Genomic DNA, 60,948 nt, shown 5'->3' with positions numbered 1-60,948 from the left:
ATTGCATACCAGAGAGAATATTATAGACATCAAGAAAGCAAGTCAGTTGATTATTGACAAGTTTTTCCAACAATTTTGATAAACAGGGCAAAATAGATATAGGCCTATAACAGATAGGATCAGCTTGATCTCCCCCTTTAAATAAAGGATGAACTATGGCTGCCTTCCAAGCAATGGGAACCTCCCCAGAGAGAAGAGACAGGCTTGGCGATTATAGGGGCAGCAACCTTAAGCCTTGTGTTGTCTAAAAGGTATGTTTAACAGCAGACAAAACCCCCCAAATTGTATATTTTTTAACTTGAAATTTGATGACTTTTCCTTTTTACCACCAGGGTACAAAGAATGTCTTAGGGCGATTTTTGACCCGGGAGTTATAAAATAATTTTATGCAATCACACACAATGAGAAATTGAGATTTTGTGCTACTGATTGAACTCAGACAAAACTAAAACTTTATTGTGTATGTGCAGCTACGTTTGGAAGATGCAAGTCTATACAGGGAAGCCGACCAGTGGAGTCCCGGAGAAGAACCAAGGGATGCGGGTTGTGATTGATGTGACAGATGGACTGAGGGGTCACAATGTCACGTGTGACAATTTCTTCACCTCTTATGAACTCAGCCAGCAGCTCCTGAAGAGGAAGATCATCATGGTTGGCACAGTTATAAAGAACAAGCCTGAGCTCCCCCCTGCACTCCTCGCAACAAGGGGGAGAGGCCTTCTCATCAAAGTTTGCCTTCACCCTCACTCTAGTTTCTTACCTCCCAAAGAGGAACAATAATCTGGTCCTCCTGAGAGCACTGCACAAAACGGCTGATGCTGAGTGATCATGACCATGAGGACAGGAAGCCAGCCATCATCCTGGATGATGACCACAACAAAGGAGGCGTGGATAACCTGGACAAGGTGATTGGAACTTACAGCTGCAGGAGGATGACTGCCCGCTGGCCCCTGGTCATCTTCCCTAACATCATTGAAGTGTTCACTTACAATGCCTTCGTGATATGGAACAAGATCAACCCTACCTGGATGCCTGATAGGCAGAACAAGAGGAGGGTGTTCCCGAAGCAGCTGGGAATGCAGCATGGTGCATTGTTCAGAAACATACAGTACTAGTTGTCATTGGGAAGGCAGAAAGCAATCACTTTTGCATGTGAAAACACAGATTCCTACGTCACTTTTGTTTTGGGACGCCTTCGCTGTCAGCCAGAACGGGTACCTGGCTCACGCCAGGATACAATCAACGCTAACTCGGTTCGCCCGGGGCATTAATAGAATCCCCTCACTGCCTATGCATTTGACGATTATAGGGGCAGCAACGTTTGACTTGTTTGTCCACCAGACCTTTCGCGCATTTGGGCAGAATTGTCTGGGAACGAGATTAATGCATGGGTGGAATTTAAGGTAATCTTCTTGTCAAAAATTGTGCAGAATAAATCAAATCAAATCAAATTTTATTTGTCACATACACATGGTTAGCAGATGTTAGTGCGAGTGTAGCGAAATGCTTGTGCTTCTAGTTCCGACAATGCAGTAATAACAAGTAATCTAACTAACAATTCCAAAACTACTGTCTTGTACACAGTGTAAGGGGATAAAGAATATGTACATAAGGATATATGAATGAGTGATGGTACAGAGCAGCATAGGCAAGATACAGTAGATGGTATCGAGTACAGTATGTACAAATGAGATGAGTATGTAAACAAAGTGGCATAGTATAGTATAAAGTGGCTAGTGATACATGTATTACATAAGGATACCGTCGATGATATAGAGTACAGTATATACGTATGCATATGAGATGAATAATGTAGGGTAAGTAACATTTATATAAGGTAGCATTGTTTAAAGTGGCTAGTGATATATTTACGCCATTTCCCATCAATTCCCATTATTAAAGTGGCTGGAGTTGAGTCAATGTCAGTGTGTTGGCAGCAGCCACTCAGTGTTAGTGGTGGCTGTTTAACAGTCTGATGGCCTTGAGATAGAAGCTGTTTTTCAGTCTCTCGGTCCCAGCTTTGATGCACCTGTACTGACCTCGCCTTCTGGATGATAGCGGGGTGAACAGGCAGTGGCTCGGGTGGTTGATGTCCTTGATGATCTTTATGGCCTTCCTGTGACATCGGGTGGTGTAGGTGTCCTGGAGGGCAGGTAGTTTGCCCCCGGTGATGCGTTGTGCAGACCTCACTACCCTCTGGAGAGCCTTACGGTTGAGGGCGGTGCAGTTGCCATACCAGGCGGTAATACAGCCCGCCAGGATGCTCTCGATTGTGCATCTGTAGAAGTTTGTGAGTGCTTTTGGTGACAAGCCGAATTTCTTCAGCCTCCTGAGGTTGAAGAGGCGCTGCTGCGCCTTCTTCACGATGCTGTCTGTGTGAGTGGACCAATTCAGTTTGTCTGTGATGTGTATGCCGAGGAACTTAAAACTTGCTACCCTCTCCACTACTGTTCCATCGATGTGGATAGGGGGGTGTTCCCTCTGCTGTTTCCTGAAGTCCACAATCATCTCCTTAGTTTTGTTGACGTTGAGTGTGAGGTTATTTTCCTGACACCACACTCCGAGGGCCCTCACCTCCTCCCTGTAGGCCGTCTCATCGTTGTTGGTAATCAAGCCTACCACTGTTGTGTCGTCCGCAAACTTGATGATTGAGTTGGAGGCGTGCGTGGCCACGCAGTCGTGGGTGAACAGGGAGTACAGGAGAGGGCTCAGAACGCACCCTTGTGGGGCCCCAGTGTTGAGGATCAGCGGGGAGGAGATGTTGTTGCCTACCCTCACCACCTGGGGGCGGCCCGTCAGGAAGTCCAGTACCCAGTTGCACAGGGCGGGGTCGAGACCCAGGGTCTCGAGCTTGATGACGAGCTTGGAGGGTACTATGGTGTTGAATGCCGAGCTGTAGTCGATGAACAGCATTCTCACATAGGTATTCCTCTTGTCCAGATGGGTTAGGGCAGTGTGCAGTGTGGTTGAGATTGCATCGTCTGTGGACCTATTTGGGCGGTAAGCAAATTGGAGTGGGTCTAGGGTGTCAGGTAGGGTGGAGGTGATATGGTCCTTGACTAGTCTCTCAAAGCACTTCATGATGACGGATGTGAGTGCTACGGGGCGGTAGTCGTTTAGCTCAGTTACCTTAGCTTTCTTGGGAACAGGAACAATGGTGGCCCTCTTGAAGCATGTGGGAACAGCAGACTGGTATAGGGATTGATTGAATATGTCCATAAACACACCGGCCAGCTGGTCTGCGCATGCTCTGAGGGCGCGGCTGGGGATGCCGTCTGGGCCTGCAGCCTTGCGAGGGTTAACACGTTTAAATGTCTTACTCACCTCGGCTGCAGTGAAGGAGAGACCGCATGTTTTCGTTGCAGGCCGTGTCAGTGGCACTGTATTGTCCTCAAAGCGGGCAAAAAAGTTATTTAGTCTGCCTGGGAGCAAGACATCCTGGTCCGTGACTGGGCTGGATTTCTTCCTGTAGTCCGTGATTGACTGTAGACCCTGCCACATGCCTCTTGTGTCTGAGCCGTTGAATTGAGATTCTACTTTGTCTCTGTACTGGCGCTTTGCTTGTTTGATAGCCTTGCGGAGGGAATAGCTGCACTGTTTGTATTCGGTCATGTTACCAGACACCTTGCCCTGATTAAAAGCAGTGGTTCGCGCTTTCAGTTTCACACGAATGCTGCCATCAATCCACGGTTTCTGGTTAGGGAATGTTTTAATCGTTGCTATGGGAACGACATCTTCAACGCAAGTTCTAATGAACTCGCACACCGAATCAGCGTATTCGTCAATGTTGTTATCTGACGCAATACGAAACATCTCCCAGTCCACGTGATGGAAGCAGTCTTGGAGTGTGGAGTCAGCTTGGTCGGACCAGCGTTGGACAGACCTCAGCGTGGGAGCCTCTTGTTTTAGTTTCTGTCTGTAGGCAGGGATCAACAAAATGGAGTCGTGGTCAGCTTTTCCGAAAGGGGGGCGGGGCAGGGCCTTATATGCGTCGCGGAAGTTAGAGTAACAATGATCCAAGGTCTTTCCTCCCCTGGTTGCGCAATCGATATGCTGATAAAATTTGGGGAGTCTTGTTTTCAGATTAGCCTTGTTAAAATCCCCAGCTACAATGAATGCAGCCTCCGGATAAATTGTTTCCAGTTTGCAGAGAGTTAAATAAAGTTCGTTCAGAGCCATCGATGTGTCTGCTTGGGGGGGGATATATACGGCTGTGATTATAATCGAAGAGAATTCTCTTGGTAGATAAAGCGGTCTACATTTGATTGTGAGGAATTCTAAATCAGGTGAACAGAAGGATTTGAGTTCCTGTATGTTTCTTTCATCACACCATGTCACGTTGGCCATGAGGCATACGCCCCCGCCCCTCTTCTTCCCAGAAAGATGTTTGTTTCTGTCAGCGCGATGTGTGGAGAAACCCGTTGACTGCACCGCTTCGGATAGCGTCTCACCAGTGAGCCATGTTTCAGTGAAGCAAAGGACGTTACAGTCTCTGATGTCCCTCTGGAATGCTACCCTTGCTCGGATTTCATCAACCTTGTTGTCAAGAGACTGGACATTGGCAAGAAGAATGCTAGGGAGTGGTGCGCGCTGTGCCCGTCTCCGGAGTCTGACCAGAAGACCGCCTCGTTTCCCTCTCTTTCGGAGTCGTTTTTTTGGGTCGCTGCATAGGATCCACTCCGTTGTCCTGTTTGTAAGGCAGAACACAGGATCCGCGTCGCGAAAAACATATTCTTGGTCGTACTGATGGTGAGTTGATGCTGATCTTATATTCAGTAGTTCTTTTCGACTGTATGTAATGAAACCTAAGATGACCTGGGGTACTAATGTAAGAAATAACACGTAAAAAAACTAAAAACTGCATAGTTTCCTAGGAACGCGAAGCGAGGCGGCCATCTCTGTCGGCGCCGGAAGTTAACTAGGTCATGACTTCCAATTTTCCAGACCTATATTTTCTGTGCGGTTATACAAACAAACAAACAAAAAATCTGTCAGTCGCAAGTAAAACAAATCTTCGCTCGACAGTGACTCAGTAATACCAGGAACCCCAACCACACCAGAAGAAAATTAGACAAAGCCATCAATAGTGTTACTTTTATTCAAATTCAACTGTTTATTAAATCCTTTAGAACATATTTGATCATGTGCTGCATTTTGGAGTAATGAAACTAGGTGTAACACAGCACTGATTAAGAATTACAGTGGGGCAAAAAAGTATTTAGTCAGCCACCAATTGTGCAAGTTCTCCCACTTAAAAAGATGAGAGAGGCCTGTAATGTTCATCATAGGTACACTTCAACTATGACAGACAAAATGAGAAAAAAGAATCCAGAAAATCACATTGTATGATTTTTTATGAATTTATTTGCAAATTATGGTGGAAAATAAGTATTTGGTCAATAACAAAAGTTTATCTCAATAGGTTTTCACACACTGTTGCTGGTATTTTGGCCCATTCCTCCATGCAGATCTCCTCTAGAGCAGTGATGTTTTGGGGCTGTTGCTGGGCAACACAGACTTTCAACTCCCTACAAAGATTTTCTATGGGGTTGAGATCTGGAGACTGGCTAGGCCACTCCAGGACCTTGAAATGCTTCTTACGAAGCCACTCCTTTGTTGCCCGGGCGGTGTGTTTGGGATCATTGTCATGCTGAAAGACCCAGCCACGTTTCATCTTCAATGCCCTTGCTGATGGAAGGAGGTTTTCACTCAAAATCTCACGATATATGGCCCCATTCATTCTTTCCTTTACACAGATCAGTCGCCCTGGTCCCTTTGCAGAAAAACAGCCCCAAAGGATGATGTTTCCACCCCCATGCTTCACAGTAGGTATGGTGTTCTTTGGATGCAACTCAGCATTCTTTGTCCTCCAAACACCACGAGTTGAGTTTTTACCAAAAAGTTATATTTTGGTTTCATCTGACCATATGACATTCTCCCAATCTTCTTCTGGATCATCCAAATGCTCTCTAGCAAACTTCAGACGGGCCTGGACATGTACTGGCTTAAGCAGGGGGACACGTCTGGCACTGCAGGATTTGAGTCCCTGGCGGCGTAGTGTGTTACTGATGGTAGGCTTTGTTACTTTGGTCCCAGCTCTCTGAAAGTCATTCACTGTGGTTCTGGGATTTTTGCTCACCGTTCTTGTGATCATTTTGACCCCATGGGGTGAGATCTTGCGTGGAGCCCCAGATCGAGGGAGATTATCAGTGGTCTTGTATGTCTTCCATTTCCTAATAATTGCTCCCACAGTTGATTTCTTTAAACCAAGCTGCTTACCTATTGCAGATTCAGTCTTCCCAGCCTGGTGCAGGTCTACAATTTTGTTTCTGGTGTCATTTGACAGCTCTTTGGTCTTGGCCATAGTGGAGTTTGGAGTGTGACTGTTTGAGGTTGTGGACAGGTGTCTTTTATACTGATAACAAGTTCAAACAGGTGCCATTAATACAGGTAACGAGTGGAGGACAGAGGAGCCTCTTAAAGAAGTTACAGGTCTGTGAGAGCCAGAAATCTTGCTTGTTTTTAGGTGACCAAATACTTATTTTCCACCATAATTTGAAAATAAATTAATAAAAAATCCTGTGTGATTTTCTGGATTTTTTCTCCCTCATTTTGTCTGTCATAGTTGAAGTGTACCTATGATGAAAATTACAGGCCTTTCTCATCTTTTTAAATGGGAGAACTTGCACAATTGGTGGCTGACTAAATAGTTTTTTGCCCCACTGTATGTAGGAATGCACAACACAATGAAGCATATTTACTGCTGGAATGCTTGATCAACTCTATGGCAGAAACCAAGTTGACTTATAGCACCAGAGTTGTTTAGGTGAACGGACACCTGGGGCGGTTGCCCTTCGTGCCCACTCCCATACCCTATAATTCTGTATTACTCTGTGACTAATTTGTATACAGGTAGGCCAGAAAAGACACATACCTGATTGGCAGATGAGTGGCAACCCTGATCAGAAGTACCTGCTGCTCATCGGTTGTTCTCTAAAAATGCGGTTTCAAATTAAAATAAAATTGTACCTACACACTGAAGGATGTAAAGCCGAAATGTCTTTGTATGCTATCCCTGATGCAGTGAAAATAATTTAGAAAAATTGAATAGTAAGCTTTATGCGACATATCTTTGAGTGCGAACCCATTACACCTTTTTGTTTGTCAGTGGTAACCACTGTTCACATCAGAAGTGGTAAACGGGTGTTGAGGTATTCAACTGTTCCATGGTCTTGCATTGTTTTCTGTACGTACTGTAAGAGGTATGTGGTTCTATTGCTAAATCCCACTTTAGTGCTACTTGTAACGGAAATGCAACTCTCCAGACTCCAGTCCCTGTGTGAAAGCTGTGCTCTCTTCTTGCTGTGAGTCTTACAGGGTGTGCTTGTCAAACAGGTATTCTCCCATGGAGCCATGGGTCTCGGAGGAAGTGAGGCGGGTCAGGCTGCCTAGATGGTCACCCAGCTTCTTGATGGTGTCATGGCTGTCGGACAGGAAGTGCTGCTCTAGGAAGTCACACAGCTAAAGAGGAAGTAAAGTTGTATTGTTATGCCCGGTTGCAACAGACAGCACGGCACTGACGTCATAGAGATAGATGCATACCGCAGCGGAGGCCACATGCTTTCTGCAGCTATTCTTTCAACATTCTCTGTTCCTCCTTTTCATTTTTTTATCTGCTCAAATCACTAACAGACCAACATGGATGTTATGAGCTTCAGTTATACATAGCTATCAAATACATCTGATCTAATAACACCGAACATCCATTAAAATATGCATAACAGTTAATCACAATGGGATAATTATCATGGATTTACATGGGGGTCAGTGTGAGTGTTGGCACCACGGTGCACCTCGAGGAGGGACGTGTTGAGGGTTTTCTGAAACTCCAGGGAGAAGGTGATGGCATCCAGGCCACCTAGCCAGTCCTCCCTGCTGGGTTTCTGAAAAAGAGACAGACCGCGCATTTGAAGGAATCAGTTTGAGCAAGGCGAGGCCCAAAACCGCTAATCTAGATCACATAGAGTAGTTATTTGGGATACATCACGAAAGGTTATTTGTAGGTTAGTGATAGTTCATAGTTCGCCTACAATGTAGTCAAACAGGCACAGTGACTTGGCTATCACAACTGCATGTAGGAGCCTGACAAATCCGCGGAATACAGTCAATGCATTCTAGCACCTCCCACATTCCATATCGGGGGTTTCATTTCCGCTTGACTTCTGGCTGGTCACTATGCTTCGCTAACTCAGGGAGGGAGATGTTGCTAAATATGGATCAAATTAGTTAAAATTACATTCACATAATTTGTAAGTTGGAGCAGGATGTTGATGAGACAATTGGATGAAGAATTTTAAACAAGTGTTTGCACATAGTATTACCGCTACAAAGCTAGCAAATTTTTCATTGAAATAACATGGCTGGTTAGCTATCATTTCCACACGCCCTCGGGCCTTCTTTCTTAAAGTGGAACTGACAGCGTTTTAACTACATATGAAAAACAGAATCATAAATCAGTGAAAAATATCCAATTCCCAGTTTATGCTACCAAGAGGTTTTAAAAATAAGTATTTTTTTTATTACCCCCTTTATCTCCCCAATTACATAGTATCCAATTATTAGTAGTTACTATCTTGTCTCATCGCTACAAGGACGAAAGTCATGCATCCTCCGAAACACAACCCAACCAAGCCGCACTGCTTCTTAACACAGCGCGCATGCAACCCGGAAGCCAGCCGCACCAATGTGTCGGAGGAAACACTGTGCACCTGGCGACCTTGGTGCTGGCCACTGCGCCCAGCCCGCCACAGGAGTCGCTGGTGCGAGACAAGGATATCCCTACCGGCCAAACCCTCCCTAACCCGGACGACGCTAGGCCCACGTCGCCCCACAGACCCCCTGCGACAGAGCCTGGGCGCGAACCCAGAGTCTCTGGTGGCACCACTAGCGCTGCGGTGCAGTGCGCCACCTGGGAGGCCAAAAATAAGTTGTATTTGACTCAACATTCTATGACATACATTAAGGCATTGTTGCAGCTCAATGCATGATTAATATAATTCACCAATACATTTCTTGGTAGTCCAAAAGATATTGCTACAAGGTTGTAAATCCCAGCTGGCCTAGTACATTATTTGCTGCCTCCATTCGGGATGCAGTTTAATTTTTGATGACTCAATATTTTGGACAAAAACGGACAAATGTAACTAAGGCTGGGAATGTTAATACAATCAAACTAGCAAGGGCAATAATCACAAAACAGCCATAACGTGGCTAATAGGCTAACGTATCTATTTATGTAGCAAGCTAAAAACACAGCCTAACGTTTGCTAGCTAGCTGCTAGGAAGATGTCATGAGAGGAGTGACTGACTTTTTCACCTCATTGTTTTTCGGGGCTATACACAGCTAGAGATGCAGGTGCCATTTGGTTCGCAAATTCACACTGGCTATCTACTCCGATTTCAAAGCACTCGTCTGAATGTGCTAGTGTAGAATAACTGAGGAGGAATCGGCTGAATATGTGTGTCAGTAAACGTAGGCAAAAAAACTAAAAGTTAGTCACGAACCCTCTAGATAACATGCAAACAGCCTAGCTAACCAGCCTTGCTAGGGTGAGTCAAATGGTCCATGTGAGGTGTTCTCTCATTTGTATCTGGATGTTGCTAGCTAGCCAACTTTATCTTGCAGAAGGATGAGTAATCTACAATTCCCCATTGTTTATCAGTGCAATTTTGACACCCAACTAGCTGAAACAGTTTGAGAGGGTTTATCTAATGTTACTTTGTTAGATTTAGCCAACTAGTCGGTGACAACTGTGTGGAGTTTGACAGCAACTAAGTGAGCTTATTACAGTATTAGACACTATGTCCTTGGATTTCATATGATCTTCTAACGACTCGCGTAGCTTGTGGGTGCACCAGAAACTAGCAAAACATGTTACATGTGCGTGTTTGAGAGTCTCAGCTCTCCATAGACCGATACAAACTACTAAAAGCTCAAACCATTTGGACTTGAGTCCTTGTCTCATTAATACCACTCTAGCTCAGCCCCCGTTATTTACACACACTAATGGTTGGTACCAATGGATGCAGAATATGTTTAAAAGGGGTTATTAGTAAGAATCACACCAGCATTAAGGTGGGACTCATAGGGAATGAAATGCATGCGATTAATTTTTTTCTGCAACTTTCTGAAATGGCACAGGAATGCCGTCTGTGTGTGTTGTGTGCGCATATGCCTAGTCTATGCTTTGCCTAGCCATTAGCAATAATGATAACTGTCCGCTGGCGGATGCAAAGGCTTTCCTAAAAATCGTACCAATTAAATGTTAACTAAGGATATCATGATTGTTTGCATCAATCCGGTGGGCATTTGTTCTGCAAACCCTGCAATCACATGAGTGCTACAGAAACACAGGTAACCAAACAATGGTCTCTGGCTGGTGGGCGTTGCATTTAAAGGGTAACCACACCTACATTTCTTCAATTTTTATTTATTTATTCCTGATGTGATTTAATCTTTCCTGTAGACTTTAAAAAAGTGATTTTGAGAGCAAACCCCCTACCCCCCCCCAAAAAAAACGAAACCTGGGAAAACAAAACAAAAATTGAGAATTTGGATAATGAGGGAGAGGGCAATTCTAGGACAGGAAAATCGGCTGCCAATCTCACGTACAAAGGCCTTATAAGCAAAATAAGAGTGAGCATGTTTTGTAGAGAAATAGTAACTTACAGCGATGGGCTGAAGGAGAACGCGACCGCCTCTCATATTCTGGTATTCCAGCAATTTTTCTGCCTGCTCTCTCTCCTTCACAGAGCGCTCCAGGAAAAAACTAGAGAAGCTGCGCAAAGCCACATCGTCCCTGTCGAAATACATGCCCTGGGCGAGAACAGAGAAATACATATTAGATAAAAACAGGTCAGTATCAACAGATCACATTTTTATAACATGGTGGACCACAGAGTAGAAAATAGCCAGTGCCAGTCAAAGAACTAAACACATGAAAATAACATGGAGAGGGAAGAATAAGAAAGAACATTTAGGAGAGAGGGCCCTATCGGAGTAAGCTAGCGCTGAGCTATACACTGAGTACAGCCTCCTGAGTGGCGCAGAGGTCTATGGCACTACAGTGCTAGCTGTGCCACTAGAGATTCTGGGTTCGAGTCCAGGCTCTGTCGCTCCCAGCCGCAACAGAGCGGGTTGTGTTTCGGAGGAAAGACGGCTCTCGACCTTCGCCTCTCCCGAGTCCGTACGGGAGTTGCAGCGATGAGACAATTGGATACCACGAACATGGGGAGAAAAAGGGATAATAAATGAAAATAAAGATATACACTGATTATACCAAACATTAGGAACATCTTCCTAATATTGAATTGTGCACCCCCCTTGCCATCAGAACAGCCTCAATTAGTTGGGGCATGGTCGAAAGCGTTCCACAGGGATGCTGGCTCATGTTGACACCAACACCCACAGTTGTGTCAAGTTGGCTGGATGTCCTTTGGGTGATGGACCATTCTTGATACACACAGGAAACTGTTGTGTGAAAAACCCAGCAGCAATGCAGTTCTTGACACAAACCGGAGTGCCTGGCACCTACCATCATACCTAGTTCAGAGGGGCTTACATTTTTTGTCTTGCCCATTCACCCACTGAATGGCACACACAATCCATGTCTCAAGGCTTAGAAATCCTTCTTTAACCTGTCTCCTCCCCTTCATCTAAACTGATTGAAGTGTATTTAACAAGTCACATCAATAAGGGATCATCACTTTGACTTGGTCAGTCTGTCATGGAAAGAGCAGATATCCTTAATGTTTTGAATACTTTGTGCATTCAGAAAGTATTCAGACGCCTTCACTTTTTCCACATTTTGTTGTTAGCCTTATTCTAAAATGAATTATATTGAGAGTGTCCCCCTCAGTCTACACACAATAGTAATAATGTTACTTCCGGCGCCGACAGAGATACCCGCCTCGCTTCGCGTTCCTAGGAAACTGTGTAGTATTTTTTTTAAATTTAATCTTAGGTTTTATGACATACAGTCGGGAGGAACTATTGGATATGAGAGCAACATCAACTCACCAACATTACGACCAGGAATACAACTGTCCCGAAGCGGATCCTCTGTTTGGCCCACCACCCAGGACAATGGATCGGATCCCAGCAGGCGACCCAAAACAACGGCGCCGTAGAAGGGGCAGATGGCGCGGTCTTCTGGTCAGGCTCCGTAGACGGGTACATCGCACACCACTCCCGAGCATACTACTCGCCAATGTCCAGTCTCTTGACAACAAGGCAGACGAAATCCGAGCAAGGGTTACCTTCCAGAGAGACATCAGAGACTGTAACGTTCTTTGTTTCACGGAAACATGGCTCACTCGAGACACGCTATCGGAGTCGGTACAGCTGCCTGGTTTCTTCATGCATCGCGCCGACAGAAACAAGCATCTCTCTGGTAAGAAGAAGGGCGGGGGTGTATGCCTTATGATTAACGAGACATGCTGTGATCATAACAACATACAGGAACCCAAGTCCTTTTGTTCACCTGACTTAGAATTCCTCACAATCAAATGCCGACCGCATTATCTACCAAGAGAATTCTCTTCGATCATAATCACAGTCGTGTATATTCCCCCCAAAGCAGACACAGACGGCCCTGAAAGAACTTCATTCGACTCTATGTAAACTGGAAACCACATATCCTGAGGCTGAATTTATTGTAGCTGGGGATTTTAACAAGGCTAATCTGAAAACAAGGCTCCCTAAATACTATCAGCATATCGATTGCGCAACCCAGGCTGGCAAAACCCTGGATCATTGTTATTCTAACTTCCGCGATGCATATAAGGCCCTCCCCCACCCTCCTTTCGGAAAAGCTGACCACGACTCAGTTTTGTTGCTCCCAGCCTATAGACAGAAACTAAAACGGGAAGCACCTGCGCTCAGGTCTGTTCAACACTGGTCCGACCAGTTGGATTCCACACTTCACGATTGCTTCGATCACATGGACTGGGATATGTTCCGCATAGCATCGAACAACAACATTGATGAATACGCAAATTCCGTGAGCAGGTTTATTAGCAAGTGCATCAGTGATGTTGTGCCCACAGTGTCTATTAAAACATTCCCCAACCAGAAACCGTGGATTGATGGCAGCATTCGCGCAAAACTGAAAGCGCAAACCACTGCTTTTAAAGCAGAGCAAGGTGACCGGAAACATGACCGAATACAGACAGTGGAGCTATTCCCTCCACAAGGCAATCAAACAAGCTAAGCGTCAGTATAGAGACAAAGTAGAGTCGCAATGCAGCCAACGTGAGTAAAACATTTAAACATGTTAACCCTCGCAAGGCTGCAGGCCCAGACGGCATCCTCAGCCGCGTCCAAAGAGCATACGCAGGCCAGTGGCTGGTGTGTTTACGGACATATTCAATCAATCCTTATCCCAGTCTGCTGTTCCCACATGCTTCAAGAGGGACACATTTTTCCTGTTCCCAAGAAAGCTAAGGTAACTGAGCTAAATGACTACCGCCCCGTAGCACTCACTTCCGTCATCATGAAGTGCTTTGAGAGAGTAGTCAAGAACCATATCACTCTACCTGACACCCTAGACCCACTTCAATTTGCTTACCGCCCCAATAGGTCCACAGACGACGCAATCACAATCACACTGCCCTAACCCATCTGGACAAGAGGAATACCTATGTAAGACTGCTGTTCATCGACTACAGCTCAGCATTTAACACCATAGTACCGATCCTGGTTCTCGACCCCGCCCTGTGCAACTGGGTCCTGGACTTCCTGACGGGACGCCCCCAGGTGGTGAGGGTAGGTAGCAACATCTCCATCCCGCTGACCCTCAACACTGGGGCCCTGCAAGGGTGCGTTCTGAGCCCTCTCCTGTACTCCCTGTTCACCCACGACTACGTGGCCATGCACGCCTCCAACTCAATCATCAAGTTTGCAGACGACAGTGGTAGGCTTGATTACCAACAATGACAAGACGGCCTACAGGGAGGAGGTGAGGGCCCTCGGAGTGTGGTTTCAGGAAAATAACCTCACACTCAATGTCAACAAAACAAAGGAGATGATCGTGGACTTCAAGAAACAGCAGAGGGAGCAGCCCCCTATCCACATCGACGGGACAGTAGTGGAGAGGGTGGAAGTTCCTCGGCGTACACATCACGGAAAAACTGAAATGGTCCACCCACACAGACAGCGCGGTGAAGGCGGCGCAGCAGCCCCTCTTCAACCTCAGGAGGCTGAAGAAATTCGGCTTGTCACCAAAAACACTCAAACTTTTACAGATGCACAATCGAGAGCATCCTGTCAGGCTGTATCACCGCCTGGTACGGCAACTGCTAGGCCCATAACTGTAAGGCTCTCCAGAGGGTAGTGAGGTCTGCACAACGCATCACCGGGGGCAACTACCTGCCCTCAGGACACCTACACCACCCAATGTCACAGGAAGGCCAAAAATATCATCAAGGACAACAACCACCCGAACCACTGCCTGTTCACCCCGCTATCATCCAGAAGGCGAGGTCAGTACAGGTGTATCAAAGCGGGGACCGAGAGACTGAAAAACGTATATTTCAAGGCCATCGGACTGTTCAACAGCCATCAATAACATTGAGTGGCTGCTGCCAACATACTGACTCAACTCTTAACTTTAATAATGGAAAAATTGATGTAATAAATGTATCACTAGCCACTTTATATAATGTTTACATACCCTACATTACTCATCTCATATCTATATACTGTACTCTATACCATCTACTGCATCTTGCCTATGCCGTTCGGCCATCACTCATTCATATATTTTTATGTACATATTCTTATTCATTCCTTTACACTTGTGTGTATAAGGTAGTTGTTGTGAAATTGTTAGGTTAGATTACTTGTTAGATAATACTGCATGGTCGGAACTAGAAGCACAAGCATTTCGCTACACTCGCATTAACATCTGCAAACCATGTGTATGTGACAAATACATTTTTATTTGAATACCCATAATGACAAAGCAAAAACAAGTTTAGAAATTGAGCAAATGTATAAAAATAAAAAACATCACATTTATTTAAGTATTCTGACCCTTTACTCAGTACTTTGTTGAAGCACCTTTGGCAGCGATTTACAGCCTCGAGTCTTCTTGGGTATGACGCTACAAGCTTGGCACACCGGTATTTGGGGAGATGCTCCCATTCTTCTTTGCACATCCTCTCAAGCTCTGTCAGGTTGGATGGGGAGTGTCGCTGCACAGCTATTTTCATGTCTCTCCAGAGATGTTCGTTTGGGTTCAAGTCCGGACTCTGGCTGGACCACTCAAGGACATTCAGAGACTTGTTCCGAAGCCACTCCTGCGTAGTCTTGGCTGTGTGCTTAGGGTCGTTGTCCTGTTGGAAGGTGAACCTTCGCGCCAGTCTGAGGTCCTGAGCACTCTGTAGCAGGTTTTCATCAAGGATCTGTACCTTGCTCCGTTCATCTTTCCCTTGATCCTGACTAGTCTCCCAGTCCCTGAAAAACATCCCCACAGCATGATGATGCCACCACGCTTCACAAGGAGGGTTGGTATTGGCCAGGTGATGAACGGTGCCTGGTTTCCTCCAGACGTGACGCTTGGCATTCAGGCCAAAGAGTTCAATGTTGGTTTCATCAGACCAGATAATCTTGTTTCTCATGGTCTGAGTCATTTAGGTGCCTTTTGGCAAACTTTCATGTGTCTTTACTGAAGAGTATCTTCCGTTTAGCTACTCTGCCATAAACGCTTGATTGGTGGAGTGCTGCAGAGATGGCTGTCCTTCTGGAAGGTTCCCCCATCTCCACAGAGTAACTCTGGAGCTCTGTCAGTGTGACCATTGGGTTCTTGATCATGACCCTAACCAAGGCCCTTCTTCCCCGATTGCTCAGTTTTCTTTTTGGCACCCTTTCCCCAGATCTGTGCCTCGAAAATAATCCAGTCTCATAGCTCTACGGACAATTCCTTTGACCTCATGGCTTGGTCTTTGCTCTGACAACTGTGGGATCTTATAGACAGGTGTGTGCCTTTCCAAATCATGTCCAATTAATTGAATTTACCACAGGTGGACCCCAATCAATTTGTAGAAACATCTCAAGGATGATCAATGGAAACAGAAATGCACCTGAGCTCAATTTCAAGTCCCATAGCAAAGGGACTGAATACTTAAGAAAAAAAAAAAACAACCTTTTACATAAGATATTTGCAAACATTTCTAAAAAACCTGTTTTCGTTTTGTTATAATGGGGTATTTATTGTATCTGTAGACTGACAAGGAAAATGTTCATTTAATCAGTTTTAGAGTAAGGCTGTAACGTAACAAATGTGGAAAAAGTCCATGGTTCTGAATACTTTCAGAATGCACTGTACATATTATATAGACCATACCAGGGAGAGGTAGGTGTAGGATGCAGTCAGCTTGATGTTCACCAGCTTGTTGATGTTCACCTCACTCTCTGGGTGGAAGTTGTGATTTACCTGCGACTGCATCTCTGAAATGGCAAAAAAAGATATGAAATTAACTAAAAGAAAGCAATAGGCCACTGGTATGGAATATACACTGCTCAAAAAAAATTAAGGGAACACTTAAACAACACAATGTAACTCCAAGTCAATCACACTTCTGTGAAATCAAACTGTCCACTTAGGGAGCAACACTGATTGACAATAAATGTCACATGCTGTTGTGCAAATGGAATAGACAACAGGTGGAAATTATAGGCAATTAGCAAGACACCCCCAATAATGGAGTGGTTCTGCAGGTGGTGACCACAGACCACTTCTCAGTTCCTATGCTTCCTGGCTGATGTTTTGGTCACTTTTGAATGCTGGCGGTGCTTTCACTCTAGTGTTAGCATGAGACGGAGTCTACAACCCACACAAGTGACTCAGGTACTGCAGCTCATCCAGGATGGCACATCAATGCGAGCTGTGGCAAGAAGGTTTGCTGTGTCTGTCAGCGTAGTGTCCAGAGCATGGAGGCGCTACTAGGAGACAGGCCAGTACATCAGGAGACGTGGAGGAGGCCGTAGGAGGGAAACAACCCAGCAGCAGGACCGCTACCTCCGACTTTGTGCAAGGAGGAGCAGGAGGAGCACTGCCAGAGCCCTGCAAAATGACCTCCAGCAGGCCACAATTGTGCATGTGTCTGCTCAAACGGTCAGAAACAGACTCCATGAGGGTGGTATGAGGGTCCGACGTCCACAGGTGGGGGTTGTGCTTACAGCCCAACACTGTGCAGGACGTTTGGCATTTGCCAGAGAACACCAAGATTGGCAAATTCGCCACTGGCGCCATGTGCTCTTCACAGATGAAAGCAGGTTCACACTGAGCACGTGACAGAGTCTGGAGATGCGTTCTGCTGCCTGCAACATCCTCCAGCATGACCGGGTTGGCGGTGGGTCAGTCATGGTGTGGGGTGACATTTCTTTGGGGGGGCCGCACAGCCCTCCATGTGCTCGCCAGAGGTAACCTGACTGCCATTAGGTACCGAGATGAGATCCTCAGACCACTTGTGAGACCATATGCTGGTGCGGTTGGCCCTGGGTTCCTCCTAATGCAAGACAATGCTAGACCTCATGTTGCTGGAGTGTGTCAGCAGTTCCTGCAAGAGGAAGGCATTGATGCTATGGACTGGCCCGCCCGTTCCCCAGACCTGAATCCAATTGAGCACATCTGGGACATCATGTCTCGCTCCATCCACAAACGCCACGTTGCACCACAGACTGTTCAGGAGTTGGCGGATGCTTTAGTCCAGGTCTGGGAGGAGATCCCTCAGGAGACCATCCGCCACCTCACCAGGAGCATGCCCAGGCATTGTAGGGAGGTCATACAGGGAGGCCACACACACTACTGAGCCTTAGACTGTTGAATTCTAAGTAAATAATTTGTAAAAAGCTTAGTCTTTGAAGTTATAAAATCATAGCTATTATAACTCATGTCTACATAAAGCTGTGTCCGTGCTTGACAGCCCTAGCATTTATATACCACAATCAGGGTTTCTTTCCATTAGGAAAATGTGGCGCCATTTCACCGGCAGCATTTTAATTTAATGGACATTTGAGAAGTTTACTGGACCCATATGCATTTGGTGCATAACCTGATTAGGGTTGCACCAAGGGTACTCAAAATGACAAATCACATTAGATTATGGTTATTCATCTTAACAGAACATGCAATTCAAGGACGCAACGGGGTGCATCCTTCTTACTGAATTCCAATGCTCACTTTGACAATGTTAGAAGAACTGCCACATTTACTTTTCCTCAGCCAACAAGACTAGAAATGAACAGCAAAATCACTAGCCTATGTAAATCTAATATCCCGTATAGTAGAAAAGTTGACATTCTATTCGTCAGCTTGTCGTTCTGTGCGAGAAAGAGATAGCCTATTCCAAAGACTCTGGGACAATTATGGGACGATAAAAGCACTGAGGATTATGCAACAGATCAGCACATTTAACTATTATTTCTTCACATTATAAGCGCAGCAATGCGCACAGGCAGTAGGCTACGTGCAAATATTTGTTCCATAATGCAACTGGCGGGAAAACACTTGTCAAAAGCGCACCGCTTTGCGAGCGGTTTTATTTATTTTTTTATTTAACCTTTCATGTGAAAGAGATGAAAAGATCCGTTAGAAATGTAGAAAGAGGGGTGATCTAAAGATGCAACAACTAGCTTGGATTGCTAATATGACTAGTATATGCACTTGAATAGCAAATTTAGTAGGCCTAGCCCTTTTTAATCGAGGCCATCATAACTGTTTAACACACAATAGCATTTCAAATTGTTACGCAAAGATTGGACTTATAAAAGCACGTTTCACTCCAGCAGCAGCTCTCGCACTGTCTGACAGATTGTCCACTCATAATGCGTGATAAACATATTGATTAACACAATACACACCTACCAATTGAATTCCGCTAAATTATGCAAATGACCCTATAGACCAATAAGCATGCCCAGCCAAATGTATTTCCATCAACTGTTATTTAAAATCAATGAATAGGCTAAAAAGCATTATTTTGCCCGTTTTATTTTTCAGCTATTACCGGCTAACGGAAATCCTGCATATCATGTGTAGTGGAATAAAGGGAGATCAAATTCAAGGTTTTATTCAGCTAAGGTGGCAGACACAGCTGACACTGTCTAACGGAAGCCATACTAAATAGGTGGCAGAGTATGTGAGCAGAGTTACACGGTTGGAAATAGAGGTCGCAGATTAATTAGGGCCGATTTCAAGTTTTCATAACAATCGGTAATCAGCCTTTTTGGTTGCCGATTAAGGCCGATTACATTGCAATCCACGAGGAAACTGCGTGGCAGGCTGACCACCTGTTACGCGAGTGCAGCGTCAAAGGACATTGTGGCTGCAAGGAACCAAGGTAAGTTGCTAGCTAACATTAAACTTCTTATAATTTTTTTTACATTTTTTTTTTTTTAATTACAAAATCAACCTTCACATAATCACTAGTTAACCTAGTAATATCATCAACCATGTGTAGTTAAGATGACATAACATTGAAGGTTGTGCAATGTAACAACAATATTTAGACTTAGGGTTGCCAGCTGTTCGATAAAATACGGAACGGTTCTGTATTTCACTGAAATAATAAATGTATGGTTTTCGAAATTCTAGTTTCCGAATTTGACCATATTAATGACCAAAGGCTCGTATTTCTGTGTTTATTATATTATAATTAAGTCTATGATTTGACATTTGATAGAGCAGTCTGACTGAGCGGTGGTAGACAGCAGCAGGCTCGTAAGTATTCATTCAAACCGTCCTTTACTGCGTTTGCCAGCAGCTCTTAGCAATGCTTGAAGCACAGTGCTGTTTATGAATTCCAGCCTAACTGCCGAGATTAGGCTGGCAATACTAAAGTGCCTATAAGAACATCCAATAGTCAAAAGGTATATGAAATACAAATGGTATAGAGAGAAATAGTCGACGCGTCATAATTCCTATAATAACTACAACCTAAAACTTCTTAACTGGGAATATTGAACCACCAGCTTTCATATGTTCTCATGTACTGAGCAAGGAACTTAAACGTTAGCTTTATTTACATGGCACATTTACTTCTCCAACACTGTGTTTTTGCAATATTTAAACCAAATTGAACATGTTTCATTATTTATTGAGACTAAATTGATTTTATTTATATAAACTCAGCAAAAAAAGAAATGTCCTCTCACTGTCAGCTGCATTTATTTTCAGCAAACTTAACATGTGTAAATATTCATATGAACATAAGATTCAACAACTGAGACAAACTGAACAAGTTCCACATACATGTGACTAACACATGGAATAATGTGTCCCTGAACAAAGGGGGTCCAAAATAAAAAGTAAGTCAGTATCTGGTGTGGCCACCAGCTGCATTAACTAAGTTGTTACACGTGGTCTGCCACTGCAAGGACGATCAGCTGTCCGTCCTGTCTCCATGTAGTGCTGTCTAAGGCGTCTCACAGAACGGACATTGCAATTTATTGCCCTGGCCACATCTGCAGTCCTCATGCCTCCTTGCAGCATGCCTAAGGCATGTTCACGCAGATGAGCAGGGACCCTGGGCATCTTTCTTTTGGTGTTTTTTAGAGTCTAGAAAGTTTTCATAACTGTGACCTTAGTTGCCTACCGTCTGTAAGCTGTTAACGACCGTTCCACAGGTGCATGTTCATTAATTGTTTATGGTTCATTGAACAAGCATGGGAAACAGTGTTATAACCCTTTACAATGAAGACCTGTAAAGTTATTTGGATTTTTACAAATTATCTTTGAAAGACAGGGTCCTGAAAAAGGGACTATCTTTTTTTGTGAGTTTATTAAGTTAAAAGTGTTCATTGTTCATTCAGTATTGTTGTAATTATTATTACAAATATATACATACAACTTGGGTGCTCCATGTCCTTTCCAACCGATCAGCTTAAAGCTGCTCTGCACTCAAAGAAAAAAACTCCCACTCCAAATTTGCTCCATTCATTAAAATCACAATTTAACCAACACCCAACTATTTTTGTGACTAGCTGGACCTACCAATTCGCTTTGAAGTATTGAAACCAAACCATATGATTTGAATGAAAAGTATGTTAATAAACATGAAAAGGTGGATGTAAGAAGCGCTCATCATTTCAAATAGGCTACATGTCATATTAAACAGCATACAAACACTAAATAGGTCAGGAGCCAGAGAGGGAGCCTAGGAAGGAACAAAAATGAGTTTAGGCTATATTATTCCAAGGCTATAACCCTAACCCTAACCCTAACCCTTGTGAAGCATTTACATTGTGAAGCATTTGCGAGTGCAACACAACAGGTCGGTAGGGACAAAGCGCGCAGTATTTAAACATGTCATTGTATTTAATCATTATAGTCTATAAATTGTGCAAATAGGCTGTGACTGATACAAATTAAACAAATTACTTGGTGCCTTTTTACTAATACATTTTTTAAAACTGAAGCCGTCTGTGGCTTCAGGTTCATGCGATAGTGCCCGGAGAGCAGGCCAGCAGCGAAGAATATCCTCTAGTTGTATATCCTTTAGTTGTGAACACATCACTGCACTCCCTCCCATGGTCTTCATCTTTGTAAGTCACCTTGATTTGCACCTGTGTTATAACAGTTTATTTTATGAAAATATTTAGCAAACTAATGTAGCTAAAGCAAGGGGCTATTGCAGCACACAAGTAGACTACAAATGCATGCTGGGCCAGGCATGCCTTGAGCTCATGAAGTGGGTGCTACTGGAGCGGGCGAGAAGGCAGACGCTCCAGCCTTTGGGAATCTCGCTCTGCTTACATACTCTGATAGGTGGACTGCAGTTCGTATTCAGACCCAGAACAGGGACAATACGGACCGTGGGTCCAGACAACAACAACAACAAAAAAAACCTTTGGTGGGCAGTTTTAATTTTTTTTGTCATTCACTAACAGCTGATTATAACCGGTCAGAAATGTCCAATTGATCCACTAAGCCATGTTATCTAGGTAGGTAATTTAGGCTAAGCTGCTATCCAAATCTTGTAGTTCTCATGGCCAAGTTACATACCCAGGAGCTCCAATTGATTATTTTTCATTTTTTTACTCAAGTATCTCGATACACAAAAAATGTCAGGAAATGTTAGAATTGCAGAAATGTTGCTTTAAAATGGCTAAATGTTCTCTCTGCCCCATGGCAAGATGTGTAGAACTGCAGGAAATGAGCTTTGAAACCGCAACAACAAAAATCAGCCAACAAGATGTGTGAACAGTTTGGGGTCGCATTGTTGAGAGGTGGGGGTTTGTTACTACACTGACAAATTACACTATCCATTTGGACCTTTGTCACCTAGTTAGGCCAAAGACCGGCAGATGGCCACATTGAGGCCTTCCATCTTACCACCCGAAGGGAATGCATGCCGCCGGCTAGTACATGTATCCCCGTGGACCGGTTCGTACCTAAAGCATTCTCCAGTCAGGCTGCAAATCTGATGACTTTCTCCTAGAACTCAATTTGACGGCGGGAAGTCATTACACATTATTCACCACACTGGATAATGGGTAATGCCTAGGAATGCTAGTCCTGGATGTTGCTATTGCGTTCAGCCAATCAGGTTGTAGAACATGTTGACCCCAGGCTCGACATGGGGCGCAATATCAGGAAGTAGCATTAGCCACTTTAGCATGGAAAATGGTGTTTCACAAAGAAAATATGAATTTAATTTAACCTGGCAAGTCAGTTAAGAACAAATTCTTACTTACAATGACGGCCTAAGAACCTTGTTCAGGGGTAGAATGACAGATTTTGACCTTGTTGCTAGACCAAATCCCCGAGCTGACCTTTCGGTTACTGGCCCAACGATCTAACCACTAGGCTACCTGCTGCCCATATTTCCCACGTTTTTTTCTGCCTTATTGCCATTAAATCGAGTTGGAGGTGGTAAATCAACGCATTTGCAGCCTCTATAGACAACGAACCGGTACACAGGCATTTGAGTGTATAGCCGGCGGCATACATTCCCCACAGAACGCTGTGGATGGGAGTCTGTTAGATGAATGTGATTTGGTTGTTGAGTGGCTTCACTGCAAGTGTATTGTATGTTTTTTCCCCAGATTTTTTAAGAGACATTTCACTGGATGTATAAAGATGAAGCATCCGCTTGGCGTTTCCACGAGGAAGCCCACTGACGGGCAGTGGGGAGAAGATGGAAAGAGATTGTACTACATTTTGCAAATGAAACATATCAATAGTTCAGTTCCCAAAACTATAATCTGTTATGAACAGAGTGGACTAAGTTTTGTAGACTTTAGCCTTTGCCGAAGTTTTAAAATGTCTTGTTTAGGAGTGCAAAGTTGAATTGAGTTATTGCACATGCATTTCACAGAGCAGGGCTTCCCTAACGGAAAACACAGTTGTATGCTAGAACGGGCCAATAGGATATCGCTAGCTCGTGCTTGGCTCTGCCCACCTTCTTGCTTGTTCTTCCCACTATGACTCATCTGTTCCCATTGGAAAATACAGGCTGTGGTCCATCTTGGTTTGGTTATTAAAATCTTTGCATTCCCTTTGGAAGGTAAGATTAAAGGACTATAGTATCACCACCATCTGCCAGCCTTTGAGCTACCAGTAGCTAGGATGTGTGTGACCGTACCTTCTAAAATAGTATTTAAGTACCCCTGGTCTAACATATCTAGAATCCTGGACATAAAAAGGCATGTCCAAATGGCTGAAAGGAACTGGCATAAATAGAAACATTTACCAGTTTCATTTTATTAACAACAAATCAATACAGGAAGTACATGTGGGAACACAAGTATATATAAATAATATACAAAGGACAATTGGGCTAGGGGGTACAATATCACATTACACAAGGACCTTAAGGGACATACTTATTATTCTAACAGCTTTTTTGTATTTAATTATTAATTGTCTTAAAATAGTTCCATTTCTTTTTGTAAGGTATGAAAATGTGTTTTGCTTGTAAATTTAAATTTGTGAATATGAAATTTGGCCAAAAGAATATTGAAATTAATGACAAAAATGTTTCAGCTTATTTCTATCATAGGTAAAGAATCCAAGCAGTACATCTCTCTACAATAGTGCAAGATCCTCATGAATGTGTTCAATTATAAATCTGATGTCTTGCCACAGTTCTCTTACATGAATACAATGCCAAAAAAGATGCAACACTGTTTCTGGGTGGTCATTACAAAAGGAGCAATTTGAGTTGATGTTTTCCTTAAACTTCATGTAGTGGTTGGCAGGAAAATATTTATTAATATTTTTAAAAACAAAACTTCCTTAAAATGTGTATGGCAACAGCCAAACTTTTTTTGCAACAGATATTATCAATAAATCCATTCCAATAAGGCATGACATAAGGTATAGATACAACATCCTGCTGAAACAAGGTTCGTATTTCTATTGTTGAATGGACACAAAAGAGAAACAAATCTTTCCTCCTGATGAGTCAACAGGTTCAACAGAAGGTAGGCTCTGAGGGTCAGGTCTTGTTCCACGTTCCTGAATAATAAAGCAACACCTGAGGGAATGGCATCTAAGACAATTGCAAAATGTTTAGGTGTTACAGGGACCTTGTAAAGTGATAAGAATTCCTTATAACTGAGTAAAATACCCTCTGCGTTTACCAGTTGGCTCACCAATAGGATATTATTTCAGAACTTATATTCTAAAAACAAAGAATAATTTGTATACAATATATCCAGATTGTTCCATATATAATGTGTGGAGAAAAATTCTGCTTATAAATGAAATCGTTCTACAGTGGTCCCTGAAGCGTACGATCACACCCCGTGTGATTAGAACACTCATTTAGAACGGCCAGTTTCGAATGACGCAACAATAAGCATTTGAGCTGGTCACACTTTTTTCAGAAACTATTTACACAAACACAGTCCTTACAAAGTTGTGCTTTATCATCTTGGCCAGGTCGCAATTGTACATGAGAACTTGTTCTCAACTTGCCTAACTGGTTAAATAAAAGGTGAAATAAATAAAATGTCCAGAATGTAAGCAGCTTATTTTTGGATGCAATGTTCAGATGCTTCTGTGAACATCTATAGCATAAGACAATCATCCTAACCAGAAAAATGTAGGCTACATTTGTCCTAGCGCTGAGGAAAGATTGACCCAACACAAACAGTCATATTTTCTAACTCTCGGCTGACATAAACTACAATATGAATTAGCTAATAGCAATTACTATATACAATTAATCACATCACGGGTGAGCTCACCATTGATCGAAATAATTAGGTAAAACTTTCTAGAAATCGAAAATAATCCGACGATTAGTTTCAGCGCGCAGCCATGCATTTTTTCCTCGCAGAAACCTGAAGATGACAAGATGAGTTTGGTCTGTTTATAGTATGCATGTTGAAGCTACCGTCGTTCACATCCCACCATTCATTTCCGGAAGTCCTCAAAAAAAAAATGAGTGAACACTTACTTCATTTTGTTATAACATCTTTGGTCAAACAGACGATTACGTGAAACCCATAATGTATTGCATGTCAACAAACATGGCTACACAGCTGGAATTGGCTTAGCTCATAATCAGTACAACCTTCAAAAAAGTATTTTACACATAATATGTGCCCATTACAATCTATGCAAGAATCGGAATGCATGATTTGTCACCTAGAATTTAAAACGTGTGAATAAGACAGTAAATACACAAATAATTGCCACACGAAAAAAAATTTGATAGTGATTTATTGATACAAGTGGCGCGTGCCGGCAGTTAACCACGTACCATCTCACTCTGTGCCATTCACTGTTGTTGTTTATGTATGTAGCTAGTGAGCTAAGCTGTAGCATTAGAAATGTCTTTGAAAAGGAGACAACTCACAAATATGGAAATTCTGGAGATTTTTTAAAATTATGACAATGAGTCTGAAAGTCAGGAATCAGATTCTGACAGTGACAGTAAGGAGCTGCCCCCCAACCTTGTAGCCATTGAGAACCCTGAATCTGAATTTCCCTTGTCCACTGACGAAGTACCAGGTCCCTTTGAAGATCCTGGTGGCAATGGAGGCACACCGATAGTGGATGAAGTACAGGAGTTCTGTGATAGCTGGAAGGCCGCCAGTCATTTCACCCCTCCTGGCCCTGCTGTTTGCAGTCTGGAGTGCAACGCCCCTTGCCATTTCCAACTGAGGCAGAGTGCGTCAAGTGGTTTCTGACAGATGAGTTGGTGGGAAACAGTAGAGGGGACCAATCGCTATGCCTTGGAGCTACAGAAGAGAGAGCCAGTAGTGAGGGGGAAACTCACTAAATGGGTGACAACCACAATTAGTGAAATGTATACCTTCCTGGTGCCAGTCCTTCTCATGGGAATAGTAAAGAAGAACTCCCTAAGAGAATACTGGAGCACAGACCCTATGTTCGCAACTCCCTTCTTTGCAAACCTCTTTTCCCAAGACCGCTTCCTAGTTCTGCTGCGATGCCTGCATTTTGTCAACAATGCTACTGCCATCCTAAGTGACCCGTTATACAAAATAGGAAATGTTCTTATCAGCCTGACATCAGCATTTGGTTGTGTCTTTGTGCCATACAAGGACCTATGCATTGATGAGTCCCTGACGTTATGGAAAGGTAGGCTGGCGTTCTGTCAATATATTCCCGCCAAAAGGCACGGGTTTGGAGTGAAGTTCTTTGTCATGTGCGACGTGAAGACAGGATTTGTCTAGGATATTATAGTTTACACAGGGTCCACCACTGACATCCAACATTATGAGGGGCTTGGGGTGTCCGGGTCCGTGGTGATGACTATGCTGGCTCCTCATCTCGGCAAGGGACTTACGTGGACAATTGGTACAGCAGTCCCACACTCTTCCACAGCATCTGCTCTCCAACAGCACAGGGGCCTGTGGCACAGTCAGGTCGAACAGGAAGGGGATTCCGGCATACGGATGCAGGAAGATGCAGAGAGGGGAGGTGGAGTTCCAGGAGAACGGTCAACAGCTGGCAGTAAAGTGGCATGACAAACGAGACGTCCTTGTCCTCTCCACTGTCCATACAGCAACCATGTCGGCCACAGGGAAGGTGGACCACCTGACGGGAGAGAGAAAGATCAAACCAGATTGTGTGCTTGACTATAACCTCAAAATGGGGGCCGTGGATAAGGCGGACATGATAAACAGCTTTGTGGAATGCACTCTGAATATGACCAAGTGGTATAAGAAGATATTTTTTCCACCTGGTCGACACTGCTGTCCTCAACGGCAGCATAGTTCACCGCCAACTAACGGGTGAGATGATTACTGAACAAGGTATTTTTGTAACTGGATGTACTGTTCACATAAATCCATTACGCAATTATAGTGACAATATCTCACCCACCTACCCACTGCCTCATCATCCTCATCCTCTCCACTCCCTCATAGGTAAAGTAATTACCTACCAAAAGTACAGAGAGAAGTTAATGAGAGAGCTGCTGGAGGAGCACCACACCCCTTGGCGCCCATCCACTGGGGGTCGCACTGCTGTAGACAATCCCCTACGCCTCACTGCACGGCATTTTCCCTGCAAAGTCCCTCAAACTGCTGCTCAAGGTAGTCGCACACGGAGGCACTGCAAAGTCTGCCTGTCTGGCGCCAGGAGAAGTAAACAGAGGAAGATGACAAAATACATGTGTTTATCTTGTGATACACCTCTATGTATTTCACCATGCTTTGAGGAGTATCACATGCTCAAGCATTATTGAGCACATCTGCAGCAATAAGTGACTGACTGACCTGACAGGTGACCTGCCATGATACTATGCCTTTAGAGATGAGGGTGGAAATGCAGTTGTTGTTCAGTCACTGCATGGGTAATGCATATTCAGTTGTGTCCTCTAGTAAAACAAGTTGTTGTTGAACCAACTACCAATACTGCAATAAAATAGACGACTATTACATATTGGCCTGTGTGTTTTCTTGCTGTGTTTTCATCCAGTACAACTGTTAAGGAGTGTAGGTTAGCATACAAAAGCTGGCCTCAATCTTCAGCTCCAAAGATGTCCAATTCCAGTTATGATATTGGCAAATACTGTTTGTGGTTTCTGAAAGTACAGAATAAAGGAGGAAATATTAATTAGAATATAGCAATATTACAAATAAGTAACATAAAACACTGCTAAAAAATAGTTTATTGCATTGACAAAATCAGATTTCAGTTATAACAGTAAGAAACTAACTTTTGAGCTCCACAAGGGGCAAGGCAGGGCAGAACAGAGCTATGCTGAATAGACCAAATACACAAACTATGGTCATATTTTTTATTTATTTAACATTTTTATTTACAATAACGGCCTACACCGGCCAGACTCAGACAACACTGGGCCAATAGTGCGCTGCCCTATGGGACTCCCAATCACAGCCAGTTGTGATACAGCCTGGATTTGAACCAGGGTGTCTGTAGTGATGCCTCTAGCAGTGGCATAGACCGCTGCACCACTTGGGAGTCATAAGGCCAGGGTAGCTTCAAAATACAACACAAGCTAATACTTCTCTGACGCAACTAGCATTGTTTTACAGAGCTAATAGAAGAATGTAGCTAGCTACCTAAGCAAGATTGAATATAACACCATGAAGGTTATAAAATGAGTAACATTACCTCACGTGTCTGCGGTTATAAAGAATATACACAAATATATTATGCTCCATACATAGTGAGCTACAGCAGAAACGGCATACGGAAACTATTATAACTTACCTTGATAGAAACGCAGCCTGGATTTGAACCAGGGAGTCTGTTGTGACGCCTCTAGCACGGATGCGCCGTGCCTTTGACCGCTGTGCCACTTGGGAGTCATAAGGTCATGTAGCTTCAAAATACATCACAAGATAATACTTCTGATGCAATTAGCATTGTTTTACAGAGCTGATAGAAGAAAGTAGCTAGCTGCATAAGTACGATTGACTATAACACCATGAAGGTTATAAAATGAGTAACGTTACCTCACGTGTCCGCGGTTATAAAGAATATACACAAATATATTATGCTCCATACATACAGTACGCTACAATAGAAACATACAGAAACTATTACAACGTAATAATGCACTTTGATAGAAACACACATTTCCAAAGTTATTATTAGTAATGAAAACAATGACTGCAATGAGGGCAACAGATGGAAAATGTGAACACGTGTGCAGATCCTGTTCTGACGGGAGATGAGCAAATGTCTGCAGACTTGAACTGCACAAACAATTCGGAAGTGCTTGGGGAATTTTGTCCGGGTCAGAAATGTCCCAAATATTAAATTGTCCACAAAAGTAAAAATTACAATTTTTATGAGAATGAATGAGGTGGAACACACCTAAATTCAAACTGTTCTTAGAAAATAAAAACTTGTTAGAAATTCATTTGAAATTGAAGTTGAAACAGCCTATAAATAAAAACGGGCTGCGTGCTTTTAGTTTGAGGGCAGCGCGGATTAAATGCACTATTACGTATCAATCACATTCTGGAATGGAGAGAACATGCTAACATCACGTGCATAAAAAAAAACTCCCGCTGGGGCGACCGTTAGAGATATTTGAAACTCAAGCATGAAAGGGTTTTAAGGACCATGACAAGAAAATCTGCCGATGAAAAGCAGAAAGTTTCACAGGAACTTTGTCAATATTATAATTGCAAACCAACATGAAGTTAAGGCCACCAAAAGTAGAGAAGACATGAGGAATAAAATTACACATAGAAGTGTGTCTTCTTAGGAATTGTTTTATACAATTGATCTTAAAAACTATTATTTAAGGTAGTAAAGTCCAGAAAATTCAGCCCACCATTCTCATAAGTGTTCAATACAACATTTTTCCTAATGTAATGGGTATGGTTTCTCCACAGAAAGTAGAAAATCATCTGGTCTATCTCCTTGCTTATTTTACTGTCAAGATATAAAAGAGAGCGCCATATGTTAGTCTAGAGATAACCAAGGCTGAAGTTATTCGGACTTCCTTTTAAAAGATAAGTCCCTCTGTAGCCATTGATTTAGCTTCTTCTGTTTTTTTTTTTTTAAATAAGAGGGTTAAAATTTAGTAAGCCTCTAGACTTCTGATTTTTTGTAATGGTTATGCCTAAATAGGTAAGTTCTTCTTTTACTGGAATACCATAATATGAAGGTGTCACACAATCTCTGACAGGCATGAGTTCACATGTATTAATGTTAAAATGTAGACCAGACGCTTTGGAAAAGGATTGTATCAAATTGATCGATATGGGTATTTGGTTAGCATCTTTCAGGAAAAAAGTGTAGTATCGTCAGCCAGCTGGCTTATAACAATTTCTTTACGAGCTATGGAAATACCTTGTACAGGACTATTATTTAAAGAATTTGTGTGATTAATAAACACAGGTACGGAGAGATAGGACAACCTTGCTTAATTCTGCTCTTTAACTCAAATCTAGGCAAGGTGTCATACTTTAATTTGATAGAGCTGTTACCATTTGTATAGAGAGTCTTAATAGCCATATAGAAAAACAATCCCCAAAGCCAAGTCTCTCAAGAGAGTGGAAGAGGAACTGAAGCTCTACTGTGTCAAATGCTTTATGAAAATCTAAAAATATGAAGCTATCCTCGGTTATTAGGTCTGAGTAGTCAAGTATGTCTAATACTAGTCTGATATTGTTAGAAATATGTCTGTTCCTCATAAAGCCAGACTGTGTTTCATCAATGATTGCATTCAGGACTTCTTTAATTATTTTTGCAAGTAGTAAGGCTAATATCTTGTAGTCATTATTAAGACTACAAATTGGACGCCAGTTATCGATGAGCAGTACTTTTTTAGGCTTAGGTATCAGTGTTATTAACCAGACTCATTGTAGGAGGGAGAACATTGTTTTTAATACTCTAAAAAGACATCAAATAGGAAGGGAGCTACTTGTTCAGAAAATAATTTGTAAAATTCTGATGAATTCCATCAACACCTGGTGATTTATTGTTCTTTAGATGTTTGATAGACTATAATCTCCTCAACTTTGATGGGTTCACACTGTTTAGATTCTATATCACTGATAGTGAACATTATTCAGTGGAGTCAAAAATCATATCTGTGGATTCCTGACAGTACGTAGAGCTATACAATTTTCTGTAAAAATTGCTACAGTATTTAGCGATTAATTTTGGTCATCTGTAATAACACCAATGTTTAACTTATGGATAGTGTTATTTGTAGAGTGAAATTTCTGAAGTCTAAAGAAATAGGATGAATTCTGTTCTCCCCCACTGTGGGGCAAAAAAGTATTTAGTAAGCCAACAATTGTGCAAGTTCTCCCACTTAAAAAAATGAGGCCTGTAATTTTCATCACTTCAACTATGACAGACAAAATGAGAAGAAAGAAAATCCAGAAAATCACATTGTAGGATTTTTAATGAATTTATTTGCAAATTATGGTGGAAAATAAGTATTTTGTCAATAACAAAAAGTTTCTCAATACTTTGTTATATACCCTTTGTTGGCAATGACAGAGGTCAAACGTTTTCTGTAAGTCTTCACAAGGTTTTCACACACTGTTGCTGGTATTTTGGCCCATTCCTCCATGCAGATCTCCTCTAGAGCAGTGATGTTTTGGGGCTGTTGCTGGGCAACACGGACTTTCAACTCCCTCCAAAGATTTTCAGTCTGGAGACTGGCTAGGCCACTCCGGGACCTTGAAATGCTTCTTACGAAGCCACTCCTTCGTTGCCCGGGTGGTGTGTTTGGGATCATTGTCATGTTGAAAGACCCAGCCACGTTTCATCTTCAATGCCCTTGCTGATGGATTTCACTCAAAATCTCACGATACATGGCCCCATTCATTCTTTCCTTTACACGGATCAGTTGTCCTGGTCCCTTTGCAGAGAAACAGCCCCAAAGCATGATGTTTCCACCCCCATGCTTCACAGTAGGTATGGTGTTCTTTGGATGCAACTCAGCATTCTTTGTCCTCCAAACACAATGAGTTGAGTTAACCAAAAAGTTATATTTTGGTTTCATCTGACCATATGACATTCTCCCAATCTTCTTCTGGATCATCCAAATGCTCTCTAGCAAACTTCAGACAGGCCTGGACATGTACTGGCTTAAGCAGGGGGACAAGTCTGGCACTGTAGGATTTGAGTCCCTGGCGGCGTAGTGTGTTACTGATGGTAGGCTTTGTTACTTTGGTCCCAGCTCTCTGCAGGTCATTCACTAGGTCCCCCCGTGTGGTTCTGGAATTTTTGCTCACCGTTCTTGTGATCATTTTGACCCCACGGGGTGAGATCTTGCGTGAAGCCCCAGATCGACGGAGATTATCAGTGGTCTTGTATGTCTTCCATTTCCTAATAATTGCTCCCACAGTTGATTTCTTCAAACCAAGCTGCTTACCTATTGCAGATTCAGTCTTCCCAGACTGGTGCAATTCATTAAAAATTCATTAAAAATCCTACAATGTGATTTTCGGGATTTTTTTTCTAATTTTGTCTGTCATAGTTGAAGTGTACCTGTGATGAAAATTACAGGCCTCATTTTTTTAAGTGGGAGAACTTGCACAATTGGTGGCTGACTAAATACTTTTTTGCCCCACTGTATTATCCAGTTTATTTTGTAACTCAAAAAGTTCCATCCTCTCCTCCCGAGAGGCCGGCTGGGGACCTCTGAGAAAGGGAAGTTCTCTTAATGATCACCTTTTCCTCCTCAGCTCTTCTGGTCTTAGCAAGATTACTACCATATTTTCTAAGGTATTTGGACACTTCAAATTTAAAGAGCTCCCAGTTCTTGCAATAAGATTTTTCTTCACAAGCCCTTTCCCAAAAGTGTGAAAGCAGATCTTTACCCTCAATCTTAACTATATCATTATTTAATAATGAGCTATTTAGCTTCCAGTAGGATGGCCTACCAAGGTTAGTATCAGGGGGAAATATTTTGATATCAATGTAAATGGCCCTATGGTCTGTGAGGGGAGTAGTACAAATACTTGTAGTAACATACTCACTATCAATACATTTGGATATAAGCCAAAAATCTATTCTGGATTGTCTGGAACCTGTTTTGTTACTCCAAGTGAATGATCTGTCAGCAGGAAACCTCTCTCTCCATATATCAGTAAGATCAAACTTTTCCATAAAAAGTATTAAACCCAAATTCTGATTGGTTGGCCTACCTGGGGGCCATCTATCAGTTGAATTATCTATAGTAATGTTAAAGTCCCCTCCTATCAATAATAATAAACTCGGAAATTTAGATAACCAATGAAGTATATATATGTTTCTCTATAGATTCAAGCAACTCATCATTCTCATGTTTGGTGTTGTACCCGTAGAAGTTTACAATAAGGAGCATAATGTCATTGTAATTGATCACAAGACAAATAAAGTGACCAAAGGGGTCACATTCTGAGTGTAGAATATTACCAAAGGGATTTTTCATTGTAATGACACCAGCAGTGCGTTCAGATCCATGGGAAAGCCAAATATCGTTGCCCCACTGTGACCTCCAGAAGTTGGCATCAGCCAAAATGGAGTGAGACTCTTGAAAAAAGCAAAAATCTCTTTGAAATTGTTGAGCAAATAAAAATAAGGCCTTGTGCATTGTTTCGTAACACCCTAGCATTAAGATAAACTATAGACAAAGACAAAACAAAGATTATATAAAGTATAAACTGTAGTAGGAGTCGTCAAAAACGTAGGAGCAGTGAACGTAAGAGATAAGGAACCGAGATCTTCACCATTTAAGTCAACTAAGTGAAAATAGCTTATTCCATAAACTCCAAGCTAGATGTTGTCCGGCTTTTGAAATTCAACTCAACTGAAAATTATGTTCAAGACCAAACCAAGGGTTCTTTGTAGTAAGAGACTAAAAACCCTCTTTAGTGGAATCAGGAACTATTCTGAGAAAATACAAAATAATAATTTAAATTAAAAGGGTACCTACTACTTTAAGTGCATATGAAAACTGATCATAAAAAAATGGAATAAAAAATGTTTTACATACATGTTTCTAAGACCCTTTTCACTTGGAAATAAGTATTAATAACTAAATAGAACAACCGTGTAAAGTCAGAGTAGACCTGTTTGCTCTTTAAAAAAACGTATCTTAGTTACTGTATACATAAAAAATAAATACAACTTTGTCTTCTTCGTAAGTTTGTAAACAAAATAGGCCTTCTCGTCATACAAGACCAAACTATTCCTGAGTATTCCGAAAAATTGTCACCTGATGCTTGTTAGGTAAAGTAAACAATACAAGGAAAATGAGAATACCATGGCCGAAACCATCAATCTGTTCCTTCTGGTGAGATTTTAGGGAGGAATATGGATTTCTGAACCGTTGGCGAAGCGTCGTCCTCCGAAGTAAGCCTTATTTCGTACTTTCTTGATCTTTGGCCACAACTTGTTCCTTCTTTCTATGTCCTCTGGGCTGAGATGCTCGGCGAAACGCATACCATGGCTCTGAAGGAAGGCGTTCTTCCTATCAGCTTTCCAGACAGCATCCTTGTATAATCTGGCAATGAAGAGGATGATGATACCCCTTGGTCTTGAATTGTTTTACTGTTGCTTCTTGCCGAGGCGATGCACAACGTCCATGGTACCACCAACTTTGTTCTTCTCTGCAGGCATAACTTCTTGGCAGATGCGGATAGCCTCTCCTCGCACATCCTCATTCTCCACCTCTGGCAATCCGTGGAGTCTCAGGTTCCATCTTCTTGTGTATTGTTCCAGATCAGTGAGACGTCTATGGTAGACATTGTTATTATTTTTTCCACATCCTTGATTTCACCACATACAAACTCCAGTCTTTTTCAAGCCTTCGATAACCATGGTGGTCGTGCCTACCATTTTCTCAGTGGCGTCAGACCTGGAGTTGATGAGTAAGGAGAGGGTAGCCACGATGCCAGAGTTAATGTTGGGGTTTTTGGAGGGTGGAGGTTTGCACGGAGTAACCGGTAAAGGGGGGGAATTCGTAATCTTCAACAGCATTCGAAAGTATGATATTATCCATAGGGCAAGCGTAGTTATGGCAGTTGTCTATAAGCACGTTTCTCTCTTGTTGATTAGCAATGGAACGGCTAGCTTCTTCCTTTCTATTTTTGTCACGACTTAGCATGGTCATGCCGAAATAAATTATCAAAGTCTTATTCCAGTCACAGGAAAGTAATTATATATTGAACAAATAAAAACAGTAATAGTGATGACTGTAAACTTGTTTTTCCACAATCTTTCTGAATTTTGTTGCGGAGCTCGGTAAAAAATAGCGTATGTTCAAGCCGCCATCTTGGCCTCCTCAATATATATCAGTTTAATTTGAGGACAACAATGTTGACAGCTGCGCCATAAACGTTGCAAAATAAATGGGAAGAGATTTGAGATGTACCAATTCCATTGAACATGGTTTATGAACGGGTACAAAAAAACTATACCTGGTTCAACACTTAAGAGTTTTTAAATGTAAAATTATATAAAATTCTTGCCACCAACAGAATGCTATATATATGCACGACAGTGAGAGTGACCTAACGTTACAGCACGTAATTAGCGTTAGTTAGCTAACAGACGAGCACGAGGAATGCAGAGCAACTGGCTAGGCCACCAACATGGGTGTAGTTCTCTGATAAGGCACATTTGAGATAGATAAGTAGCTAATGACTAGGTTGTTGGTGTTACCCAAATCAATATTAGCTAACGTTCGCTAGCCACTGCAAACGATTTTAAAAACTGTCTCACACAAATACTTGTAAACCTCCAGCTAATTGCATTGACATATCGAATACTGAGGTACCAGAATGTTCTACTTACGTTCTCCCTTTGTTTCTAATCACTAGAAACGTTAGTTTATTTGAGAAACTGCACTATCTTGCAGAGACTTTTCAACGTTGACCCGTCAACAACATTAAATAAGTACTTCCGGGTCACGGAACGTCAGAAATGGTCATAAATAAAAGTAGAAAAGTGTCATTAACCTGTATTTATTAATGATGTATGAAAAACGCATGTCTAGACATTAACAATGATTCATATGTGTTCATATTTAGGTGACATACAATCTGGGTTTTAAAACATGTTTGGAGGTCAAATCACTGTATATCAGTGGAGGCTGCTGAAGGCAGGACTGCTCATAATATAAACTGGAACGTTCTAGACATTATTATGAGCCGTCCTCCCCTCAGCAGCCTCCACTACTGTGTATGTATTACATATGGTCTTATAGAGAAAAAACTATTATTTGTGCCAACGTAAAAGAGGGGTAAGGAGTACTCAATAGGGTCTGTAGAATCTATATATTTTGTACATTTCAAAGGGCTCTGAGTGTTGCTGAACTTTTACTCTGCCCATTACATTGTCCTTAATGCAAATCACTGTATATGCATTACATATATAGAGAAAAAACTAGTATTTGTGCCAATGTAAAAGTTGGCTGGAGAGTACTAAATAGGGTCTGTATAGTCTTTGTATGGTGTCATTTCATGGGGCTCTGAAAAATACAGAGTGTTGCTGGCCTTTTACAGTGGTCAAACAGCATAATTAAAATGGGGTGCCTGGACACTACAATGCCTTCTGAAAGTATTCATACCCCTTGACTTATTTCACGTTTTGTTGTGTTACAGCCTGAATTCAAAATGGATAAAATATTTTTTTCTCACCCATCTACACACAATAACCCATCATGAAAAAGTGGAAACATGTTTATATAAATGTTTGTACATTCTTTGAAAATAAAATACTAAGATATCTAATTTACATAAGTATTCACACTCCAAAGTCAATACTTTGTGGAAGCACCTTTGGCGGCGATTACAGATGAGTCTTTTTGGGTAAGTCTCTAAGAGCTTTGCACACCTGGATTGTACAATATTTCCCCATTTAAAATAAAATCTTCAAGCTCTGTCAAGTTGTTTGTTGATCATTGCTAGACAGCCGTTTTCAAGTCTTATATTGCCATATATTTTTAAGCCGATTTAAGTCAAAACTTTAACTGGGCCATCCAGGAACATTCAATGTAAGCAACTCCAGTGTATATTTGGCCTTGTGTTTTAGGTTGTTGCCCTGCTGAAAGGTGAATTTATCTCTTAGTGTCTCTTGGAAAGCAGACTGAACCAGGTTTTCCTCTAGGACTTTGCCTGTGCTTATAGGTGTATTCTGTTTCTTTTTATCCCCCAAAAAACTCCCTAGCCAATGACAAGCATACCCAAAACATGATGCAGCCACCACCATGCTTGAAAATATGAAGTGTGGTACTCAGTGATGTGTTGTGTTGGATTTGCCCCAAACATAACGCTTTATATTCAGGACAAAAAGTTAATTTCCTTTCCACATTTCTTGCAGTATTACTTAAGTGCCTTGTTGCAAACATGATAGATGTTTTGACATTTTTTATTCTGTACAGGCTTCCTTCTTTTCACTCTGTCATTTAGGTTAGTATTGTAGAGTAACTAAAATGTTGTTGATCCATCCTCAGTTTTATTACATCACAACCTTTTAAACTCTAGCGGTTTTAAAACCACCATTGGCCTCATGGTGAAATCCCTGAGCAGTTTCCTTCCTCTACTGCAACTGAGTTAGGAAGGATGCCTGTATCTTTGTAGTGACTGGGTGTATTGATACACCATTCAAAGTGTAATTAATAACTTCACCATGCTCAAAGGTACAGTATATTCAGCGTCTGCTTTTCTTATTTTTTTTTACACATCTACCAATCAGTGCCCTTCTTTGTGAGGCATTGAAAAACCTCCCTGGTCTATGTGGTTGAATCTGTGCTTGAAATGCACTATTGATTAAGTACTTTAGCAGAGACGGGTAAATTTTTCTCTCTACAGTCCAATGTGTGTAGAGTACAGAGATGGGGTAGTCATTCAAAAATCATGTTAACTACTACTTTTGAACACAGAATGAGTCCATGCAACTTTTTATGCAATTTGTTAAGCACATTATTTAGGCTTGCCATAACAAAGGGGTTGAAAATGTATTGACTCAAGACATTTCAGCTTGAATTTTGTATTAATTTCTTTAAAAAATGTAGAAACAAAACTACACTTTGACATTATGGGGGTATTGTGTGTAGATTAGTGGGACAGAATCTCAATTTAATCTATTTTTAAATGTAGGCTATAACTGTCACAACCTGATCTGTTTCACCTGTCTTTGTGATTGTCTCCACCACCCTCCAGGTGTCGCCCATCTTCCCCATTATCCCCTGTGCATTTTTACCTGTGTTCTCTGTTTGTCTGTTGCCAGTTCGTTTTGTTTCGTCAAGTCTACCAGTGGTTTTCCTTCTGCGCCTGTCTCTCGATGTTTCCTAGTTTTCCCGGTGTTGACCATTCTGCTGTCCTGTACCTTTTCCCCACCTTTCTGGATTACTGACCTTTGCCTGCCCTGAGCCTGCCTGCCGTCCTGTACCTTTGCCCCACCTATCTGGATTACTGACCTCTGCCTGCACTTGACCTGCCTTTTGCCTGCCACTGTTCGATTTAATAAACTGTTGTTACTTCGTTGTCTGCAGTGGTGGATTGGCCCCAGCCTACTTCCAGGGTGCAGCTGCCATGTTACCTGGGGTACGCCAACTTCTATCGCCGCTTTACCCAGGCGGAAGTGGAGAGGTTGTGGTCAGACAGCTATTGGACAGCTATTGAGTAGATGGTTACTCTCTCCACAATAGAAGCACATATTTTCATGTAACTTCTGATGTCTCTCGGCAGGCGTGAGAGGTGGGCTGCCGAGTTGCATGGGTTCGGGGCTATTGGACCGTGGTGGACGAGAGAAGGCTGTGGAAAACTTGCAGGCTATGGGCGACTGTGTAGGTCTGCTGTCCACCAGTAGGTTGCCAATGGATATGGACATCCGGATGTTTAGGTCTGTTAAAAATCGGGAGTTACAGACAGAACCGATTTAAGACCCCTCCGGTAGACCGTAAGGAGAGCTGGTTCACTCCATCCACTGCCGGCAGCCATGGTGCGGAACTCAAGGGCATACTCAGTGGTGGAGCGAGGGCCCTGTCGCAGCTCAAATAACAGGTCCCCGGTGTGATGACCTGAAAGGGACAGATCAGAACTGTGAGCGGCCCACAGGGCTGTGACCCAATCCAGAGCTTTGCCTGTGAGTAGGGAGATGACGAAGTCCACCCTGTGTTTGTCAGAGTTGAAGTCATCGGGGTGATGGTCTATGCACAGGTTACACTGCATGAGAAATCCTTGACATTTCTCTGGGGAGCCGTCGTATTCATTAGGCATGGATATGGGGGGAGATGCTGTGGCACCTGATGTCGGTGAAGCAGCAATGGAATGGCGAAGGAGGTCGCAGAGTTCATCGATTCGTTCCTCCTGTCGGGCTAGACGTAGGTGCTCTTCCGCTGAATCCATCTGTCGTTTTTGGTGAGGTGTTCTGTAATGAACACAATGGGAGACAGATAATTGATTTTAAGTGCAGGGCGCAGCAGGTGTTTATTGTAAGGACCACAGGAGGAGGCAGGTTGCTGGGTCCAGAGTCAGGCAGAAGTACAACAGTACAGGCAGGGAAAAGGCTAGTAACGTAGTCCCGGAGATCAGGCAAGAGGTTGATAACAGGAAATCCGATAGGCTGAAGTACAGACAGGGAATAGGCAAAAGGCGTCGTTAGTGAGGCAGGCAACAACTATCAAACATGGGAGTAGATTACGGGGAAAACAGGGCTCCGAAGGGAAGTGTGTCACAAAACAAACAATACCTCACAGAGAAGGGGTGCACTGAACCTAACGAAATAGTGTGGGATGATGACATACAGATGATTGGAATTAAGGTGATTGGGATCTGGGGAGTGAGCTGGAAAGTGAGCTGCGTTCAGGGGATCTACGTGTTTGGGAGTGTGTGTTGGAAGCAGGCGTTACGTTGTGCATTTCATAACAATAACAATCCAATGTTTATATCCCAGGACAAATTAGCTAGCTAGCTAAATTGCCATAATTGTTTAATGCTTTTCGACCTGTCCCCAAATTAATATAGTTGGTCCAGAGTATGTTTTGATATTTTAACCTGCTTGTCCTAATCGCGTCTGGTGTGGGAGGACAAAATCAACACACGCACCCTTGTGGGGCTCCAGCGTTGAGGGTCAGCGAAGTGGAGATGTTGTTTCCTACATTCACCCCTTAGGGGCAGCCCAACAGGAAGTCCAGGACCCAGTTGCACAGGGCGGGGTTGAGACCCAGGGTCTCCAGCTTGATGATGAGCTTGAAAGTTACTATGGTGTTGAATGCTGAGCTGTAGTCAATGAACAGCATTCTTACATAGGTATTATTTTTGTCCAGATGGGATATGGCAGTGTGCAGTGTGATGGCGATTGCGTCGTCTGTGGACCTGTTGGGGCGGTACTGTGTGTAGATTGATGAGGAATAACCACTTAATCCATTTTATAACAAGGCTGTAACGTAACAAAATGTGGAAAAAGGGAAGGGCTCTGAATAATTTCCGAATGCACTGTATACAGTATTTGTACAGTCTATTACAGTGTAATGTATTGCAGTGGGGACAATGTCGAGGGTGGAGTGAAAAGCCAGCAGCAGGCCGTGCAACACAGTGTCCCTCTAAAACGAATCATATTTGGTTAGTAGAGACCCTACTGAGTATTTCCCACCTAACTTTAGCGGAGACAGGTAGAATAGCTTTCTCTCTACAAGCCAATATGTATCCCATGCAAATCAAATCAAACTTTATTTGTCACATGCGCCGAAAACAACAAGTGTAGACCTTACTGTGAAATGCTTACTTACAAGCCCTTAACCAACAGTGCAGTTCAAGAAGAGTTAATAAAATATTTATTTATTATTTTACCCCTTTTTTCTCCCCAATTTTGTGGTATCCAATTGGTAGTAGTTACAGTCTTGTCTCATCGCTGCAACTCCCGTACGGGCTCGGGAGAGGTCGAAGGTCGAGAGCCATGCGTCCTCCAAAACATAACCCAACCAAGCCGCACTGCTTCTTGACACTGGGGACCCATGCCAAATATTTTCAGTCTCCTGAGGGGGAAAAGGTTTTGTCTTGCCCTCTTCACGACTGTCTTGGTGTGTTTGGACCATGATAGTTTGTTGGTGATGTGGACACCAAGGAACTCTCAACCTACTCCACTACAGCCCCGTTGATGTTAATGGGGGCCTGTTCAGCCCGCCTTTTCCTGTGGTCCCGAATCAGCTCCTTTGTCTTGCTCACATTGAGGGAGTGGTTGTTGTCCTGGCACCACACTGCCAGTTCTCTGAACTCCTCTCTATAGGCTGTCTCATCATTGTTGGTGATCAGGCCCTACCACTGTTGTGTCGTCATCAAACTTAATGAAGGTGTTGGAGTTGTGTTTGGCCACGCAGTCGTGAGTGAACTTGGAGTACAGGAGGGGACTAAGTACACACCCCTGAGGGGCCCAGTGTTGAGGATCAGCTTGACAGCCATGTTGTTGTCTACGCTTACCACCTGGGGGTGGCCCTTCAGGAAGTCCAGGATCCAGTTGCAGAGGGAAGTGTTTAGTCCCAGGGTCCTTAGCTGTGGTAAAGGGCAGTGTGTTTTGGGGGCTATGGAGGGGGTGGAGTGAAAAGCCAGCAGCATGCTGTGCAACACAGTCCCCCTCCAAAACTGCACATATTTGGTTTGTAGAAACCCTACTGAGTATTTCCCACCTCACTTTAGCAGAGTCAGCTAGTATGTTGTTCTCTCTACATTCCAATATGTATCTTATGTACAGTGTATAACTTATTGCATTGGGGTCTAGGGGGGGGGGGGGGGGGGGGGGGGGGTGTAGAATGAAGTGTTGCTGGATATGTAAGAAACAGTCCCCCTCAAAAACGAATCAAATTTGGTTAGTAGTAACCCTACTGAGTATTTCCCACCCCACTTTAGCCGAGACGGGTAGTAAGGTTTTCACTCTACAGTGCTATATTTGTACCATATAGTGTCCAGGTGCAACCTATTTCACTACAGTAAAAGTCCAGCGACACTTGCTATGACCTAGCTTTTTGTTTGAACTCACCTGTTTTGTATTCTAGGGACTCTAGTGAGTAGACTGGACCCTGGTTTTATGGACACACAATCAATTGTTTTTCCTGTACAGTGCAATTTGTTTGTGCAATACAACAAAAATACAGTCAGACTTTTCCTAAATTTAATGTTTCGAAATTGCATTTATTGAACAATAGCACCAGTAAATGAACAATAATCATGCAAATAAAATAACTATGTATAGAATATATACAGTATATATTGTATAACAGTATGTAATTGACAATATTGATAATATCGAGGGTCTTATTCTGATGACATGATGATCGATGCTTGACTGCCTTTTTGATCAAATAAAAAAGTTACAGACGCAAAGATATCATACCCCCCCCCACCCTCTCAAAAAATGCTAACCTTTTGGGATTATGATACTTGTGCATCTAACTCTCTCACTCATCATTATTCACGATTCATTCAGGATTATGATAGCATCCATGATAGCATCCACATTAATGTAGAAGTGTTTAGAAACATGTGACTCCAATATGACACAATACATTATTCACCATTCATTTCTATTGGGCACAAAATAATCTGAAGCACAACCAAAACAAACTGCAAATGCAAGTCACAAGCTTGACGTAGTCATTGTGTGCTACTGTATGAATATCGGACCAAATACTTAACTTTTTACTACTTTAATACACATATAAGTGAATATCTCCCAATGCTTTTGGTCCCACCAATACGTTTTCATTCACATCACTTCAGAATGTGTTGCTGTAAACACAAAGGAAAAACAACTCACCAAGCGAGTAGCTTAGTTTCAATGAGAGAGTGTCGAATTTTGTCAGCAATTTTTTTTATGGCTTATTTGCTACGGGAGGTTTATTTGACCTAATATAAGTTTCGCAATGCTTAGAAGTGTACTGATATAAGTAGGACACGTGACATCCCGGTAACTGTGAGAAAAAAAACCTTTATTGCGGAGTTGTCTCGAGATGGCCATGCATATTCATGACAAGAGCCTTGTAGCATAGCGTCTCTCTCATTGAATACTAGGCGGTTGATGTCAACCCCTTTCATTGAATATTCAAAAAGTATCAAAACAATAAGATTAAATTTAAGCTATTATATAAAATATTTGCTACGAAAGATAGCTCAATGTATGGGGCGTTGAACAGTCGGCCTTCTGCAGACTCTGCCACAAGGAAACATAATCAATAGAACATATTTTCTGCACAGGTGGTTGCTGACACTTTAATTGGGGAGGACAGGCTCGTGGTAATGGCTGGAGCGGAATATGTGGAACGGTATTAAAAACAACAAACACATTGTTTGCAATCCATTTGCTCCGTTCCAGCCATTATTATGAGCCGTCCTCCCCTCAGCAGGCTCCACTGATTTTTCTGGTACTGTCCATCGGTGGCTCTTTTGGAGTCAGGTCCAGGAATGGTTATGTCATAATATGAGGGTTCAGATGGACCTGCAAACTGTATTGTTAGGGGATCTTAAAAACCATGATCAGTCAATTGGAAATATCCTTATACTCTTGGGTAAAGCATTTATTTTAAGGGCAATTTCAGCAGAAATGTTACAAATAGGGAGGTTCAGGACCCTCAAGACATCACAGTAAAATGGAGAAATGTACTGCAAAGGAGAGAGCAAAATGACATTAAACTGGGAAAGATGGGTTAATCTGGACATTGGAAGGTTGGAGTAAAGATCAGAATTAATGGTGGATTGGTGCCGTAGGTGAAAATCCAGCACTTGTAGAAAGAAGAAATTGAGAATATACTGTATGTATAATTATTTAACTACAGGTACCATAGATGTGAGTGAAATAGTTGAGAGTAGCAGTATAATTATTGTTGTCCGTTTGTTTACTCCAATCAGGGTAGGGGTGGTAGGGTAGGGGGAAACAGGCATATGAAAACAATTAAATTAATAGAACCTACAATCTATCTGCAATAATGAAGCTGATCTAAAATTATAAAAATGAGACAAAAAAATGAGACAAAAAAATACAAATAATGACTAGCTGTATTCACCAATCAAGAGAAAAATAGGCAGGAGCTTGACAGCCTGCCGTTGTGCTCTGTGGACAACGAATCCCATTGTTAGGGTGACGACATAGGTATCTCGTCATTATATCCAAATCAAATGTATTTATAAAGCCCTTCTTACATCAGCTGATATCTCAAAGTGCTGTACAGATACCCAGTCTAAAACCCCAAACAGCAAGCAATGCAGGTGTAGAAGCACGATGGCTAGGAAAAACTCCTTAGAAAGACTAGAACCTAGGAAGAAACATAGAGAGGAACCAGGCTATGAGGGGTGGCCAGTCCTCTTCTGGCTGTGCCGGGTGGAGATTATAACAGAACATTGCCAAGATGTTCAAATGTCCATAGATGACCAGCAGGGTCAAATAATAATAATCACAGTGGTTGTCGAGGGTGCAACAGGTCAGCACTTCAGGAGTAAATGTCAGTTGGCTTTTCATAGCCAATCATTCAGAGTATCTCTACCGCTCCTGTTGTCTCTAGAGAGTTGAAAACAGCAAGTCTGGGACAGGTTGCACGTCCGGTGAACAGGCCCGGGTTCCATAGCCGCAGGCAGAACAGTTGAAACTGGAGCAGCAGCATGGCCAGGTGGACTGGGGACAGCAAGGAGTCATCATGCCAGGTAGTCCTGAGGCATGATCCTAGGGCTCAGGTCCTCCGAGAGAGAGAAAGAAAGAAAGAGAGAGAGAACGAGAGAGAGAGAATTAGAGAGAGCATACTTAAATTCACACAGGACACCGGATAAGACAGGAGAAGTACTCCAGATATAATAGACCAACCCTAGCCGCCCCCCCCCCCCCCCCCCCGACACATGAACTACTGCAGCATACATACTGGAGGCTGAGACAGGAGGGGTCGGGGAGAAATCTCTGTTATATCTCAGTGCATAAAACATGCTCCTCTATCAGTTGCATTTGCTTTGAATACTACACCACCTTCCTCTTTCGCAGCGTGTGTGTGTGGGTGTGTGTGTTTGGGGGGGGTCACTGAAGCCTAGTGCTGCTGACTTAAAAGTGAGAAGTGCAACAGTAGGCCTACTAGCCTTCCATCCTCATCCTCATCCTCCTTTTTCATCATAACCTAGGCGTCCAACATTCCGTATGAAGATGAGACTGTAGCTAGCAATGACGAGAATAAACTTAAAAGTGTGTTTCGGGGGGGGGGGGACGACGACTGAATTTAAGAGTCATTATGGAGATGGATCTACATAACAGTTGCATTCCCTTCTGCGTACGGTATGTTGCACAACAGTGGTCTCTCTGTTGCCAAGTTGCCATTGTTCACTGTTAGTTCGGCCAGAGAGTAAGAGTCTAAGCAAAAAGTTTCACTCTCGCCAAAATCTGTCCAAAAAAAGCCCAATTTCTTTCTATGGGCTTATTTTGGACCTAAGCTTTTCGACTGCCATTATTCCCAAAGATTGGAAAGCTGCCGCGGTAATCCCCATCTTCAAAGGCGGTGACACTCTAGACATAAACTGCTACAGACCTATATGGACCTATAGGGCCGGCAGGGTAGCCTAGTGGTTTGAGCGTTGGATTAGTAACTGGAAAGTTGCAAGTTCAAACCCCCGAGCTGACAATGTACAAATCTGTCATTCTGCCCAGGCAGTTAACCCACTGTTCCTAGGCTGTCATTGAAAATAAGAATTTGTTCTTTACTGACTTGCCTAGTTAAATAAAGGTAAAATAAAAATCCTATCTTTCTAAGGTCTTTGAAAGCCTAGTTAACAAACAGATTACTGACCATTTCGAATCCCACCGTACCTTCTCCGCTATGCAATCTGGTTTCAGAGCTGGTCATGGGTGCACCTCAGCCATGCTCAAGGTCCTAAATGACATCATAACCACCATCGATAAGAGACATTACTGTGCAGCCTTATTCATCAACCTGGCCAAGGCTTTCGACTCTGTCAATCACAACATTCTTATTGGCAGACTCGACAGCCTTGGTTTCTCAAATGATTGCCTCGCCTGGTTTACCAACTACTTCTCTGATAGAGTTCAGTGTGTCAAATCGGAGGGCCTGTTGTCCGAACCTCTGGCAGTCTCTATGGGTGTGCCACAGGGTTCAATTCTCGGGACGACTCTCTTTTCTGTATACCTCAATGATGTTGCTCTTGCTGCTGGTGATTCTCTGATCCACCTCTACGCAGACGAAACCATTCTGTATACTTCTGGCTCTCTTTCGACACTGTGTTAACCTTTCTAGCGCATTGGTTCCGCTGAAAAGGCAGTGCGCAAAATTCAAAAATAATTTTTTGAAATATGTAACTTTCACACATTAACAAGTCCAATACGGCAAATGAAAGATAGACATCTTGTTAATCTACCCATCGTGTCCGATTTCAAAAATGCTTTACAGCTAAAGCACAACATATATATGTTAGATCACCGCCAAGTCAAAAAAACACACAGCCATTTTTCCAGCCAAAGATAGGAGTCACAAAAAGCAGAAATTTAGATAAAATGAATCACTAACCTTTGATGATCTTCATCAGATGACACTCATAGGACATCATGTTACACAATACATGTATGTTTTGTTCGATAATGTGCATATTTATATCCAAAAATCTCAGTTTACATTGGCGCCTTACGTTCAGTAATGTTTTGATTCCAGAACATCCGGTGATTTTGCAGAAATACTAATAATACACATTGATAAAAGATACTAGTGTTACTCACAGAATTAAAGATATACTTCTCCTTAATGCAACCGCTGTGTCAGATTTTTTTTTTACTTTACGGAAAAAGCATAATCTGAGAACGGCGCTCAGAACCCAAAACAGCCAAAGAAATATCTGCCATTTTGGAATCAACAAAGTTAGAAACAACACCATAAATATTCACTTACCTTTGATGATCTTCATCAGAAGGCACTCCCAGGAATCCCAGTTGGACAATAAATGACTGATTTGTTCCATAAAGTTCCGGGGGCAGGGTAGCCTAGTGGTTGGACTAGTAACCGAAAGGTTGCAAGTTCATGTCCCTCACTGTTAACTCACTGTTCCTAGGCCGTCATTGAAAATAAGAATTTGTTCTTAACTGACTTGCCTAGTTAAATAAAGGTAAAATAAAAATGTCCAAATAGCCACTTGTTGTTAGCATGTACAGCCCAGTAATCCATCTTCATGAGACGCGAGCATTTCAACTGTAACAAAAACTCAAAAACTTCCTTTACAGTCCTTTAGAAACATGTCAAACAATGTATGGAATCAATCGTTGGGATGTTTTTAACATAAAACATCAATAATGTTCCAACCGGATAATTCCTTTGTCTTCAGAGAAGCACTGGAACGAGAGAAGCACTGGAATGATACAATGCATATATTAGCATCTGGGACAGAGTAGGGGGCAGTTAACTCTGGGCACGCTATTCATCCAAAAGTGAAAATGCTGCCCCCTATCCCATAAAGGTTAACTAACCTCCAGACGAGCTTCAATGCCATACAACTCTCCTTCCGTGGCCTCCAACTGCTCTTACACTCAAGTAAAACTAAATGCATGCTATTCAATCGATCACTGTCCACACCTGCTCCCCCGTCCAGCATCACTACTCTGGACGGCTCTGACTTAGAATACGTAGACAACTACAAATACCTGGGTGTCTGGTTAGACTGTAAACTCTCCTTCCAGACTCACATTAAGCATCTCCAATCCAAATTAAATTAAATCTAGAATCGGCTTCCTATATCGCAACAAAGCATCCTTCACTCATGCTGCCAAACATACCCTCGTAAAACTGACCATCCTTCCGATCCTCGACTTCGGTGATGTCATCTATAAAATAGCCTCCAACACTCTACTCAACAAACTGGATGCAGTCTATCACAGTGCCATCCGTTTTGTCACCAAAGCCCAATACACTACCCACCATTGCAACCTGTACGCTCTCGTTGGTTGGCCCTCGCTTCATACCCCTCGCCAAACCCACTGGCTACAGGTTATCTACAAGTCTCTGCTAGGTAAAACCCCGTGTTATCTCAGCTCACTGGTCATCATAGCAGCACCCACTCGTAGCACGCGCTCCAGCAGGTATATCTCACAGGTGAGTTTTGGCCGTCTTTCCTTCCAGTTCTCTGCTGCCCATGACTGGAACGAACTGCAAAAATCTCTGAAGCTGGAGACTCACATCTCCCTCACTAGCTTTAAGCTCCATCTGTCAGAGCAGCTCACAGATCACTGCACCTGTACATAGCCCATCTGTAAACAGCCCATCTATCTACCTACCTCATCCCCATACTGTATTTATTTATTTATCTTGCTCCTTTGCACCCAAGTATCTCTACTTGCACATTCATCTTCTGCCGATCTACCATTCCAGTGTTTAATTGCTATATTGTAATTACTTCGCCACCATGGCCTATTTATTTCCTTAACTTACCTCATTTGCACTCACTGTATATAGACTTTTTGTTTTCTTTTGTTCTACTGTATTATTGACTGTATGTTTTGTTTATTCCATGTGTAACTCTGTGGTATTGTATGTGTCGAATTGCTATGCTTTATCTTGGCCAGGTCGCAGTTGCAAATGAGAACTTGTTCTCAACTAGCCTACCTGGTTAAATAAAGGGGAAATAAATCAAAGTAAATAATACACTGAGTCTACAAAACATTAAGAACTCCTGCTCTTTCATGACATAGACTGACCAGGTGTATCCGGGTGAAAGCTATGATCCCTTATTGATGTCACTTGAAGTCCACTTGAAGTCCACTTCAAACAGTGTAGATGAAGGGAAGGAGACAGGCTAGAGAACGATTGTTAAGCCTTGAGACATTTGAGACATGGATTGTGTATGTGTGCCATTCAGAGGGTGAATGGGTAAGACAAAATATTTAACTGCCTCTGAACGGGGAATGGTAGAAGGTGCCAGGTGCACCGGTTTGTGTCAAGAACTGCAACTCTGATGGATTTTTTGTGCTCAACAGTTTCCCGTGTGTATCAAGGATGGTCCACCCCCCAAAGGACATCCAGCTAACATCCAGACACAACTGTGGGAAGCATTGGAGTCAACATGGACCAGCCTCCCTGCGGAACGCATTTGACACCTTGTAGAGTCCATGCCCCGACCAATTGAGGCTGTTCTGAGCGTTCCTAATGTGTTGTATACTCAGTGTTGACAGATCTCTGGTTAGGCATACTGTCACACAGTCCCATATGTTTTAATCACCTGATTTGGGACTCTACAGATGAGAGTGAGCCTTTTTCTATTTGCATATGTGGGCAGGCAGAGAGAATATGCTGCCTCGGAAAGTGTTGATGTGTGCACAGAAAACTGGAAAAACCTGATCTGTTACTTGAGAGCAGGATAATAGACTCGTGGTGTCAATAGGGGCTTCCAAATAAAGACTAGAAGATCCCCCGCCCTGCTTGCACCCACACCGATTCCTCATCTCAATAGTTGTAGTAAATAGAGAGAAAATAGCAGTTATCGTGACGTTGCACGATGTCACCCAGCTCATTTACAATACCATTTTTCGAAAAAACCTTTGGAAAAAACAAGTATTTCATCAAATACTGCATGCTGCCATGCTTTTCCATTGTTTTTCTAAAGGGTGTACAGTACATGTCATACAGACATGTGACTTTTGGGAAATAGTCATGTATTTGCAGAGTTCAATGTAAAACACAGTCAAATTGTGCCACCTTTGAGGTGAATGAGCCCTTTCAAATCTGAACTTGAAGGTTCCACTTCAGTGCTGTGTTACCTCGTGCTCTCTCTCTAATTCCTCAATGTGTGTCAAAGTAATCTTTCATCTTTCTAATGTTTTATTGAAGTATTACAAAGTCACATTTTATTTGGCCTGTTTGCGTGTCGCTACTATGCAAATGTGTTATCAGTGGTTTCTGGGCCCATTTCCTTATTGTTCTGTTGCTTGAAAACCACAAGGTCAAAGTACTTAGATTTTCCCGTTCTCTGTAAAACCATAAATACCGATTCTGTTCCTGTCACTCAAGCAGCAAAGCCACACAACCACAGCTATGAAAACAGAAACAGCTATTGTACTTTGATCAAATACATTGACTCTGTACCGGTACCCCCTGTATATTGCCTCGCTACTGTTATTTTACTGCGGCTCTTTAATTATATGTTATCTACATTTTTTACTTATCTATTTTTTTTTTACTTAACACGTATTTTTCTTAAAATTGCATTGTTGGTTAAGGGCTTGTAAGTAGGCATTTTAACCTTAAGGTCTACACAAATTTGGCGCATGTGACAAATAGAATTTGATTTGATTTGATATTCAACACCTAGCGCTACGTATTTCTGTTGCTTAATTTCCTTACACACCCCACATGCACACCGAGACACACTCAACAACACGCCAACACCTTTTCCCATTTCGCTTTTTAATAGACAGCACTCAATCGCCCAACTGATAAAGAGTAAGCATATGTTCAATTTGCATAAACCTAATACATTTACATGATAGAGATGCTCTCCAAGACTTGACAGGAGGTGATGAGATAATAAGGAAGTAACAGGCGAGGCAAATGTCTCTCTCTCTCTCTCTCTCTCTCTCTCTCTCTCTCTCTCTCTCTCTCTCTCTCTCTCTCTCTGTGTGGTTGTTTCAAGCAGAAAAAAAAGAGAAGTAACAATAAAACAAGTTGCAGACAGCCATGATATGAGATCAGAGGTGACCGAGAGGAGGACGTGTGAGAAAATGAAAAGTCAACACTGGTGGAATTAAGCAAATAAAGGATCGGTGTAGGATAATCAGGACACGAAGATAACCTAGGAGGGCCAAGATACTGTTGCTTTTAGTGGATAATAATTTCAGTAGAAAATAGTCATTGGTGTTAGTGCATTTTCAACATTTGTACCGTGCCTTGGCATGGTGTGGTCTTCGTCACTAGCAATGGGATTATCTCACGTTATAATGTGCCTCTGTGTGGCAGGAGTGTGGGTGAGTCATTTTCCCTTTGCTTCTTGTGTCACTTGAATAGTCCGGGCCTCTGTGGTTTGACGTATGCTAGTGGTTTGATAGTTTTTAAAACTTTGTCTGCTTGAAAACAGTTTGTTAAGAGCAGAAAATATGCCTATATCAATTAAAGCTTAAATGAAAAGGCAACAACACTTGAATCAGTACAGTGCACATGAATTGCTGCGTTACGCAGGTTTTGGGTCTATTTTCTTGGAATTCCAATTCAAGGAGTTAAAAATAAACAATTATTGAGTTGGAATTCAATTTTTTTCCCCTGAAGGGACTGAATTCAAATGGAATTGACTCTAACAGGTGTACTGTTAAATATAGATATTGTACAGTAACATTTTATGACTGACTTTGTTAAAAGCAGCAAACAAAATATATTTGTTATACAAAGTAATTCAATACGAATTTGCTTCTACACAGGCAGCCCAATTCTGATCTTTTGCCACTAATTAGTCTTTTGACCAATCAGATCAGATCAATAATTGGGCAAAATGTCAGAATTGGGCTGCTTGTGAAACACAGCCTAAGGAGACATACCTTTAATGCATCTTGCTGTAGAGTTCGCTCTGAAATTATTTTCTTATCAAAAGGCAGATACTCCTCCAACCAGATGATTGGAAACTGATCTCTGATACTCTATAAGTCTAGCTGCTGTCGGACATCAGCTGGAATTTTGACATTTACTGTAGTCAAAATGAGATCGATTTATTGGGGGAGATATGCAACCCTTATGAATGCAACCATCATACACTTTCTTCAATGTTCCTAACGCTTTAAAGGGGCAGTGCAGTCAAAAACGTGATTTTCCTTTTATTCTGATATTTACACACTATGAGGTCGAAATAACACCCTGTGAAAGCTTTAAAAATATCTTTAAAAAATGCCTGGAATTTCAACCTGTTCCGGTGGGAGGGAGTTTTTGGACCACAATCTGATCAAATTATTCTGACCAATGACCAGTCATCCTATATTTGCATATGTATCCTCCTAATTTGAAGGGGTAGGCTCTAGTCCAGAGTCTAGATTATCCTATCCGCCAATCAGGGCTGTATATGTAAATATATTTACATTTGTATCACACGATCAGGCTGAGCATTTCAATGGCAAAAGGAGGCACAGGGAAATAAATAATAAAAACATGTATATTTTGAGTTATTCTCATGAAATAAACACACAGTGATTTATTGGACATGCAGTGGTGGCATTAAACATTGTTAGCTACTGATGGTTAGCCGTAACTGGTTTTGCAAGTTTACATTGGAATTAGGAATAGGCCCGTTTGAATGGTCAATTGAATTATAACACAGTCGCATGTAATTAAGGCTGAATAAGATCCCCTTAGATAGCGTGAGTTATTTTTGGACCTCTGAGGTTTGTGTCACAATTTGGGGAAATACACAATCATTTCCAGAGAACTGATGTTGTAAGCGATAGACTCTGTCCTGCATATATTGTACAAATACTGTACAGTTGTTCTTTGGTTCCCCATGATACTGTATACTAGTAAGACACTAATCAACATAGCCTACTACACTGCCTTATACAAGTACTATAAGTAGTAGGAGAGACTAATAAGGTGAAAGCAAACACATTCAAGCTGACATTGCGTGAATATGCTTGTTACAGAAAGCTGAAAACCACAAGCGAATCATTTGGGCAAATGTCTATTGGTCGCTATTGGTGAAGTATAGAAACATGCATGCTAACAGTTTGGGATTTCGAGAAGGGAGGGAGGGCCATTTCAGATAATTCACATGGTTTGATTTACAACGTTCGGGTAATGGAGAAGAGAAAAAGCAGAAATGACAACAGCTGTATGAAATGTAAAAGCAGGAAGGGGGAGCAGAAGGAGTGTGAGAGCACACTTTGGAGAATCAGTCAGATGTGTAGTTCATTTGACAGCTGTTATAACCCACCTACTAAATATAGTTATACGGAAGCTATGTTAGTGTGTGTGTGTGTGTGTGTGTGTGTGTGTGTGTGTGTCTTGCCACCAGTGTCCCGTCTTTTTGTATGTTCTTCTAACATAGCTGTAATTCTGCTTTCAGTGTCAATCAACTACACCTTCAATCCCATCTTCAACCCTTAAACCAAGTAAGTGTTCAATCTCGTACCCTGCATCATTTGACGGGTGATTGTGTTATGCTTTAACGTCGTGTACATGATATTTGAGTTATATTGCATGTCATAGCTAGGGCCCTGGGTTTTTGGTTAATCATGTAACATGGAAAAAGCTGAAAAGAAAGATTCAAATCCAGGCCATGTGAGATGATCAAAACAAAGCACAGGGCCCGAGTCATAGCAGATGAGACTAAGTCCTTTTTTTTGTTGTTGTTGGAGAACAATGATATTGCAAAACATTTTACTGACTGAATTGTTCTGTTTTGTGTCTCAGCTCCCACGGCGGTAACACATGTCACTGTGATAGGGCAAAATGAGACCAGTGTAACTCTGGAGTGGAGGAAGATTACCGGGTACACGTATGAACTGAAGTTCCAAAATGGGACATCATTGATAAACACCACAGAAACAAATCAGGAGCTAGAGACACAGACAGTCTCCTCTCTCACTGCTGGGACAGAATACAACTTCACTCTCTTCAGTGTACATGAGAGTGACAGGAGCAGTGGACTTAACTTTACAGCTGTTACTGGTAGGTGGACATTGGATACATTTTCAGCTATTAATATAGGTCTTTAAGATGTTCATACATGAAAGTATACAGTACACTGTACCTGTACAGTGAAATCATTTGCATACTGGTTTAAGGAAATACAACTGACCTTTAAAAAATAAAAAATAAACTTTTGTGTCTCAGCTCCTGTCAATGTAGATCATGACAACGTGACAGGGCAAAATGATACCAGTATAACTCTGCGTTGGAACAAACTGGAGAATGGCGTCGGGCTGTTATTGGCTGCTGTTCCGTGATAAAATACATGCATGCTTCTGTCATATTTGATTTGCCTCTCTGCTCCCCCCCCCCCCCCCCCCCCCAGCTCCCATCAGCGTAGCTCAGGTCAATGTGACAGGGCAAGAGGAGACTAATGTAACTCTGCAGTGGAACAAAGTGAATGGGAACGGGATCACTTATGAGCTGCAGTTCAGCGATGGGACTAATACTACCATCCCTGTATCTGATGTGGATGGATCGGTGACATACACAGTCTCACCTCTCAATGCTGGGACAAAATACGAGTTCCTTCTCTTCACTGTGTTCAAAGTAATACCAAGCAAGGGATACAATTTCTCCGCAATCACCCGTGAGTCTCTTGAGAATTGGATTCTGTGTCATTTCTTGCATCCTTAAATGCCTCTCAATGCCTGTCAATGTGTGCACTCATGACTGTAAGTCGCTTCGGATGAAAGTGTCTGCTAAATGGCATATAATATCTTGCTTATGATGTCTTAAGATAATATTACATCTACACATTCTAAAATCTACAAAGTGAGTGACATGAGTTGTGAACTCATAGTAAAATACATTGTGAATGCATTGTAAATATACTTTGCGAGTGCATTGTAGATACATTGTGAATGCATTGTGAATGCATTGTAAATATACTTTGCGAGTGCATTGTAGATACATTGTGAATGCATTGTGAATGCATTGTAAATATACTTTGCGAGTGCATTGTAAATACATTGTGAATGCATTGTGAATGCATTGTAAATGCATTGTGAATGCATTGTAAATACATTGTGAATGCATTGTGAATGCATTGTAAACACATTGTGAATGCATTCTAAATATACATTGTGAATGCATTAATTGTCATTGTCATCTTGCTGTCTTTCTATCTTAGGTCCCCTTGGTGTAGGTGATGTCAATGTGACAGGGCAAAATGAGACCAGTATAACTTTGCAGTGGAGCAAAGTGAATGGCACAGGGATCACTTATGAGCTGCTGGACACCTCTGGGACGAATACTATCATCCCTGCATCTGATGAAAGTGGAACAGTGACACACATAGTTTCACCTCTCACTGCTGGAGAACAATATACGTTCACTCTCTTCTCTGTGTTTGAAGGTGTCAGGAGTACTGTTGGAAGAAAATTGTCTGCAGTCACTGGTAAGTTTATTTATTTTTAGAAATTGGAGGGGGGGGGTACTAGATTGTCTTTCAGTATTTTCATGGATCACTCTTGTGTGAGATACATTAAATACTGATATATCTATAGCCATAAAAAAAAAAATATATATATATATATATATATATATATATATATATTTATATATATATATATATATATGGTTTGTCTTCTCAGAAATATTGTTATTAAATTTTAACATTTTAGATTTGGATTCATGCTTTTTAACTCTGGAATCTTCTGATGCTGAATAGTTATTGGGGTTATTTAAAGATCAGACATGTACGGCAGTCATTTTTGAAGCGGTGCATTGACTGTGTTGATTGGTTATGTTTCTTCTCTCTGTATTAGCTCCCCTTAATGTCGAGGCTGTCACTGTAACAGAGACATACCGAAATGAGACCAGTGTAACTCTGGAGTGGAAGAGGCCGGCGAAAGGAGTCTCTAGTTATGTGCTGCATTTCGACGATATGGAAAATAAAGACATTCCTAATGCAGGAGAAACAGTGACACATCAAGTTTCAACTCTCGAGCCTGGGAAAAGATATGCCTTCACCCTCTTCACTGTGTTTGAAGGCATCAAGAGCAGTGGAAAAAGCGACTTCACAGTAACAAGTAAATTTGCTTTTTTTTAACCTTGATTCCCAATTAGAATCATCGCACAGTTCTTACCCTAAAATTGTCCAGTTGTTTTATGTGGCCACAGTGAAAGTTCGCTATTCAAGTCGGTCCCACTTTATTTGGATAGTCCAGATGGTCTAGAGTTTCATATATTATGGAGAAGGATTGAGTCGAAAACTCAGCAGAAGTATTGCCTGAATAACACAGTCATTTGACACATAAAAACCTAATTCAGTCGTTAAATGTGAACACTATCAACAGAAGTCCCTTGCTTTTCCCTGCAGAGATAGTTTGCTCTACTTTATCCTGGGAGGTCACCAGCTCATCCATTCAGACTGTGCTCCTGTCCGAGATCGTCTCCATAGGAGAAGCCAATAATGGCAGTCAGACTCAAGTCGTCTCTAACAATAATGGCAATCTGTCATTCACTCTCCTTTACCCTGGGGCAGAGTACACACTGACTCTTTGGTTTGAAAAGGATTCTAAAAAACTTCCCTTGTGTGAACAGGTGGAGACTGTGGGTGAGTCAGTCTCTTACTTTGTCAAAGTGACCTATTGTGTTTAGTCCACTTTCCCACTAAATATATTAGTAGTCTAGCATTGATGTATTATGGTACACCTGTAGGACAGTGACTTTAGCAGGGAGTTAAGGTGAACTCTTCCTTCTTTTGTTTTAATCAGTTCCCCCAGCCCTGATAAGACCGAGATGTGACTATTTGTCCAGTGGCTACGCTTTCTCTCTGGCCTGGGATGTGCCGGAGGGAATATGGACCAGTGTGGAGGTGAATGTGACTGGGAAAAGCCCTCAGAGGGTGGAGGGAGAGTGGGTGAGGAAGGTGGACATTGATGGGGTTCAACCTGCCCAGACCTATCGAGTGTCTTTGGCCTCAATCTCTGGGCGTCGGATAAGTAAGGCTGTCTCTTTCAGCTGTAGTACAGACCCAAGAGGTGAGTGAGCCTAGCATTTATATTTAAGCATTTCATGTTAAAAGGTTCAATGATTGGTCAATGATACTTGTATTACCACCGATAACAGCATCTACACACAGCATGATGTGATATAGCTGCCATGCCTTCTTCTGGCGGAAAACCATGGGATCTCACCCGCTTCCTGTATTCAAAATGGAGAGCTTTTACATTTTGTTTTATATGATCTTTTGATACTAAAAGTGTGTTGCTCATTTGCTCAGATTACTCTTACATGTTTAGAAGTAAACCTATAACCCATTTATTAACATGTCATGCCCTATGCGCTCATACTAAAGCCCAGGTTTCTTCCCTATAGGGGTCATTGCAGGGTCAGTCATGGCTGTTCTGCTACTCTGCCTCCTGGTTTGTCTGGCTTTCTTCATATGGCTTCGGAAGCCAGAAATATTCAGGTCGGTGCGGCTGCCTTCACAATGACGTTAGATAAGGAAACCATGTGGACTCAATAATCAATGCTTTTCTTTTCCCGTTTCCAATAGCCGGCCCAAGTTGTTGTTTGTGGAATCCAAACTAACCAGCAATAAATTCAAGTATGTACAGTATAGAGTTCATTTTCAGTATTTAAGAGTCAGACTTCGCCTTAAACTCCAACCCTTTAGCGACTATGTGCAGCAAAGCCAAAAATACATGTATTAGACCCCACAGCTGTTAATAACAGTAACTACTTTGGAATATTCAACTGAGAACTTACTATCTTCCCTTTTTCCCCCAGAGCTATTCCCACGGGGAAGTTTTCAGACCACTACCACACAATGAGCGCTGACACGAACAGAGGATTCAGTGAGGAGTATGAGGTAGCGATAAGGATAACGTGCTCGCTCTGTTTGTTTCCATCATGGTGTTGGCAATGCAAAGTGGTTGGGCGATTGTCCAACGTTGCGTTCCCTACCGTATTAGAATGCATTTTTTTATTTTGTCGTCTTGTAAATCCATCTTGTTTGTCTGCGCATACAACTTTGGCGGACCCTTCTGAATATGTAAACATCCATTTGTTTTACTTTACTTTATGCACGATCTATGCTTCATATCTCTGTGCAGGACTTCGTCCCTGTTGGCACAGAGCAGACTCAAAAAGCAGCCATTCTGGAGGAGAACAAGAACAAGAACCGCTTCACCAATGTACTGCCGTGTAAGTGTACTCTGGCTGCCATTTCTACAGTACACATCATGTGAACAACATACCGTTGTTGAACTGACATCACCACTTTTTATTGCAATAGTTGAACTTTGTGTCAGCCAATCGACTAAGTATAATAGGGTGGATCAGATATCCCTCAGATTCCAGGCAGAGTTTTGGCTTAATCACCCCACCTGCAGATTTGATACAATTTGAGGTTATAGTTTTAATCGTTTTAATCCCCGAAGTGAAGTTGTTAAATCATCAAGCGTTTTAAATCCTTTCTCTCTCTCTCTCTCTCTCTCCAGATGACTGGTGTCGGGTGAAGCTAACCATCCTGAACCACAACATGAGCTCTGACTACATAAATGCCAATTACATGCCAGTACGTACAGCAGCATATCAGTCATGGATTTCCTAATACAGAGCAATGTCCATGTCCAGTCCTAGATATCCTATACAGCTATTCTTACTGTGACTGCAGTACTTAGGTCAGTACTAGAATGATCTACTATGTTGATCTCAACCTTGATAGCCTGCTGTAAAAGGCCTACTTACGGTAAAGGGTTGGCTTGAAACATTGCATAACACCAAAGGTCAACTTTCACCAATCTTACAAGTTTTTTGCCCCGTATATGTTTTCCAATACATCCCCACACAAACCTTTATGTCAGTTATAAAATAACAATATTCTAGTGTCACGTTACGATATCGCTGAATAATATGATGCCTTAGAGGAAGTTCTTGCCCCTGTAAATGTTTACACATCTGAGTCATCATGGATTACTCTAAGTCAAATAGGTGTGTTTTCTTAACCCGGGTGCTTCTTGTCTCAGGGCTACGGTAACAGCAGACAGTACATCGCTGCACAGGGTCCCCTGCCCACCACCGTCGACGACTTCTGGAGAATGATCTGGGAGCAAAGGGTAAAGGGTGTGGTCATGGTAACCAACTGCACCGAAGGAGGGAGGGTGAGTCCTGTTGGAGTCCTCCTTATAATGTGTTTGCTTTGCATTGTGTGTGTGGAGACTGTGGTGACATCACAGATAAACCGTGATAGTCATAGAAATAGAATCACTAGAACGGGCAAAGCCCCTCAGAACATGGCAATTTGACGGATTTCATTCTATGTACTGTATTTATATAGAAACAATGACCTATTCTGTCTGTGTCTCCCTAGACTAAATGTGAGCAGTACTGGCCTTTGGACTACACCCCTTGCCTGTACGGAGACCTGTTGGTAACAGTCAGGTCAGAGAAAAGGGAAACCAACTGGACCCTGCGGGAGTTTGTAGTGAAAAGTGTAAGCAAAGTGCTTGTTCTACTTATGAAACCTGGGTCATCATGTTCAGTAGGGCACACAGTTGCAAAACGTTCTGCTACAAAAAATGACCATCTCTGATCTTATTGGACAAGATCAGGTAGTTCCTTTCGGTAGCACTCTGTTTCAAAATGTTCTCTCCCTTCTGAACACCCCCCTGGACAAGGTTTTCAGTGCCTTCTCTGCTTACTACCCGTGTGAATGTCGCCTCTGCATTTAAATAATTCTGTCTTCCAGAGGGACACATCCGAGGAGCGCCCTGTGAAACACTTCCACTTCACGGCCTGGCCCGACCACGGAGTCCCAGAGGGAACGGAGGCTCTGATCCAGTTCAGAGGACTGGTCAGACAGCACATAGAGAGCCAAGAGAACAGCGGACCCACTGTGGTGCACTGCAGGTAACGTACAGTACCTACAACACCCAGCCATTACTCTACACAGAGAAAAATTCTAAATAGGGATGTGCAATGTGGCCACGCTATTGCGGTGTTCGAAGAATGCACCGTTAACCAACAAGTGAGGGTGTGTTTTCAATGACTGGTGGTGACAGTTCAAGTATAGGCCTAGTTTTAGGTGGTCTCTTCATTGAACTGTATTGTTCTGTGCTCTATCTGTAAACGTGTACATTATGTTTACATCACTCTCCCTGTCTCTCAGTGCTGGGGTGGGGAGGACGGGCACCATCATTGCTCTGGACGTGATGCTACAACAGCTGGAGAGGGAGAAGGCGGTGGGAATCGCTGCCTTTGTGCACAAGATGAGGCTGAGTCGGCCGCTCATGGTTCAGACCGAGGTAAGGCCTGAGTTAGCCTCATAGAAACGATCACCGCATTAACGCTAGGTACTACCCTAAAATATGGACAATATCTATTGATTAGGGTTGGGCGATATCTAGATTGTCATACCGTTTCTGTACCATACTGGGGTATACGGTATTACCGAACGTGCACAAAACAATTTAGGCAACAGTGATCTTGAATGTCTCTGCTGTAACCTAGAAGCTTGATCTTGACATCTAGCCACTTAGCTAGCAAGTTAGCAAACCAAATGCATAGCTGGAGGCCTGAGCTGGATATCATTTATTTGACACATCTTTACATTTCTTTGTTATACATAACTTGTAGTTATAATCAGTGGCGTAACACACAGCTCCGCAGCCCTGCCCTCTTTGGGTTTAATGACTAAAGGGTTGATAAAAAATGAATGCATGACTTATGAGGCTCCATTTGTGGCTTATCATGGCCATTTACACTCTTTTAGTCGCAGTATGTTTTCCTGCACCAATGCATCATGGATTCTCTGGAGCCCAAAGAGAAGATGATACAAGAGGCCCTTTATGAGAACTCGGACCTGATCTACGCCAACGCCACAGCACTGAGGGAGTTCCAAGCTGCCAATCCAAAGGCCTGAAGATAAGGCCATGGATTGTCTGCTGTGAGCTCGTTTTATTTTTCCAATCACTTTGGAACATTTTTCAGATGTAAATGGTATGTATACTTGAAAAACTCTCTTAAGTACAAAATTGTAAACTGATAACACTTGTAATGCCCCTTACTTAAGCAATAGTGCTCAAGGAGGTGTGCTATATGGTCAATATACCACGGCTATGGGCTGTTCTTAGGCAAGCTGCGTCGCGCTGGCCATATATCACAAACCCCCGAGGTGCCTTATTGCTATTATAAACTGGTTACCAACGTAATTAGAGCAGTAAAAATAAATGTTTTGTCATACTTGTAGTATACGGTCTGATATACCATGGCTGTCAGGCAATCAGCATTCAGGGCTTGAACCACCCAGTTTATAATTCACTATTATTCCCAATGGTAGCACATAGCGACTCTTTCCACATTGTCCTATTGAAGCACACAGGCTGATGGAGGAGGATGATGAAG

At 42.3% G+C, this 60,948-nt stretch overlaps 2 protein-coding genes across 3 annotated transcripts in view; one reads left to right on the top strand and one right to left on the bottom strand.

The window, feature by feature from the left end:
- Positions 1-5,079: 5,079 nt before the first annotated feature.
- On the bottom strand, positions 5,080-35,887 carry zgc:56095 (ferritin). Of its 2 annotated transcripts, XM_021565263.3 has the most exons (5): positions 35,766-35,887; positions 16,407-16,510; positions 10,730-10,876; positions 7,818-7,943; positions 5,080-7,521 (listed from the first exon to the last, which is right to left on the bottom strand). In XM_021565263.3, exons 2-5 carry the CDS (start codon positions 16,506-16,508, stop codon positions 7,372-7,374), a joined length of 525 nt encoding a protein of 174 aa, XP_021420938.3. In that variant the 5' UTR covers positions 16,509-16,510; positions 35,766-35,887; the 3' UTR covers positions 5,080-7,371. The 2 variants fall into 2 exon arrangements, with proteins under 2 accessions (XP_021420938.3, XP_090058431.1); XM_090202305.1 differs by lacking the exons at positions 16,407-16,510; positions 35,766-35,887 and adding an exon at positions 12,080-12,360 and having other exon boundaries at positions 5,085-7,521.
- Positions 35,888-50,284: 14,397 nt separating this feature from the next.
- Positions 50,285-60,948, top strand: part of ptprh (protein tyrosine phosphatase receptor type H) — a 12,375-nt gene continuing 1,711 nt past the window's right edge. The window contains exons 1-18 of the mRNA XM_036946540.2: positions 50,285-50,891; positions 52,967-53,012; positions 53,314-53,571; positions 53,918-54,181; positions 54,725-54,991; positions 55,362-55,625; positions 55,916-56,152; positions 56,313-56,579; positions 56,917-57,010; positions 57,098-57,148; positions 57,331-57,412; positions 57,657-57,747; positions 58,044-58,120; positions 58,572-58,706; positions 58,916-59,038; positions 59,294-59,454; positions 59,714-59,849; positions 60,317-60,948. The exon at positions 60,317-60,948 is cut by the window's right edge and continues 1,711 nt beyond it. Of these exons, the coding sequence (XP_036802435.2) occupies positions 50,820-50,891; positions 52,967-53,012; positions 53,314-53,571; positions 53,918-54,181; positions 54,725-54,991; positions 55,362-55,625; positions 55,916-56,152; positions 56,313-56,579; positions 56,917-57,010; positions 57,098-57,148; positions 57,331-57,412; positions 57,657-57,747; positions 58,044-58,120; positions 58,572-58,706; positions 58,916-59,038; positions 59,294-59,454; positions 59,714-59,849; positions 60,317-60,466 (2,775 nt within the window). The 5' untranslated portion in view covers positions 50,285-50,819 and the 3' untranslated portion in view covers positions 60,467-60,948. The remainder of the gene's footprint in view (positions 50,892-52,966; positions 53,013-53,313; positions 53,572-53,917; positions 54,182-54,724; positions 54,992-55,361; positions 55,626-55,915; positions 56,153-56,312; positions 56,580-56,916; positions 57,011-57,097; positions 57,149-57,330; positions 57,413-57,656; positions 57,748-58,043; positions 58,121-58,571; positions 58,707-58,915; positions 59,039-59,293; positions 59,455-59,713; positions 59,850-60,316) is intronic.

The sequence above is a fragment of the Oncorhynchus mykiss genome, chromosome 16 (assembly GCF_057628025.1).
Source record: "Oncorhynchus mykiss isolate SJ-2025 chromosome 16, ASM5762802v1, whole genome shotgun sequence".
NCBI lineage: Eukaryota > Metazoa > Chordata > Actinopteri > Salmoniformes > Salmonidae > Oncorhynchus > Oncorhynchus mykiss.
This window is presented reverse-complemented; position numbering and strand designations above follow the sequence as displayed.

Bases quoted from the DNA above. Each gene is read 5' to 3' on its own strand.
- zgc:56095 (XM_090202305.1), bottom strand. From the start codon at position 12,238: ATGTACCCGTCTACGGAGCCTGACCAGAAGACCGCGCCATCTGCCCCT. The intron at 7,944-10,729 runs GTAAGTTACTAT...TCTCTTTTTCAG, and splicing joins TTCTCCTTCAGCCCATCGCT to AAACCCAGCAGGGAGGACTG. The intron at 7,522-7,817 runs GTAAATCCATGA...CTTCCTCTTTAG, and splicing joins ACACTCACACTGACCCCCAT to CTGTGTGACTTCCTAGAGCA.